General features: G+C 40.1%; 6 protein-coding genes across 9 annotated transcripts in view; 2 read left to right on the top strand and 4 right to left on the bottom strand.

Moving 5' to 3' along the window:
• Positions 1-2,304, bottom strand: part of LOC103719192 (protein Rf1, mitochondrial-like) — a 2,549-nt gene extending 245 nt beyond the window's left edge. Inside the window, exon 1 of the mRNA XM_008808313.3 lies at positions 1-2,304. This exon is cut by the window's left edge and continues 245 nt beyond it. Within this exon, the coding sequence (XP_008806535.3) occupies positions 1-2,267 (2,267 nt within the window). The 5' untranslated portion in view covers positions 2,268-2,304.
• Positions 2,305-6,011: 3,707 nt separating this feature from the next.
• On the bottom strand, positions 6,012-10,046 carry LOC103719191 (expansin-B16-like). Its single transcript, XM_008808312.2, has 4 exons — positions 9,777-10,046; positions 8,827-9,133; positions 8,172-8,301; positions 6,012-6,575 (listed from the first exon to the last, which is right to left on the bottom strand). Exons 1-4 carry the CDS (start codon positions 9,931-9,933, stop codon positions 6,381-6,383), a joined length of 789 nt encoding a protein of 262 aa, XP_008806534.2. The 5' UTR covers positions 9,934-10,046; the 3' UTR covers positions 6,012-6,380.
• Positions 10,047-18,564: 8,518 nt separating this feature from the next.
• On the top strand, positions 18,565-24,119 carry LOC103719190. 2 transcript variants are annotated; one of them, XM_017845734.3, is made up of 5 exons: positions 18,565-18,806; positions 20,365-20,594; positions 21,169-21,219; positions 23,290-23,341; positions 23,832-24,119. In XM_017845734.3, exons 2-5 carry the CDS (start codon positions 20,475-20,477, stop codon positions 24,020-24,022), a joined length of 414 nt encoding a protein of 137 aa, XP_017701223.1. In that variant the 5' UTR covers positions 18,565-18,806; positions 20,365-20,474; the 3' UTR covers positions 24,023-24,119. The 2 variants fall into 2 exon arrangements, with proteins under 2 accessions (XP_017701223.1, XP_008806533.1); XM_008808311.3 differs by having other exon boundaries at positions 18,566-18,806; positions 20,381-20,594.
• A 2,535-nt stretch (positions 24,120-26,654) lies between these two features.
• Positions 26,655-41,089, top strand: LOC103719189 (ultraviolet-B receptor UVR8). 3 transcript variants are annotated; one of them, XM_008808307.4, is made up of 7 exons: positions 26,655-26,902; positions 27,073-27,838; positions 32,665-32,874; positions 32,959-33,069; positions 37,555-37,923; positions 38,061-38,168; positions 40,484-41,089. In XM_008808307.4, the coding sequence occupies exons 2-7, from the start codon at positions 27,500-27,502 to the stop codon at positions 40,823-40,825; spliced, it is 1,479 nt and encodes a 492-aa protein (XP_008806529.1). In that variant the 5' UTR covers positions 26,655-26,902; positions 27,073-27,499; the 3' UTR covers positions 40,826-41,089. The 3 variants fall into 3 exon arrangements, with proteins under 3 accessions (XP_008806529.1, XP_008806528.1, XP_038979666.1); XM_008808306.4 differs by having other exon boundaries at positions 26,655-26,959; XM_039123738.1 differs by having other exon boundaries at positions 26,655-27,838.
• A 5,665-nt stretch (positions 41,090-46,754) lies between these two features.
• Positions 46,755-48,424, bottom strand: LOC103719188 (CBS domain-containing protein CBSX5-like). Its single transcript, XM_008808304.4, has 2 exons — positions 47,997-48,424; positions 46,755-47,686 (listed from the first exon to the last, which is right to left on the bottom strand). Exons 1-2 carry the CDS (start codon positions 48,317-48,319, stop codon positions 46,876-46,878), a joined length of 1,134 nt encoding a protein of 377 aa, XP_008806526.2. The 5' UTR covers positions 48,320-48,424; the 3' UTR covers positions 46,755-46,875.
• A 3,665-nt stretch (positions 48,425-52,089) lies between these two features.
• On the bottom strand, positions 52,090-53,857 carry LOC103719186 (CBS domain-containing protein CBSX5-like). Its single transcript, XM_008808303.4, has 2 exons — positions 53,430-53,857; positions 52,090-53,121 (listed from the first exon to the last, which is right to left on the bottom strand). The coding sequence occupies exons 1-2, from the start codon at positions 53,750-53,752 to the stop codon at positions 52,305-52,307; spliced, it is 1,140 nt and encodes a 379-aa protein (XP_008806525.2). The 5' UTR covers positions 53,753-53,857; the 3' UTR covers positions 52,090-52,304.
• Between the last annotated feature and the right edge of the window lie 5,844 nt (positions 53,858-59,701).

The raw sequence follows: 59,701 nt of genomic DNA, 5'->3' as shown, positions 1-59,701 counted from the left end.
CTAATGTCATCACTCAACTTTATACCATATTGAGAAAAAATAGGAAGCAGGTTCATATGTTCATGATATTTTGCATCTTTTGAGAATAGATCTATCAAAAGGGAAGTAGTTGAAGCCTCAAGAGAAAAACATCTCTCTTTGATTTTATCGAGAAAACCCATGGCTTTCCATACCTCACCTTTCTCTAGTAAGCAGCGAACTATGGTATTAAGCATAACAGAATCTGAGGGGTATCCAGATTTTTCCAGCTGCAAGAACAGCTCCTCAGCCTCATCCAGCAACCCTTTTTCTATAAGGCCTTTCATCATTATGGTATAGGTCGCAACATTAGGCATCAAGCCTTTAGAAGTGATAGCATTAAATAGATCTCGAGCTCCTTTAAATTTACCAGCTCTAAGCATTCCATCAATCAGGATGTTAAAAGTGGTCACTTCAAGCTTGTAGTTTTGAGAAGATATGTACTGGAACACATCCATAGCTTCATCGATATATCGGTTTTTACAAAGTCCTCCCAGCATTATGTGGCATGTAGAAAGGTCCGGGCATACCCCAGCAGCTATCATCTTGCCAAGCAGTTCTTTTGCATCACCGACTCTACCAATTCGAAATAAGGCATTTATTATAGTATTGTAAGTTATAGTTGTGGGCCTCAATCCATTGCGGTACATTTCATCAAGAAAGCCTACTGCCTTATCTGTTCTTCCTATTTTGCAATAGCCATTGATCAATGAACTGTAAGTAACAACATTTGGTGCATGGCCCTTCGAAGTCATGAAATGAAATACTTTGATTGCTTCATATATTTGGCCAATCAAACAGTATCCATCAATTATGGTTGTGTATGTAACTGCATTAGGCTCCTCACCTATCCGCACCATCACATCCAATAGCTTATGCGCTTCTTTGGTCATTCCTTCTTTACAAAGAGCATCAATTAAAACACTAAGCGTTATAACATCAGGACGAATTCCATGATCCATCATTTCATAGAGAAATCTGCTGGCTTCCTTCCACTTGCCCAATTTGCAAAAGCCATTAATTAAAGTGTTGTAAGTGATGATATCTGGAGATATGCCTTGACTGACCATCTGGTCAAATAGATATTGAACTTCCTGCAGTCTTCCAGTCTTACAAAGTCCATCCAAGACAGTGTTGTAGGTAACAACATCAGGTTCCATGCCTTCCTGTCGCATTCTCTTGAGCATATACATAGCCTTATCCATTGTCTGATTCTTACTATAAGCACTAATCAGGATACTGTAACTATAAATGTTAGGCTCGAGACCCTTAAGCACCATGGCATTAACAGAGTCCATTGCATCATCGAGACGGCCTTCTAGAATGTACCCATGCAACAATATGTTATGCGAGATAATATCAGGCTTTTCTCCCCTTTCAGCCATCAAATTCAGTATCTTATGTGCTTCATCACTTTTCCTTTGCTTGCATAGAGAACTCATCAATGTGTTGAATGTCACTACATTTGGAGAAAGGCCTTGATCTACCATCTTCTTGAATATTCCAATGGCTTCTTTCCAGTGGCCTAACACAGAATGTTCACGGATAATGCAATTATAAGTGACGACATCAGGCGTGACACCCTGAGCAACCATTTCTTCAAACAGCTTCGAAGCCTTTTCCATGGCTCCATCCTTGCAAAGGCCATTGATGATTATGTTGTACGTAACCACATCAGGCTTACATCCACCACCCAAAGTCACCATCTTTCGAAGCAACTCAAGCCCCAAGCCAGTTTTCCCATTACAGGTGAGCCCCTTGATAAGAGTAGTGTAGGAAACCACGTCGGGCGCGCACCCTGAAAGGGGCATTCTGTCAAACACCACGGCTGCTTCATCGATCTTCTTCTCGGAGCACAGACCCTTGAGCAGCAAGTTGAAAGTTAAGGTGTTTGGCCTCCAACCCCGTTTCAGTAGGCCTCCGAAGATCCCGAAACCGAGATCCATTCGGTTCATCTGAGAGCAGCAATTCATCAAAATTTCATAGGTGCGGGCATGGGGAGACACTGCTCCCGCCCGAACCATTTGATTGTAGAGAGAGATGACAGCAGGATAATTCGTTGTTCGAAGGACTGCTGAAAGGAGCGCGTCGAATGCTTGAATCGATGGCGTCGGCGTCGCATCCAACATGCGGTTGAAGAGATCGAAAGCCTCTTCCTGCTTGATGGTCTCCAACCCACATCGTTCCCTCACCAGAGTCTCCAAGCGACGCGTGAGGGAGTTCGAAAATAGAAACGGCGCCCCGGTCATTTCAGTGCTTCCGTGGATTAGAAAAAGTAGTAGTAGAAGAAGAGCGAGAGAGAGTCGGGCTGGGTCGCAGGTGGGAGATGGGCCTGTTCAAGTACCGGACGGGCAGCCCGGCCCGCTCGAGCCTGAAGTAGTTCGAACGGATTTCAAATTATTATTAATGATTAGATTTTTTTTACATGAATATCTTTCTAAAAATTTAAATTTATCTAAATACCCTCTTAAAATTTATATTTATTTTTGTACTCTTATAAAATACTGTTTTTGCACAAATGCCTCTAATATAATGGTTCTTCTAACACCATTAATAAAAACTATATTTATTTTAATTAAAATAAAATAAAATTTTGAAATTACTTTTTTGTCCTCAATGTAAAAATGTTTTTTTTGCACATCTATCCATTAAGGATATTTTAGTCATTTTAATTTGGAATCGTTAATTTTTTAATGGCGTTAGATGTCGACATGTCGTGGGTACACATGCAAAAATAAGAATAAAAAAAAGAGTAGAATAGCAAAACAAGTATTTTACGGAGGTATACATGTAAATATTAATTTTGGAAGGATATTCATATAAAATTTAATATTTAGGAGGGTATTCATACAAAAAAAAAATCCTTAATAATAAACATCAATTGCATCAAAAAAATATATAATTACACTCTATCATTCCTCAAACTACTTTATCAAATTCCATTAGCAATTACAAAATTATTGTTATACATACATACAAATATATAAAAGATATCATAACCATCCATTTTCTTATCTAATTATCCCAATCATAGGGAAAATATTTTGATGTGACAATCACAGGAAAAATATAAAGAGAACTAAAGCCCCCTTCTAGGATATATCAAAGCCCGCCTTCACCCCCTCCTAATCTATGGCGCATGCAAAGAGGAAAGAAAGGATAATGGAGAAACTTTGTTATTAGCCAAGGCAAGATTTAGTTATCAAGTTCTTGCTCTTCCCAAATCATTTCTTGTATTATAAGAATTAAAAAAATATTTTTATTTTATCTACTTTCAGATAACAATATGACACCTTATCATTGCTTCAGGCATATCTGCTTTGCTTGCAACAATCTAAGACCCTATTTGGTATTGCTTGTGGAGGGTCAAGAATTTTTTTGGAAGGCCAAAAGCTTTTTGGGCTAATTTCGAAGCATGTGATAAAATTTTTGAATTAACTTTTCGGCTCCACCAGAAGCTTAAAAAGCTTTACTAGGGAAAGCTCTAAATTGGAGCATTTGGGCAAAAGCTTTATTTGAGATGCATTGGAAAGCCTTTGTTTTTCTCTTTTTAGATAGCAGAATTGAGTTTGAGTCCCACAAAATTTTTTTAAAAAAATATATTTAAAAATAATTTATAAGTTAATAATACTTTATAATAATAATTTTTGATAGTATAATATAATATTATATAATAGTATAATAATATAATATACTAGTCAAACTTTTTGGGGATCTAGTTCTTACGATTTAGAGAGGTTTCTTTTATCTTGTTATTTCAGCTAAGCTTGGTTTTCTCTTATTTTTCAGGGACACCTGGTTCTTTTTTTTTTTTTTTTGACTGCTATTTTAGACGCTGACCTTTGACTGTTAGCATTTAATTTTTAATCCTATACATACTTATATGGGGTTTGCACATACTTATAATTACATTGCATATATTTATGGTAGTTCTTGCGTATAGTTATAGTGTCCCTATATATGATTATATTATCCCTCTACATATTTATATCTCTATGTGTACATAATTATTTGTAACTATGTGCAGAGTCAGGTATAAAAGTGTGCAGAGCCAAGGAGAAAAAAATAATTAAACAGTCAAAGGAATTTTGAGGTAGAAATTGCACTTTCAAACAATAGGGATTAGCATCAAATGATGGTCAATTAAAGGACTGAGTGTCAATTACCTCTATTTCTTGAAGAGCGGGACCATGCACAATTCTCCTCAATTCAAGTAACAGGGAGGCTTCTTCAAAATTATTTAGATTTTGTGGCTCAAGGATGTGGCTTTGTCAAGGCTTGTTGGTGTGGTGGAATGTTAAGCGCAAGGATGGCAATGCAGTTGGTATAATTGGATACATGTTAATGAATCTAAAGAAGAAAATTAAGAAAATGGAGCAAAGAAAACTTTGTTGATGCCTAAAACAAGGAGCTTAAGTACTATTGTTTAGGTGGATAAGATACAGGAGGTAAAAATTGCCTTGTGAGATGAAATATTACAAAGGCGAACTTAAGCATGTGTTGAAGCTTGAAGGAATGATGTAGCATGAAAAATCGAGACTTAGTTATTAAAGGGGATTATAACACTAGTTTTTTTTTTTAATCAAGTTGCCAATAGGAGGAGGCAGTTTCATTAAATCACAATCATCAATGACAAGACTATGTCTTTACAAAACAAGATGAGATTTTTGGAGCATCTGATGACCACTTCAGGAGGTTATTTGATCAGGATAAGATATGGTCCATGGAATTAAACTGGCCCAAGTTCTTCAATGATTGAATCAAAGTAACATTGCTGCTTTGTTTTTGTTATTCTTTGGATTTCATCTTTCTGTTGTCCCAGGGCCTCGGATAGGTCCATTGGCCCCTATAATTTGGACATCGCAGGCTTACGATCCTCTGCAAGCAGCAGAATCCATAGAGGGCCCCTGCTTCGAGCTTCCGAAAAACTCATTGAGGTCCTCATGCAAAAGTTCTAACCTATTCCTTCCTTTATAGCCTGGTTGGTTGGCTGCTTTTTTCAGTTCAGTTAATGAAATGTTTTTGTTAAAATACCCTGCCTTATATTATCAAGAAGATCTGAAGTGTTAGGTTAATTTTGGTTTCATTTGAGAAACTTATTTTGAGTCATGCATGTGAGATTAATCGGCGGATGTTATGTTTATTTTCTTCAGTGTATAATGTTTCTTTTCTGCATGAGTACAGAACATATTGGTGGCAAACCACAATGTCTCATTAACTGCTAAATATTGTACCCTTAGAAGATGCTTTTGTGTGTAGCAAGTATAATCTTGGGCTTTTTATCAAACTACAACATTTTCATTGCATTGCTCGACTATTTAAAGTGCTTATGTTTTTTGCACTCATATGTGAATGCCTGACAGGAATGATGCCTCCATGGTCAAAAGATGACACATGAGCCTCCCTAGAAAGAATTATAGAACCATAAAGGAGCAGCATACCCACCACAAACCCTCATTTTGCTGCCCTCCAGTCTTGGTATTTCTGACAGCCAGTCCCACCTGCATGAAAAGGTCCTCCTGCCCTATTAAAGTGCACTGTGGAACAGTCATCCCTCCTTGAAGGGATGTAGAATCAAATGCTTTAGCTTCTGGCTCTTTATGGCACAAGAAATTGTTGGGCATGAGATCTTTATTTGGAGGCAAAGTTTCACCACTCAACAATCCTACTAAAATCCCAGTAGTAGGAAGTATCATATCACACACAATGAGAACAAGAGGTTTTGCCTTGCATCTCTTTCATTCATTCATAAAGCCTGTCCTCTAGTTCCAGAATGAAGGTTCACAAGTGCCAGTAAATTGTCCCATTAGAAGAAAATATGGCTCCTTGCCTTTAAGACACATCATGTGGTTGGGTCCCAGCCTTATCAAAAGATCATGAATGGCACCAATGTCCTTGTTCCCAAAGCAGTACATGAAAGGTCAGTCAACAAACAATATTTTAGCATGCATGTCATGCTTCTTTGTTAAAGCTAGCAATCACAGGGGCAATAGTCAGAGAAACACCTCCATGATGTGGATATAATAACTAATGTTGCTCCATAGATGAATTATTGGAAAACCCTTCATAGGGTTATAGATGGAGTCATTCCCCCACAAGCTTACACAAATGTCACACAATGGGCGCTCTCTCTCCTTTAGGAGAGGGCTACTAGGGCACATGGCTGAGCCCTATGGCTACAACATATACATAGAAACTTCCAAAAACTAAGATAATAGGGGATTTGCCTTGGCATCCCAACGGCTATTTTTTATGTTATTCTTCAAAAGACCACAACCACCAACGGCTACTTCTTTTTTTTTTTCCCCCAGGTGGGGACGGAAGGGTAGGTTCTTTTGACTCATGGGTCTGCCTCCCTCTAATTAAGAGAAGTTCAGGCGGGAGGTGTAGGTGGCCTTGGGAGACCAGTTCTTTGGAATCACTTCCCGGGCAGAGAGGGTCCTCTGCGTGGACAATGTGGTCAGCTTTACTGAGAAGGGCCCCTTTAGGGGTCCCCCAATAATACACCAATTGGCGCCCCAGATATGATTCATCTCTAGCCATTCCACCGAATTGGACTGCAGAATGAACAAAATTGAAGTAAGCATTATGTATCAAAATGTATAAAAAATGTATTTATAACAATCCAGAGCCAGAAGGTATTATTTGAATTTTTTGATTTTGTATAAATATCCAAGATCTCCTCGGTGAATAACCATTATGGGACTAAACACACGCTTGCATGGGTTCTTCCATTCAATTCTAATCATAAGTACTAAATATCCAAGATCTCCTCGGTGAATAACCAATATGGGACTAAACACACGCTTGCATGGGTTCTTCCATTCAATTCTAATCATAAGTACTACGATCGGTACGTGGTCAGCCTCCATAACTCTGTGCTGCAGTGTCCCTTAGTCCACATAAATTATGGGTCGAGTTTACTCTGATACCATTTGTAACAATCTAGAATCTCACCCAAATGGCTAGTCAGAAAATATTATTTAGATCTCCTCGATGAATAACCGATGTGAGACTAAATACATACCCGCACAGACCCTTACAGTATTAATAAAGACTAAGCCCAGTATAATGGAGCCTTTTAATTAAGGGCTACATACTACACTGCTTGTAAGGCACACTTTAACATTGGTAAGATTTGAATTGGGTCTGTTTGGTAGTCCAAGCTTTTAATTAGGGACCGACATTTCGCCGCATTATACCTAAAAAGGATCAAAACAGTGTAATGGATAACAAATCTTCTAAGCATGTACTATTTTGTCCAAGACTTGAGAATGAAGAATGCTAAAAGCGGAACTGAAATGATGCCTTCTTTAGTCCCCAGATGAGGGAGACTAAAAGAAGCAACAATGGATAACAAATCTAGCTAGGCTAGAGATGCGAGAGAGATCTTTAAAGTGACAACTAGGTAAGGCACTGAATTCTTAAATAGAAACCACATGAAAAGCCAAATGAGAGAAGAGTGCTTTAATTAAATCTAGAGCGCATCGGCAAATTCTACTATAACATGCAATTAATTTATTTAATGGGACTTGATTTGGAGAAGCAGGACCAATGAGCTCAATGACATATCAACGTGTCATGAACACGGATAGCACGACCAATCGCCATGTGATCTTGCATAAAAAAAAACTAATGCAAGTAGTACTTAAAGTGCCAAAATTTAGACCCAAATGGAGATCAGATAGGAGCACACTTTTTTGTGCTGCTAGATCTCTATGGTGAGATTGCCTTTTGTGCAGAACTCCAGAGCTCAAGCTCCATCCATGGTCTTAGGCTATTACCATGGCTGAGGAAATCTCGGAAACCCAATCATATATGTTCCAAAGATAAAAATTAAAATCGACTACTCATTGAGACATTGAGGGAAATGAAAGGTCATAACTATTTTTTCTCTCAAAATGATGGGAAGCAGGCCCCACCAGCCACATGACACTGAAACAGATAACATGGCATTATGTTTCCATGATCAGCGCCGTGGAAAGGAAAAGGCTCTATAACACGACTCTAGTGGAAGTCCAAGTTTTATCCTAGATATATTACTAAAATACTAATGGTTGATACTAAAAGGTGATTACTAAAGTTATGCTTAGAGAAAGAGGTCTCAAAGAATAAATCCACAAGAAACTAAAGCAACAAGGTCAGAGATATACCTGTTTGATGTGCATGGATCCAACATCTCCATCTCCATCCTCAAACTCCACCAGAAGCGATAACCAATAGTCTGTTGAGCCTTCATTCACATGGAAGGCTATGCTCTTCCCACGATACTTACAAGGAGTCCTGAAACAGTACAATTCATAAGATATTATTTTAATCTACAATTAGTTCCTCAAAACCTTATACTCTAAGAGCTAAGAAAACTTGTATTTGGCATAGTATCATAACCACAAGGAAGCTACAAAAGTTGAGTAACAGTAAACACTACTTCAAATAAAAATATGAAGCAGTAATTATTTGGATAAGTAGGTTGCAGACTCGAGGAAGTAAGAAGAGAAATGTATAACAGAAGAACAGAGCTCTTCCTTCTCTTAGGACTTAACCCCGGGACGAAGAAGCCAAGGGTATTTCAGTCATTTTACTTTTCACATGTGTCCTTTTTTGTGGTACATTTCACATGTGTCTTTAAAGTGACAGGTAAAAGCGCAACAGCCGCTCGGTAAAAGAAGAATACCTGAGAGAAGGAATGAGAGAAGAAGATGGTGTCGTTTCTTATGTTCTTCTTTTTTTTACCTTCCAAGAAGTCCCGCAGTAACAAAATTAAATAATCGAATACAGAGAAATAGAATAGTGCTGCTGCTTCCTCACCTCCGGAAGATGACCGAGATCTCGCCTCGGTCGCGGAGCCGGTCGGCGGAGCCCGCGACGGCCATGCGGCCGAAGGCAGCGCCGCTGAGATCGAAGTGGGTGCGGCCGAAGGCACAGTACCCCCCCGGGCACTCGTCGGTGACGATCACCGTCACCGCCCGCCGGGAACAGACACCGCCGTCGACGCACTTCACCTTGTAGCAGGCCCCGCACCCCTCCCCTCCTTTAAACAGCACCGGGCTCACCGCCCCCACCCTCGCCTTCATCGGCCGGACATCCACCAGCGACCCATACCCACACGCTCCTCCTGCACCACATCCACCAACTTCTTAAGAACAAATTTAGAATTAATGGCTTCCCTCGATTTTCTTAATAAATCCTCCTCTACAGCGATTGAAATTTTCATCAAACACTTGCTCTAAGTACCAATGTTTAGAGAGAGATTTTCTGGATGAGTAAAAAGCTGGGGAAAGAGAGAGTGCAAGAGGAGTGCATGTGCCGCAGGGGACCAGGAAAAGGTACGAGAGGCCGCAGAGCATCCAAGATGCAGGGCTCCTCGTTGTCCGACACGTGCCAAAGAATCTAGCTGGGCCCCACGGATCCTCGCCACATTTTTGACCTGCTGGGCATCGGGCGAAGCGAACCACTCGTCTACCGGTGTTTGCTACTCGAAGCCTCGCACCCGATCCCAGCCCGGTTTATAACGGCTAGAAACTGTAATGCCCGCACGCGACCGAAGCTCCCAAACTGTAACGGCTAGCATCGGGAAGGGAAAATAAAATAGAATAAAATGAAGTAAATAGAAAGCCAGCCAGACGCTTGATTTCATTGGAACGGCTCTGATGCGTCCACGACATGAGTGAGAGGGGGAGAGAGACTACATTGGCTACACTGAACTATCTTGGATCGGCAACGCTGGATGTGGCCGGAGATGGGATTTGTGAACTCACCGTCGCTGCCGTCGCCGTCGGGGCTTCCATACCACGTCGCCGTGGCCGGGTGCCAATGCGGGTCGGAAATCTGATGGGACTCACCGGAGGACTCGAAGAAGAAGAAGAAGAAGAGGAGGAGAGCAAAGGAGGGAAAGAAGAAGCCGGCGCCGGCCATTGTGCGAGAGAGGCTGCTTCTCTCGAGTTTCTTATCCCTTTAAGCTTGGAAAAACCGAAGCATCTGCCTCTTGGTTCAGATCTTCTGTGTAAACAGGCAACGGACAGAGCTCATTTATATAGACCAAGGGGGAAAGGCTGATAGTTCCCACTGAACTATAAAAGAATTTATATCTTTACTCCCCTTTATTAGTATATGCACTCCAGTATCTCTCACACTCTTTCACTCCGGACTTCGTGGCGAGTGCCGCGGTGGAAGTGTGACACTTAAAAAGAGTGGAGTATATTTACGGATATTTTATTCTTTAATCTTGGGATGGGTGGGGTTTGCTTCTGCTGTTCGAACCATGTGCGGTTCCGTCTAGTGAAATGACCGGAATGCCCTTCGTCACGCCGACAGTTGCGCGCTGCCCTCCGACATTTTTGGCGCGCGACCGTTGCCGTTCATGAAGTGGAATCTAACGAAGTGGAGTTAGTTGATGGGTCTATTTTATACCAAAGATTTCATGGCCCAAATCGACCTCATCACCGATTTATTTGTTGCTGCAAATCTGGACTGTTGAATTGGAATTTTGCATGAAAAATTTTATGGGCATGTTAGGTTAGAGGGAAAATTATGAAGACAAAGTTGGCCGGATGTAGATTTTGGAAGGTCTCGAATTAGTGGGGATATTTTATACTAAAGATTTCATGGTCCGAAACGATCTCATCAAATCTTTTCAATTCAGGTTGTCCACCGTAAAACTTTATCTTAGAATTGAAATTCATCACCGATTTCTTTGTTGCTGCAAATCTGGACGGTTGAATTGGAATTTCGCATGAAAAATTTTATGGGGATGTTAGATTAGAGGGAAAATTATGAAGACAAAGTTGGCCAAGAAATCTTATCTCGGTGATGTGGAATTTGGCAGGTCTCCAATTGGTGGGGGTATTTTAGGGAGGGAGAAATTGAAGGCCGTACCGTTACTTGGAAAGTTTGGACACACGTGAACGGTGGTGGTGCGTGGGGTAGTTCTATATACACCCCCCCTATTGCTCAGGACACCCCCCAAAAACCAAAAAAAAAAAACCCAAACTAACCTTTAGTGTAATTACCATATTGCCCTTGAAATTTTCTCATACACCCCCTTCCTCCTCCTCCGTTTCGTTTTGAAAAGAAAAAAAAAAAAACACCCCTCAAACCCCCCTTAAACCCCTCCTCCCCCGTCCCCCTTCTCCCTCTCGTCGCCGGCATTCTCCCGATCTCCGACCACCTCGCCGGCTTCTCCCGGAACCACCTCGCCGGCTTCTCCCGAAATTTTTTTTTTTCACGGTTCGTGCTCCGTTCGGCACTGGATCGCCGAACAAAAGGCTTCTGTTCGGCTGAACAGTGCCGAACAGAAGCCTTCTGTTCGGCAACCCTCAACCGAACAGATCTGTTCGGCTGCACAGTGCCGAACAGAAGGCTTCTGTCCGGCACTGTTCAGCCGAACAGAAGCCTTTTGTTCGGCGATCCAGCGCCGAACGGAGCACGAACCGTGAAAAAAAAAAATTTCGGGAGAAGCCGGCGAGGTGGTTCCGGGAGAAGCCGGCGAGGTGGTCGGAGATCGGGAGAATGCCGGCGACGAGAGGGAGAAGGGGGAACGGGGGGTTTTGGGCGTTGGCGAGGTGTTTTGGAGGGGAAGAGCGGGGTGGGGGGGGTTGGGGGGTGTAGAGAGCAATTTAGGTGAGGGGGTGGGGAGGGTGGGGGGTAATTTAGGAATTTTTAATTTTTTAGGGGTGTCCTTAGCAAATGGGGGGGTGTAGAGAGTATTTAATTTTTTTTTAATTTTTGGGGGGTGTCCTGAGCAATAGGGGGGGTGTATATAGAACCACCCTGGTGCGTGGTGTGCTTTTGGTTAGTGCAGTACAGTATAATATGGTTCGTAATTAACCCTGTTGTTCTGAATAATTAAGAATATGCCATTGGTCTAGAAGACGGAGGAGAACGGGAAAAACGGCGGAGTTCATGGGATCTGCCGACACTTTGTGAGCTGTACATCTCCGCACAAGAGACGTACGCATCAGACCGTTTGAGGCCAATCGAACGGACAACAAAATGGACCACCTTGTAGTTAGATTATTTACTTGATGATCTTCTTTCATCGTATTCTTCGGCTCTTTGTTCTCTTTGTTCATTTGGTGTGCGTCATAAGTTCACATGTCTTTGAGAGCCATTCTCGTTTTACGAGCTAGCCGTCGTTGTTGAAACTCTTCAATCTACGTCCCCACATTAAACGCCGAAGAACGTGGGCTGCAGAGCAAGAAGGGCTCCATGCGTCAAACTAGTCTTTGATGCGCAGATGATCGTTGCAGTTTGCTAAGAAATTTGTGGTCCTTCACAATTGACATGCATGTGGTGAGACTTTTTTTTTTTTTCACTCCTCTCATGTTGTTATTTTTTTTTTATTTTTTTATTTTTGTATAATGGTGGCTCATATGTGATAGATGTAAATGCGGCCAACAAAATCAGAAAGCAAAATACTACATAAAGACTCTAGCACCGGCTCATGGTCTGCCTAAGTGAAACTTCCGAGTGGTGAGCTGCATAGGAGGTCATCCAGTCAGCTGCACCATTTGCCTTCCGGTAGACGTGCAAAACTTGATGAGAGGCGCACTCCCTCAATAGTTTATGAACGTCGCGGAGCAACGGCCGATCCTCGACTAAGCTGCCTCGGCCTCAGATCCATTCGATCACCGTGGCCGAGTCTCTCTCGAAGAGCAGACGGTCCGCGCCCAGTATCCGCCTCGCAAAAGAAACACCCTTTCAGGCCGCTCGAAGCTCGGCAGATACCATTGACGAGTCGAAAATCTGCCGACCCCCTACCGCAACCAGTCTACCGCCACGTTCATCCTCTACGACGCTGCCATCGAAGTTCACCTTAAGAAAGCCAAGAGATGGAGGCACTCAGGAGACATAGCTAGTCCTGGATGCTGCAAGAGTAGATGGAGGCTCCAGATGTCCCTTGCCAATCCTGAAGGTGATACCTCGATGATGCGTGATATAGCTCTCGGTCCACCACCGCTCTTAAGTGAGCACCGCCGCTCTCGAAGACTCGGGCATTCCTCTTATGTTTTTTTTTAGATACGAGCAAAGTGCAAAACCTTCCTTCACAAGATGGGGGTAAAACAATAACTATTTGCCGTCGAGAAGAAACTATTTCATAATTGACAGATCGACTTCTCTCCTTGACTAAAAACATGTGTAGCAATCGATGGTGTCCAATTTAAAGGACTAGACAAAATCGAGAGGCACATGGCATGTTCTTTCCTCAAAATGAAATGTGATCTCTTTCAATATCCCTCGTGCCAAATCCAATCCATAATTGCTCGACAATAATGTATCTTTTCCTTTGTTACTTTATCAATAGCTCGTGCCTTTACATCTTTGCCCATCTCTATCTTCTCACCCTCACTGCTTTCATATTCATTTTGCTCCTATTACCACATGCATTATTGAAGATGATTGCCATTTGTCACTGACTTATTGCTTAAAGAGCTTAAGCTATTGGGTGGAAGACTGACCCTGATTTATAAACCCAAGTGGCTATTTCTTGCAAGCCAATATGGGATTATAACACATTATTATTGTTGATATTCCACATCCTGCCTCTCGCTTTCTTTCACCTATTATCATTATTCACGCTCCTCCTTATCGATGGTCACCAAAGTTGCCCTCTTTCTTATCCCTTTTATATTTTTTATAAATGGTTCAGCAGCTAGGAGCTGAATCGGACCGCATGAAGAATTATCAACTTAAAGGAGAAATTTTATATTACAAGGGCCGGATTCTGGTTCCTTTCGAATTGAGAGTGAAGCTGATGGAGGAGTTCCATAATGCAAAAGTTGGAGAACATTCGAGAGCGTATTAAATCTTGAATATTAAAATTTCTAAAGGCAGAAAATGAAATTAAGTGCACGCAGGTGAAATTGAGGGAGAGAGGGCATTTCCATGCTAGAGTGGCACATGAGACCAGGAGGAATCTCATATATGTTTAAATTCTCCTATTGTTTAGGCAAGATATTCTAAACAAAGATTATGACTAGTCATCAAAGATATTAAAGTTGGAAATTATAGATACCAGTGTTTTGCCATTATCAAGAAGCACATCATGTTACCTCCCGATTAGAAAAATAAACAGTCCAAATAAAAAAAATAAAATAAAATGTTAGATCTAATGCAACATGTTTATTGTATCATGATATCTTATTCCAACCTATAAAAACCAACATGCTACATCACACAATCTGAGGAATATTCTGAAAAGGATAAAATGTCAAGACTGAAATTTAGTTATTTTATAGAGAAAGTTACCTAGGTTTCATGATTACAACATAATAATGCAGCAGTCGCTTCATGCAGCCATGGTGTCATCAGAGGACTCTTCTAATCATCAGCATTGTTATGGTGTTGGAATTTTGAAATATATACTCACATTTAAGCGTCCTAAATTGACCTCTTGTGTCACACAACTCTCTATCAATTCCGACATTCTATTTACTACATGCACCACCATATGTCTGTACAATTCCTACCACCATTGTCTCTGCGCTTCCTTCACATTTATTTCCTGGCTTTGAAGCCCTTCAGACCTTGAAGGGCCTTCACAAGCAATACATGCTTCTACCTACCATAGGATGGCACAATTCAAGCAAATACTGGAGTTGGTACAGTTCTTAAAGGATTACAGTATGTAAGACCTGCAGTGTTGACTAAATTAACTCACCATCGCAAACTCAGGACATTGGTGCATGTTTTAATTAGGCTATGTGAAGCCTCTCTTAGGAAATTCCTCTTGGAACAACACATTGACATGAATATTAAAAGTTGGGCACTTATTTGTAGCACTAGTGTAACACCCAGCCTAGCTAATAAGAAATTGGGTCTAATTTTGATGTGCCCAGATGTAAGAGTTAGAGTAGGAGATGAAAAAAGAAAGATAGAACTTTATTCGACTTAGAGTAGGATATATAAAAAAAATGGTAGAGCCTTGTTCGACTTAAAGTAGGAGAGGATGGAGCCTTGTTCGACTTGGAGTAGAAGACAGACTCCTCCATCTCGATTTCCTATGGAAGCTAGGAAGCCTAGTCTCAACGGCTATCTAAAGATCTCCATACCCTTTTTCGTCTTGCCACTAACAGGTTTTGTCGACGCCACTGTTAGACCATTGTTGGTTCCTTCTTCTTCTTCTCTTGACTTCTAATGATCTTGGCTCACGGTGCTCACCAAATATTTCAGTTGAGCGCTCGTCGAAGTCTTATTCGAGAGATTTTCGAAATTATTTGGACCTTTAATTTGGTTTTTGCACTCTCAAAATTATTTCAAGATTTTCGAACACAAAAGTAAATCATGCAAAACAAAGTCAAGAACTTGAAAAATTTCTATTTTCATTACTTTTAGAAGTGTGTATATAGACCTCGGAATACTCGAACTAAAAACAAAATATACTGAACTTGGTCTATCTGAGTAAAAACAAAAGGAAAAAAGAAACAAAAACTTCATTTCTCGTCACCGCCGCCTTCGTCCTCCTCGTCGTCATCCCCTTCATCATCGAGGTCAATCTGAAGGTTACTGAAGTCCATCCGAAGGACTTGAGCTCCACACTCTTCGAAGCCTTACGCAAAAGCATTGATGGCATTTTTGATGGACTCCTCTTTGAATTAATCCAAGGAGAGGAAGTCCTTGACTGCTTTAGCGGCCTTCTCCTTGATTGTAAGCCAAGAAAGCCTCCCTGGCTTTGATAGATGGCTTTTCAAAATCATTGCGCGGGTTCATGTGGCCAAGGCTTGAGCTTTTGCCGACTCGACTTTATCCTTGCCTTCTTCGTTCACTCCTTAGTCAGTTGAGCCCGCTCCTATACCTCCAAAGATCGGCCTTTGATTTTGCTTGGACCTCATCGACTCTTTGCTCAGTAGCTTGTCACTTCATCTTAAAGTCCAAAGCATGCCTCCTAAGTGATAGAATCGCCTCATGCATCTAGCTGACCTGAACAACCAAAGTAACCGAAGTAAAAGACATTGTGAAAAATTATAAAATAGAAGCTTACCCGAATAACCAAAGTGAAGGCTTCGTCTATCAGGTCATTGATGTGGAAGGAGCGTATGCTTGCTTGCACGCAACTAAACAGCTCGGATCACATCCTTGGCCACCTGAGGGGTAGTCAAGGCCGAATCAGATTCGTTGATGGACCACCTTGGAATAAAAACCCTAGAAGAGCGAGCCAGGGCTGAAGGACTATCCTTGGCTGGAGTTGACGAACTTGGAGCAGCCCGTGCCGAGGTATGAACCTTAGATGATGATGGACAAGAGGATACGACAGCAGTAGATGGCTGGGCGAGGACGACCCCTTCTCGACCTAATTGGTGATATAATCTTGACCTCGGGGTCTCTACATTCTTTGTTCGACGTATCGGCACCTTTGGAGAAACCTCGAAAACCGAGGCCTTAACGACTGCTTTAGTAAGAGCTAAGGAGGACTCTCCCTTCAACTTCTTCCTCCGAGGGGTTTCACCCCCTAGTGTCGTGGTTGATCTCTTGTGCATGTTCTTCCAAATCAGTGCCAAATGGGTCTTCAAAGCCGCAACAACTGCAAGGCCGAAGACAAGGTCACATAAGAACATGATGACGAGGAGAAAAAGATAAAAAATTCTAAAGAAATTTACCCTCGGGATCGGCTGGCTCAGGCCGACATTAATCAGTATTTCCCCAGACAACAATTCTTGCAAAGGAGGAATCTTGGATTTAAGAAGAGTGTCCAAGGATCCTTGATGGTCACCAGACAACCTCATAGGCCGGTTTAGAGATCTCTGAGGTGTCCTCCACAGGGTTTCAAACTGCCGTGGTTGTTTAAGGAGACAAAAAAGAATCTCCCTTTCCATCCATAAATGGAAAAGGGAGTGCCTCGGATCAACTAGCAGCCTTTTTGAGAAGAGAAATATTATCAATTGCTTTTTCGAGGATGCCTCTTTAGAGTAAAGAATTTCTGGAAAAGAGAAATCGAGGCCCAAATGTTTAAAAAAAATAAAGAAAAAGAAAATCTGCGATGACCCGCCAGAAGTTCGGAACCAGCTAGGTAGGAATGAGGCTATAAACCTTTATCAATTAAATGATAAAAGGGTGAAGTGGTAGTCTAAGCCTAGCCCTGAGAGTTTCCTCATATAGGCTGAGCCGAAACGGAGAAGGGTTTATCACCCGATCTTCGGGACCGACAAGCTCAAAAGTGAACTTGACAGGGATAAAGTGCGGAACTCGGATCAAGTCCATCTCCTCTTGGGTGAGGACTGACATTTTATAATCTGGGCTAGAGTGGACTTCGGGCTCAACCACACTTGGAGGTGAAGATTATCGAGCTCAAGGAGAATAATTGAATGACCAACTCCCTGCCGAGACTTGGACCTCGGTGTCGCTTATGGTGTATAAAAAAGAGAAGAAAAAGACAAGAAAGGAAAATCTGAGCATCTAAAAGCAGGAACCCACCGATAATCAAAAGAGACCATGCAGGATGTCAGAGCAGGAGGGGAAGAAGTTCGTCGGAGAACCACCCAGGAGAGAGTTCGAGCCACCAGGGAGATTCACCAAACAAGCAAGAAATGTGAAATGAGGGAGGGGGTTACCCTTGTCTAGGAGTACAAACAACCTTGATTAAAGCAACGGTTCGGCTACCCGAGTTGAGTCATCCATGTGTTAGCTCGAGATACGACAAGAGCAATTCACCAGAATCACCACATTAATGGCCCTTTGAGAAAATTTTGAAATAATAGTGTCTGAGGATAGCTCCGATATAATGATGCTTCAAAAAGATCAACTGGCGTATTAAAACTCCTTTCTAGAAGTTGTCCTCGATCAAGATGACGATATGACTTCAGCCACCTATACTAAGATGTAGTTTGGCCTCGAAAGTGGAGGACAAGTGATGAAAAAAATATTGAATATTTCGACCTTGGATTAGACTGACCTCCTTAGCCTCGGTATCAACCAAGGTGAACAACTTCAATAAAAATCGAGAAGCCATTCCATACATGCTAACAAAGACTAGCAATTATGACAACACCGCAGTCAATGCACGATTGACGTAATTACTGCCATGTGCTACTCATGCGGGATAGCTTTTACATTGTAAACATGTAGCTGACCGTTATCTTGCAATTAATGTACGTCGCGCCAAAATCAGGCAATGGATCGATATACTACTCTATATAAAGAGATAGTCCGGAGGTCCTCAAGTAAGCTCATTCGGAGACTCTACGCTATAAGATTTCTTCCTTCTATACTGTTGTCCTACCATTCTAACTTAGGTATTGGACTTCTAGCAGGTTATACTCAAAAGTAACAAGTTTTGCCTAACCTCGGTTATCAGTTCGATTCTCATTGACCTCAAAATAAACCGAGCCATACCTCGACCTAGGTTTAGGATTTAGCGGCAGCAATGATAAATGGAGTCTTGATTGACCTATAAAAAAGGGCTTAGCGGGCTCGTTGTCACCTCATCATATAAATTCAAATCTGTCGTTAATTTTAGAAAACTAGACTGGACCGACCTGCTGGATCCCCAAACCAATGAATCGGACTACAATGGGCTATAAAATGCGGTTGGACTCGCGTTTCACGAACACTTTCTGACCCGGTAGTTTTCAAGGAAAATTAGTGAGTGATCTGAACCCTAAGTCGGGATTCTCGGAGGCTTCGGTTTGAACCGAAGAAAAGGTTCAGCCTCTACGATAAGGAAAATCCTTATCGAACGCCTCTCCCCTGTTCTTTCTCTGTTCCCCGGCGGCCCTCCCTCTCCGATTGTCTTCTCTTCGGCGGCCGACGGCGACGGAGTTGGCCGACGCGGGTGGAGGCGGCGAGGTCGGCCGGTAATATTCTTTCCCTCCCTCTTCTCTCTTTTTCCCCGCTCTCCGTCTCCCTCCTTCCCGGTCTCCTCTCTGGCTGTGGTTTGCCCGGCGCCCGCCCTCTCTCTCTCGGCCCCCTCCGTGTTTCTCTGTTGCTGCGCCCTGCCACAGTGTCCCGGCGCGCCAGTGGCCGGTGGCCCCTCCCTCACTGTCTCGCTGCCTCCCCTGTGGCTTCTGTACTGCCTGTTAACAATGGCCGGTGGCCAGCAATGGCTTCCCTCCGATCTTCCGCCCTTCTCTCTTCTCCTCTTCTTCCTCCCTCGGTCCCTCATTAATTTAATTTGGGTTGGAGTTTTAGAGATATTAATTGTTAAATAGCTATTCATATTAATAAGTGATTTAGTTTTGGCATTTTTTTACATTTTCTAAACAGATGACTCATGATTAATTCATGTTTATGCTGCAATTGAGAGTACTGGAATGTTGTACCTTCTATTGTTTTTTTTTTGATGAAATATCCATGTATTGTTTGTATGATTGAGATTGCATATTTGTCTTTGTTCTAGTCATGATTTTCTTCTCTTATAGAAAATAATGTGCATAATTCTATCTATTTCGCCTTTTCTTCTGTCTTTCTGCAACATTGATGATATGTTCCATCTTTATAGTTCACATTCTGTATAATAAGTTGGGATAATTTTGTTATTTGGACCTTGAAATATCATTCAGTGGCCTATTTGTTTATCAAAATATGAGTTAGTGTTAAAAAAGTTTCTAAAACTTTTAGTATTTGAAGTAGATAATTTATCAGTGATTATGCATTTATTAGTATTTTGAAAGATAAAACGGCCTACCAGTTGACCAAGCAGTCGAACCACTGACCTAGCGACCTGAACCCTTGGCCAGGTTGCTCTTCGGTTTGATATAACTATGATTGTAATATTACACATCAACAGTACAGAAAGATTTTGTCCAACCAACCAGTCTCTTGCAACTGCCCGTAAACATCTCAATGGGCTATTCAATGTTAAGACCCGAAACTCATCTGTTGGAGATAAGAACAAAATAAAAGGGAATGTTTTGAAACTTTAGGAATTTGATAAAAATTTAGTACTCGGAGATTTGTAATAAATAGATAAATAGTAGAAACTTGAATTCCAATAAATAAAATCCAGTTCCTTTGCTTGATCACAAATCTTTAATGAAGTTCTTCTAACTCTACTATCAAATTCAATGAGGTTTCCTACTTGTATCCAAAGGGAAGGATTTAGGAATGCAAACACAATAAAGAAGAGGTGAACTCAAACCAAATAACAAACAAAACCTCCCCTATCTAATTATTTCTAGAAAACACAACTGAAAATCGCTTCTACAGAGTGTAGCTGGTGTATGGTGGCTAATCAGTCACTAAAATGTTGTAGCTTGTGAGGCTGTAAATGTTTTTATATATTGCACAATGTGTTGCATCATTTTGAATAGCACTTCTTTCCTTTTTTAATTGAAAATCATTTTACATCTTTGGTTAGGGAAGTAGTTTTCACTAATGTCCTTATACTTTATGTTTTGAATTTATGATTGGTAGATTTTTATTGTGTTAGGATCTTCTCAACTTGAGTGCAAGGATTGCCCCCTGAGATTATTAGGCAAACAGTGTCCTCTGTTGCATTTTGCATAAGACTTTGAGTATAATTAATGGAAGGCAACCTGGAAGAAAATAGAGAAACTGAGGGTGGAGAAGAATATCTCTTACTTGACTTGGATGAAGTTTGTGTGCATGGTGATATTCCAGCCAATGCTCCCTATGTTCTATCTGTAAGTATAAGTATTTATACTATATTTTTATGAGAGGTAAATTTATTTGGTGGATGGGAATGCCATGTTGTGATAGCATATGAGTTTTGTATATCTCGTGCTTGACAATTATTTTTTGCCAAACTTCAAAGTTTTGGCAGACGCTTTCCTTTTTATTGATGTAGGATGCAATATATTTGCTCAAGCCAGTCATTCACTGGAATTCAATTTGTCAGATTTTGCAGTAAACTTATCAATTTTTCCAAAGCATCTAACATTGCAACATCATTCTCTAGAAAGAGTCTCTGTGGTTGACATCTGAATTACAGGTCTACAATTTTGGACTATTACCAGTAAACCCACCAATTTTTAGACTATTGTGGTAGAAGCGCCACTTAGTAGAATTACCTAGGTCAAATAATTGAGAAACAACACCATCCAGATTCGAACCCAGATCGTTGTCCATGGGAAACCACTAGGCTGTATAGGTCAATTTGCTACCCGTAAGCCCTTATATAATGCCTCTGTCAATTATATGTATCTGTTTTATTTATTTATTTTTTTAAGAAGCTAATTGGCCATTTCATTTATGTAGGGTTTGGACACTCTGAATCCCATATTGGTCATTGGCAACCGCTTGAAACTGGTAAGCATTTGAATCACAAGATCTACTGCCACTTTAGAGGAATATTACTAATTACATATGACCTTTGAGTATAAGACATGCACTTTGTTCTATAAAATGAAATTGAATGTTCTTAGTATCTTATTCTAAAATCTGATTAAGTGTACAATTTCTTAAGTTTTATCTTGCTCGCTTATACTTGGACACCGGGATGGTTGCCTTAAACTTGCTTTCTTGTCAACACCTTTTTTTTCCACAAGCAGATCAAATGCAACGTGGATTTTAGTCGCACTGTTTATATGTGTGGAACATGGATATTAAGATTGAAATTTCCCACTGTTATCTGCCTGCCCTTTGTTTCCTCTTTTCCTTTCTTGGTTGAAAAGCAGGTGGTATACATTTGGAGAACACCGGTGCCATACTGTAATGTGAGACACTGTTTAGGTGTGTGGCATGTGCATCTTGAGAGTGCCATGCGGCTCACCTGCTCTTTGTTTGTCTCTTCCTTCATTTTGTTCTTTTCTGCTCAAAGGATAGGTAGCAAATACTGAACATGGTCAGGTGCATTCGCGCAGACTGCGCCACCTCTCTTTGTGTACGAGGGACAGAGTGGACTCACATAATCTGCATCATCTCTGTTTGGTTATGAGAAACAGCCTTTGTTATAAATGTTGTTATTGTCTAAGATTTGCTTCTGTCAAGGGCTAAACTGATAATCCACTGAAGTGGTATTTTTGTGGTAAGAATTGAAATTATGGGCTTATTCGTTGGATATGTTATTTTGTTTCAATTAAAGCTTATTTAATCGACTTACATCCTGCAATTAATTGGCACTTTTAAGTCATTTTTTCCTTCTGAATGCTCAACTAATATGCATAGTGTAATACTAGACATTTATTAATGTTCCATAGTCCCATTTACTTCTTCTCATCATAGACACGAAGAGATCTATCTATACCTTGGCCCCATCTTTAGCATCCATTATTTCCATTTTGTTCCATTTATGGATCTATTAGTCTTTAAAGTTGCAAATAATGCACTACAGTTTCTTTTGTTCGTTTACTTTTGTCAAGAGAAAAATGCTTTGATAGATGAAGCGGTGTTTAAATATATGGAACAACTTTGGTGGTTGTGCTTGTAATTTGTTACCATTAACTAGTGTTGCAGTAGTTGATAATGGATAGCAATTCTTAGTTATCTCTTTTTTCCTTTTCTATGAATTTTTCCTTCGCTTTTTTGCATGTGATGTTAATTGGAGTGCTTGCATGTTTAATGCATCTTTATCTTTATTTTAATCTATTTTTGTAAATTCATCTTTATATCTATTGCTGTAAATTTAGAATGCTTGGATCTACAAGGTCGACCTTAAATAATTGGAACAAGTTTGGTGATTGTGGTCATAATTTGTCTTGATCAGTTATTCTTGCAATAATTGCTATTGGATAGTGAGTCTCGATTTTGTTCCTATTCCTATTTTATTAATCTGTAGTCAATAGTTTTATATATTTTTAATTATACTGTCGATTAGTGTCCTCTTGTTTAATGTATTGTAAATATTTAGTTGATTTTCTGAATTGCGATATCTACGGCCTTGCGTATATAGAACACATGTATGTAAAACCTCTTTTAGGATATAGAACACGTATGTAAAACCTCTTTTAGTATATAGGACACATTTATGTGTGCAGGCAATAATGCGAAGCTGTAAATAGGCTTTCCCCCCATTTTGAAGTTTACAAAATCATGTCCATCTTGAGCTGTTAGCAAACCCTGTTTTATTCCTGTTGGAGAAAAAGTCTTGCAAAGACTGTTTTACCAATTTTGCGGGACATAAAAGTACAATTTGTCTGGTGTCCATAGATAATGTTTACCAGTTACAAACACTGAATATTTGTGTTTAAATGGTAAAGCCAGTGTTTTTCATAGACCTTGTTGGATTATACATGCTTGTAGCAAATGTTATAGTTCTTGTCATTTGAAAAGTAACAGAACTTTCTGGTTTGTTGACTAATTTTTATTTTGTAACTTACCTCCTTTGTCTTACTACTACTGACTGAGACCAAAATTCACATTATTTATACCATGCAACAGATCGGGGAGTACCAAGAAACAATAGGAACATGCTTTGTGTTCTCCGAAAGTGGTAAGTATTGCACTTATGGGCACTATAGTTGCATGATTTCAACCTTTTTTCACAATTGTCTTGATACATGTGAGAGTGCTATGAATGGTAACTAGAGTCAATCCTAAGCAGTTATTCTAGCAAAGTAGTTATTCCAGAAACTAAATTAAATATGATTCACGAGTTTTTTATTTCTTTGCAGCTTGCAGACTAAATGTTATGCACATTCATTTCAAAAAATTTTCCTTTTTGTTTTCATTATTGAAAGTTAAAATAGAAGCATATTTTTATATATCAAACTATATACTTTAATACAGTAATTTTATTGATCTGCTTCGCAATAATATGGTTCCTTTGTTTCAAAATTATTGTTTTACATCAGAACATGCGTTTCAAATCACATGATTGGGACCTTCTCAAGTTTTTAAAATGGATTTATTAGAGTCTCTTAATATTGCAAGATATTGAAGTTCACTAAACTATTGAAATGTAATCTCTTTTACTTTTGCAGATGGAGTTTTGCATCAGGAGACAGGATCTTCCAAAACAGATCTCTCAAAGGATAAATGCATTATTGATTCAAATGAAGCTTCATTCAAGCACGTTAAGCCAATTGCAAAGCTTCATAAAGTTCTCAAATTTAAGCTAGCAACTGATGATCAAAATCAAATAACTGAGAAATCCAATGTGAATAAATTGTAATATTTTTATCTTATTATACATAGCAATATTATTAGTTTGCAAGAGAAACCAACGAAAAGGAAATGAAGACATTGTGACACCATTGCTTCTATTTTTATTATAGTTTCTATAAAAATTACAAGCTTTCTAAAACATCATTACTTTTATGTTTTTCTTCTTTTCTTTCGGTTGGGCGCATTTCTCAAAATCCTCCAGGATCACAAGTGGAACGCCAAGCAAGGGTGGGGAGGCTTGCCACCATTATTTTTTTATTTGTAGGATATGTTTGAATGCAAATTATTCATTTTGATTATTAACATTGCTTTTTCCAAAATAAAAATTTATATCTTCTAAACTGATTCAACCAAATCAAATATTTCAAAATGTTTCCTGTAAAAGGACTTGGCAAAAATTACGAAGTAATGATAGCATGCAGCTCTAAATATGACATTGCGTGAAAATATAGTTAATCTATCGTGGACTTTACTGCTGTTTTGGTATTTGTTGATGATGTGATCATAATCAGGAGTGATCCTTCTTGTATTGCTTCTCTGAAGCTACATCTTGATGAATGCTTTTGCATCAAAGACCTTGGCACTCTCAAACATTCTTTGTATAGAGGTGGCATGCTCTCCTAAGGGCATTTTCTTATGTCGGCGAAGTATATACCTTGGATATTCTCATAGAAATAAGAACTTTTGGAGCCAAACCTTCTACTTTTCCAATGGGGCAGCAACTAAAACTCGCCAATGGTTCTGGAGATCTACTTGTTAATCCATCTCAATATCAAAGGTTGGTAGGTTGTCTTATTTATCTGACTGCCAGATGACCTAAAATTGCATATTCAGTTCATATTTTGAGTTAATTCATGCTTGACCCAAGAAAGCTATATTATAGTGCTGCCATGCGAGTTCTTAGATATCTTCGATCTTTCCTTGGCAAAGGCATATTTCTTTCTTTCACAAATGATTTAACCCTAAAAGCATAGTGTCACTCTGGTTGGGCTAGTTGTCCTATGACTTGATGCTCGGCGATTGATTATTTTCCCTTGTTTGATTTGTCTCCTATTTTTGGGAAGACTAGGAAATAAATCACTCTATTATGGCTATCTACCTAGGCTAAAATATGGATCAATGGGGGCTGCTACGCATGAGTCTTCATGGTTGAAGGCTGTTCTTCATGATCTTGAAGTTTGTCACCCTGAAACTAATGCAAATCTTTTATGATAATCAAACTGTGTTACAGATCGCATCCGATCCCCTATTTTGTGAATAGATAAAGCACATAGAGATCAACTGTCATTTTCTACATGAGATCTTTGGATTGGGACTAGGTTTTTGTTCAACCAAGTCTTGGCTTGTTGACATTTTCACCAAGGTCCCGGCTAGGACAAATTTATTTTTTATTAGGCAAGTTGGATATTACGGATCTTCATGTTGGAAACTATTCACTCTAATTTGCCATATCAACTTGTTATAATGCTGAAGATTAAACTTCGAATTACTGGATTGTTCAAATTTCGGAATACTCTGTTTAATGAATACCAACGTTTAATATCAGATGCAATTGTCACTTTATCCATAATTAGTGTCGCATTAAAAAAAGGAAAACTTATGATGATCAAAACAAATTATGCAGAGAAAAAGAAAAGCAAAACAGAGAGAAAAAAAAGAAAAAGTATAACTCAAAAGAAGAAAAAGGGATAGGAAAGTTACAAACTTAACTATACAACTTTTTTCAATAAAATTTGCATCATTTTAGCATTTCACTAGTGATAGCTGAACAAGTGAGTTCCTCATCATTTTTGTATATTAATACTGCGATCAGAGATATTGTCCGTTTTGAAAAAGTGCGTACGTATCACGTGACGCATGTCGCGTGCAGCTTTTAATGGGCAATATTCTCTTCACGGTTTTCTCCTTCTTAAAAGGGCCTGCGGGGCCCTTCCTCTAGCGCCAACTGTTAGAGCGGGAGAGTGACTGCGTCCCGACCAGAGATATTGTCCGTTTTGAAAAAGTAGGTATTTATTACGCGACGTGTGTCGTATGCAACTTTTAATGGACAATATTCCCCTCACGGCTTTGTCCTTTTTAAAAAGATCCTCTGAAAGGAAAGAGGTGGCCCCTTCTGGCATAATTCTTTCCGCTACTAAAGTTCAGGATCTCCATCCGCCCCCCTCCCCCCAAAAAAAATATTTCCACTAAAATTTAAAAATTATTAGATAGATCAGATTCAGTGGACTAATCGAAATCCTGAAACATATATACAATGTATATGAATTCGGGATGGATAATGCCATGGTTATCAGACTGGGCCACTCGAACTGATCCATCTAATAATTTTTTTTTTTAAATTTTATTTTGGACGGTACCATCTCTTACCATTTGGCTTGCAACCTGAGAGTCGTCCTTGTGGTGGTAGAAATCTTTAGGAAAACTCTCCGCTGTCTGGCGTCCACGTCCACGTCCACGTCCACGTCCAATCTAGAAAGTTCCATAATTCCACCAGTAACGCCCGGCCAAACACCATGGACGGCTGAGATCGTCTCTGACACAATCAAAACGTCCCCTTCTCCTTAACTTTTTAAAATTAATTAATTAATAACGTACGATATATTTATTGAATATTATATTCTTTTCCTTTCTCCACCTTCCCCTCTGCGGCTGGTGCGAAGCTTTGTCCTTAAGCTTCTGTTCTATTTTTCGGTAAAAAGAGAGGAGGGGATCCGCCAAAGAGGACGAGATTCGCCGTCTCGTCTCCTTTTCTTTCTCCTTCTTTTCCTCTATTATGCCTTTCTCTTTGCCTTCTGACCTAATTTTTCCCCTCCTCGGCTGCTCGATTTCTCCTCCTCCTCTCTCTCTTCATCCCTCGTTTCCATCATCTCTTCTAGTTTAGTCTCATGTAAGATCGTCCCTTCCCCTCTTGTTTTGTCCAATTGATTCGCTGTGTTCTGGAGAGGTGTTTCGGTTTGATGTCTTTTTTTCTCCATTTTGTTCCGTTTCTGCGCTAATTTGTTTTTGTTTTCGTAAATCTGTGGGATTTGTTGATAAGAATTTGTCTTTGGATTGTAGAGTTACTGTTGGATTTCGGTGTGCAAGTGTGGGAATCTTGTGATGCTTCTTTTCCTTGCTTCATCTCCACGATCTGTCAATTTTGACGAGTCGGAATTCGCTTTCGCTTATCTAATTCGCTGTATGCTTCTTCCATCGGACGTTTTCTTATTATTTCGATCCTCGCCGTTCAATTGCCTGGAAGCCTTGGCATCAAATTTGCAATTTTTTGACTCAAAATCAGCGCTGAATGCTTCTTTCTTGTTGAAGCATCCGTTCCTGGTGAATTTCGATTCACTAATTGCCTGACGCAAGCATCTTTGGGATGAATTGGTGATTGGCTTCTGGTATTTCATCTCCTGTTGTTGGCAAAATTCTAGTTTTGGAGCCGAGGAGAGGATAGGGTTTTGTTTGGGGTTAAGGGAGTTCAAGGAAAATAAAGCTTCAAATGGCAGACCGCAAAAGTACATTCTCGATTGAAGAGCTGCCGGCACACCTAATTCTCGAGATATTGAGCTCAGGCCGTCTTGGTGCTGCTGACCTGGCGTGCTTGGAAACAACATGCCGGATGTTCAGGGGAAGCCATGAGATTTTGCCCAACAAATTCCGGTCGATGGTTGAATTTGCGGCATTCCACATCTGCCGGGCACACTCGATTTTTACTTCCCTGCATCCAAATGCACGAAAAGATCTTCTTGATCGATGTGGTGGAAACTGGAAGAAGGTTCTGAGGTTCTTGCAGTCTGTGGAGCAGTCTTCTGGAACCGTTGAGACATCAGCAGGCAATGTACTACTTCTTTGATATATTAAGAAATCTCTTGCATTTTCTTAATGCCATTGTTATTAAATGACGCATCGTAACTTTAAATAACATTCGCCAACTATTTATCTGGTGTATTTAGGTATTCGGTGTCACTAGGCACTTTAGTTCAACTTGACCTTTTGTTGTTCTGGAGACCATTCATAGGATCATATCATTTTGCGCCATTCATTCTCTAAATCTCCTAAGACAAAAAGGCAAGCCAAAACAAACAAAATCTTTATTGCCAATGAATCTTTTTCATCCTAAGCGAATAAATTTTCTTGCCATACTGTATAATGATAAAACTATGCTTTTGAGCCTTGTCAACTATGTTACTTGGGCTCAAGGTATGCCATATTGTACCGAACCGTACGGTACGGGGCTTGCTGCATCGTACCAGTTTGGTACTAATATGCAGTACGAGGGGTGTACTTACCCTCAATACGCTGAATTGGCCCCCATACTGGACGTATCGATATAGTAATAAGGTGATACTAATACGGGGCCCAACATCGAGATGACATATCTTGTTCTGGCACAATTTTTGTCATGCCTCATGTGTTACAATTTTCATGGTGCTTTGTGCTATGAGGTTACAATAGAAGTAATAGACCCATAGCTAGTGGAAAATGTAACATGCTATGGCCGAGCAGAGAAGGAGAGTGGAATTTTAATCATTTTCCACCCCTTGTGGATGCCCTAGTCATTAAGGTTTATTTATGCTACTTGTTAATTTGGGAGGCTTTTTTTCCCCCCTTTGTGACTGAATACCTCCTCCCTTTGCCCCATATCTTACCTCCTCTCTTTATTCATCTTTGGCTTTATTTTTTAATATAGTTCTTTTGAAAATGAGAATGTTAAGATGGATATGTGGTAAAACTAAAAAGCTTAGAGTCAGAAATGAGTTTATTAATGGAATTGAAGGGGTTACATAGTTTAAGGACAAAGTGATGGAGAATCGATTAAGATGGTATGGATATGCACAATGAAAATCACAGTGGGCTCTGATAAGGAGGCGTACTTTAATTTGTGTTGAAAGATGTAGGAAAATAAGGGGAAGACCTAAAATAACATGTATAGGGGCAGCAAGAAAAGATATAGAAAATCTAAAAATACAATATATGTGGTCCTAAATAAGATTGCTTGGTGAATGAGGATCCATAAAGCTGAGCTCCAAATAGTTGGGGCGAGACTAGATTATTATGTATTACGGTAATACTATGGCTATTATATTTTATCTTTTTACCGGCATCTCTGTTTGATAAATCATGCAATCAATTTCATTACTCTTTAACAATCAAGACCAAGGTTGGTAGAAATGGTACTGATAGACATGCTAGCCAACGCTTGGTATGATAAGAGTACTAGTTCGTATCGTACCGAACCGTAGCTTATCAAGACCATGGGGATGGATAGGGAGAGGGTCGGAGAGCAAGGAGAGGGAGGGAAAGAGGGAGAGAAAGAGGGGACTCACTTGGGCTGGAGAGGGTTGGATCCAAGGGAGGAGGCTTTCGACGGGTTTGGTTTATCACCAAGACGTTCCTTTGGACGACAACAAGGGAGAGGCACCGTGACAGTGATGAGGTCCGGGACCGGATAACAATGAGGGAGAGAGAGGCCATGACGACGACGACGAGGCCGGCCCTTGACCTCTGCAATAAAGGCCTTTGTCTCTAAGAGAGAGCGACCATGAAGCCATGGAGGTATGGGGCCGAGGGCTAAATCCTAACACTAACCATACTGGACGCAGAGAGAGAGAGAGGGCAGAGGCTTACCGATGATGGCGGGGTCAAAGAGGGGGAAGTGAATAGCGGAATGTGGCTTGGTTTCGCTTATTGATGAGTGGCTCTTGAATGCTTTTTTTTTTTTGGGGGGGGGGGGGGCAGGGGAGCAGAAATCGGGAATTTATAATTGAGCAGCCAAGCCATCTTGGACCGATCCTGGTACTGTTCGGTATAGGCTGAACCACCTGGTTTGGGCTGGTTCGGCGATCGCTGCCCGAGACAAAATTTTGTAGCTTTTCAAGCTCACTTTCTCTTTTTACTAGCATCTCTATTTTACACATCATGCATTGAAAACCATTGTCCTTTAAGCCTCTAGATTTTGAAGAATTTTGCTTGATATTAGGACTTCTAAGAAATACTTCAAGTCAGATAGAGACTTCTATTCACTAGAGGTACTCCAGTATAGGCTTTCTTGATTCATAGAACTATAAGGTTTGCTAAAGGAACTCTTTAGAGGCCTGTATAGTATAAGCTTAAATCCATTCTATTGGTGCAAATGTAAATTCACAATCCCTAAGCTACTACTAATTAGCATAGCCCAATCTTTCTTGGTTGAATGTCAGAGAAAACAACCACTTCTTCTTTTTAAGGTCTTCCAAATGCCTTTGTTCTCTCTCTCTCTCTCTCTCTCTCTTTCTCTACACTTTTAATTAACCTACAAATAGAAGTTTACTCCATTTCTTTAAAGACTAAGCTTGGGATGAATGCTTGACAGAAGAGAAAGAAAAGTTGACACTATAGTTTTAACAAGCCCCATCATGATCAGCATTCCTCTGGATTTCTCAACCTTCTGTTGTTATATAGAATAGGAAATCTCAGAAGTTTTCTTTCTTTTACATTTTACTCCCACTGCCCGCACATTTCCATCTAGCTGTCACTAATAATCAACTAATCTTGGCTGGTTTTTAAGCTCAGGTCTCAAGGGAGAGATATAAGTGAATTTTTATGGTTTCACCATTTTCTCAATAAGAAATGAGGAGAGTACAAGGAAGTAGTTAAGGAGATACAGTTGATCCAATCTTAATAGAGAATTCATGGTTTCACAGTTTGATTATTCAATGACAGAGGACATAAAGGTGGTGTCTAATTTTTCTTTGTTTTAGTAAACGGTGAGTGCGAGGAGATAGAAAGTTTTATTAGGAAGGGGGGATCTCTTCTCTCTCTCTCTCTCTCTCTCTCTATGTGTGTGTAGGCACACACATGTGCACGTGTGTGTAATATCTATCTATCCATACAAGGACCTGCCCCCTGACATGCGCAGCTTTGATCAACGATCCTGATGTGCTGTAATAGGGTAGATCAGTAAATACTTTTTCTCATTCGCCCATTCACACCCCCCAAGTCAAGATTTCATGAAATAGCTGTAGCTTAGTTACATTAGAATGTCTTGGTTATATTATTGTATCTGTATCTTTTATGTTTGAATGGTCTAATTTTGGAAGATACATTGGCAATAATATGGCATATTAGTTGAGTTTTTGGTTAATTTGTGAGAGATCTAACCACTCATTAGGTTAAGAGGCGGAAGTCCCATATATTATAAAACAGTACTTTTGAAAAATTTCAACTCAAAATGTTAATACTCAACGATAAATGTAATTATCTATTGCGTGCTTCCAGTCTTTCTTCTTAAAAGATGATTCATAAGTCATCCGATGACAACTAGTGTTTAAAAGACAGCTGCATTATGCAGGTGGCCAAGGGACAGTGTAGCTTTTGTGTTATGAGGCCATATATGCAGACACTTATGTAGTTAGTATATTTTAGGTATTTAAAATAAATGAATTACTAAATATGATAATAATAGCAATATTTTTAGTTAATTAATTGTAATGAAATTACTAAATATAACAACTAACAATTGGTGCTTATTATTTAGTATTTAATTCTTGATACTATTAATTATAACATAATTAATATATTGACATTATTAGTATACATGTACCTGTGAAACCTACATTCAACTAAAACATAAGCTTCAACTTGCTTTGTTCATACGGGCGTGCATTAGAATGACCACATATGTGGTTACACAATGCTAAAAGAGCCATGTATGTGGTTGTATAGTGACAAGTAGACTGTTTGTGCAACCACACTATGCTAATTCTGCCACATAAGCATCTAACCAGTGCTAAGCAACTCACTGTTTCGGCTTATATGTGGGTCGACTGCATATAGCAGCCACACATAGGGAAACGAGTCAGGGTATTGCATAATCATGTGTGGCCTCAAGAACTGCACAACACCAATGGCAACAATAACCGGTAATTAGTACTTTTTTATTTATTATCTGGCACTGAAAGTTCTTTGCATGCTGTTCTTGCTTGTAAAATCTTTCTGCATCTTTGCATTGACAGCCTAACCTGGTTTCAGGCTATTTAGGCCTTTATGCAAAAAAAAGGTAGATCAATATCCAACCCGATTGGCATGCAAGATAATCACCAATCAGTTGGTGCATATGTCAAAATGCAGGCCAATTAAAGCAACTGTTCCTAAAAGAAATCTCTTTGTTTGACCAAAGAGTTGGCTTGCTCCCATATATTATGGGTTAGAAAATAGTTTGATCATTTAATGAACAATCAGTAACAGGCAGCACCTTTTTCGATGGAAGTTGATCCTGAGAAGAAATTAATGATTTTATTTACCGATTCATGGATAGTCCTCTTAAAATTTATTAATAATTATCCTGCTTTATGAAACCTTGTAATAAGATTTACATCATCTGTTTTATAAAATAACATCAAATGAAATTGCGTGCAGTTGTCCATATCTGTCTTTATATCTGTGCCATCTGCATTTGTCTTGCCAGTCTAAGCTGTGAAATTAATTTTGTACGCCCAAGATAAATCTTTTGTAACTATTTCTTTGCATAAGTTTTAAAGCTTACAATGGAACTGACTTGAAAAGCTTTAAAGAAAACCTATTCACATATCCTTGATTTTCATGTTTTCTTTTTCTTTGTTCTCCCAAAGAAATGCACATTGTATCTGCATCCGCATATTCTCAAGTGCATTTATATTTATCCAGATGCAGGTTACTACAGGAAGATACCATACACTCTTAATTCATGATTCATCAGTCTACTCTTGTGGATCCAGTATATGTGGAGTGCTCGGTCATGGTCAAGATACTACTCAGTGTGTGTCATTTAGCCGTGTTAATTTTCCCTCCCTCTCTCGTGTAATCCATGTTTCAGCCTCTCACAACCATGCAGCATTTGTTATGCAGTCTGGAGAGGTATTCGTTGTTTGGAATTCATGAGTGCAAGAAACTGTTTAAAGCTTAATCAGCATTTGTAGCTAAATTTTTTCTCCTTCATAGGTGTTTACTTGTGGTGATAATTCATCATTTTGTTGTGGCCATGGAGAAGTGGGGCACACTATATTCAGGCCTACTCGTATTGAAGCACTGAAGGGGATTCCCTGCATGCAGGTATTTAATTCCACCAACTCGTCTACCCACTGACATCATTTCCAGCCAATGTGGATAAATTTGGTTTATGTTAAAATTTTGTCTTTGACATAGACTTGTGATACAAATCTTTGAAATATCGTTCAATATTGTGATTTGAAAGTGTTTAAAAGTTTAAATGATAATGAGTAGCTAAGCAGATAAGCAAAGAATATAAGTTACAGTCATGGTGCCAAGATGCCCAATTTTGGAAAGTGTCTGGGTAGGCTACACTGTTAAGGTGAACATGGTACGAAAATCAAAGATGATGAAATTATTTTCTCAACTATGGAGTGCATTTGGCAACTTATCAAGAATCTTCTCTCGTAAGTTGCTGTGCATAAAAGTTGAAATGAATGGATATCTTAAAATTGATAAGTCAATGCAGCCGTCTAGCTTCTGGTATCCCTATAGGTTGTAGGATACATTATATCAAGAAACATTGGTAGGTGAAGAGTGGGTATGATCAATTCTTATGGGTATGTAAGTTATCACTGAGAAAGCCTCTATTGCATTTATCCATTTCTTAATGGCAGGGAGATATGGTATCAAAGGACCCTTTAGTGGGTGACAAAGACCTGCAGCTGCCATTTTCTAGCTGCAGTATCTATTTACCACAATTTCCAAAAATCATTTAGATACATCTAGCATGGCTTTGGTAATATCAATTCTTAAAATGAATATCAAACCCCTTGAAATTCATTACTTGATGCCTGTAAGAAAGTTGATTTTGATGGAATTGACCACAGGAACCTTTACTTCTCTATTATTTGATAATTGTGGCACATAGGCCACTTCTATGAAATGCCGAAACTAGGAGCTTTATATTGTTAGAGACCGGTAGACTTCGATTTGATGCTTCCATGAAATTTCTATTAAATGTAGTCCATTTAAGGGGCTTTGATTTGGAGATAAATGAATGCATGTTTGCAGCTGATTTCCCTGTTTGTCAGTACGTTGAAATGACTCCAGGATTAATCATGCATTTTGAATAGCAAACATGATAATTCCCCACTTGTCGTATGTGGAGCATGCATTTATATGGAAATAGCAACCTAATGGATAAATTATGTCTGCTTTTTTTAACCCATTAAATAATGATTCTTTTTTCCCCAAGTAACTCGGAAGTGGCAATTGAACGGACTGAACAATTTTGCCTTCACACCCTGCTTGGACAAACATTCATCGGAAACATGAGGAAATCTACTTTGTGACTTGTAACCTTTAATTAGTGGAAGTACGTCTGGAATACATAATTGTCCCTTCAACTTCATACTTTTATATATGGTAGACTGAAGGAATTTCACTCACCCAAATTAGTCACTTCAAAGAGAAAGAATGCCTTTACATTAACATCGGTAGAAACTCAGTTGCCTTTATATTTCAGCAGGAAAATACTAAAAATTTGGGGTGTATTCATGCTTAGCTTGATCAAGTGATGATGGTGCTTCCCAGCATATGAAAGTTCATTGGAAGGGGGAAAACCTGCACTTATATGGCAAGAAAGTGGAGCAGGCCCAATTTGAGAGCTTTACTAGCCAAAAACTTCGAGACCAAGGTCCACTGGGCCTAACCAAAGCCCAATCTCATAAGCTAGAAGATTCTAGCAACTACTTGACAAGTCATTGCCAGCGCATTGACAACTATTTCTTAGCTGACAGCCAACTAAATGCTAGTTGGCGTTGTATGACAACTCAATGCCCACTCATTGGCAACCATTAATTAGTTGTTTTATAATATTTTAATTGTAAACCTCCTCTATGAAGGGGGTAGATGTCCTATATAAAGGAATGCATTGTTGTGTTCTCAGTAAAGTTTGTAGTTCCTAAATTTGGGATGATGCTAAGATTCTGAAGGAGTGATTTTTCTTTACTAGGCAGTTCCTAGTAAGCCCCACGCCATTTTCTGCGTCAATGTATTCCTTTTTGACTAAGTGCAATTCCTAACCGACCTGATCCGACCCCTACTTTTATGGAAGAAACTAGAGCATACCCAATTTGGGAGCTTTACTAGCTCAAGACATCTGAAATCAATCCAACTTGTACCAAGTTCCATTCAAGCTTGTGATTCAAACCCATATGAAATCAATCATGCTTGTACCAAGTTCCATTCAAGCTTGTTATTCAATCTCAGTTCAAGCTTGAATTAAAGATGGGTTCCTGAATTAAAGCAACCTTATTATGGCAATATTGGAAAAATCCACTAATTAAATCCCTTTTTGAACTATAATGTCAGGTAAAAAAACATTAGAAATACTATAAAGTATATTATTGATGCATAAAACATAATGTTTCAAGCAGACCAAAAATTGAATTCACACGCACAGGTTTTCGAGTCTTACTGAGTTGAGCTTGGTTAAGCTAGGATTTACTCGATCTCATCTGGAGATTAATCCGAAGCTTGAGATCTGAGTTCAAACTTGGCTCGATTAACTAGAATGAAGCTTGATTGAGCTTGTTATTTTTGACTTGAGATGATCCCAAATTTGATCTTCTTATATCAATTGACATTCCTATGTGTAGTTGAGCTAAGCATGAGCAAACCAGTCTATTCTTAGGTTTGGCTAGCTTGATTGGTATTTTGAGCTTGCTTGCCTCAATTAATTTCTAGTTCAACTAGAGCTATTATCAAACAACTCATTGGAGAACTGGTGGGATCCTTAGCTTGAGAAATTAGTCTCTTAGATTGGGGTTTCTTGGGGATGGGACTATGGAAGCAAATAATTATCAGTAATTTCCCTCCATTCCCCTTTCTTCTACTACTAGAAAAAAAGAATAATAATTATTTTTTCAAGTTTTAAATAAAGAAATTTAACTGCATGCATCAACTAACCACCCTGTCAAGCACAAGAATAGGCTTTTTTCTTGCTTGATTATATCAAGGCTGCACTTTCTCCTTGAGTAACCAATTGAACTTTTTTCTTACTGCTATCAGTTCCGTTACATAAAAAGGAAACAAGTAGCGGTCTACTTATGTAATTTTTCTTAGGTGGATACCAAATAGATAGACTGTGAGGCATCCCATATTCTTCCCTAGAAACTCTCACACCTTGATTCATCTCTTCAAAATGTGTCATATAGAGCCTTAGGAGAATAAAAATGTTACTAATACAGAAACTCAAGTTTGGTGGGGACCTGATGTACGCCTTGCTCCTTCCAAGTTCTAATTTCAAGTTGGGTCGTCCCACGTTCAGATTTGGACTCAACAATTAATGCTGTACCAATTTGACTTATAGAAATCAGATACTCCCTGAATAATTTATAATAAAATTTTTAAACTCTAGAGATGCTAAGAAATCTGACATATCACAGATAACAAATGAAGATTTATACTCAACACATCGGACCCTTAAAGAACAACCTCAATCAAGCTTAGTCTCCTGCAAAATCTTTGCTATCCTTTTTCTTTATCAAATGTTTATCCATCCTAGTTAAAAGATACGTTGCTATGGAAGGGATGCATGTTAAACTAGAACCATGAAGAAAGTTCAAAGGAGCAAGAGAATCGAAGAAAATTAGATCAGAACAAGGTCATGAAATGTAACTTTAGCAGAAATATAAGAGGTAAGCATGTCCTAGAGATGAGAGACAATCTTTGAAAAAAAAAATTGCTTCCCTACCTGATCTTTTTCCTTTGTACAAAAATTCTTTGTTCTTCTCCCTTCTACGAAAGGATGGTGAGATTGTGAAAATGCTAACTATAGAACTGAATGTGGTAAAGGAAATGGAGATGTACTTTTGACATACTCTACAATTGTCAAATTATGAGTCAAATCAAGCTTCGTTGTCTGGGTTATTTTGTTTAGCAGTAAAGGACCCAAGACAAGTGTGGAAGCGATAGAACATCAAGATGGTTTTGCAGGAATTGGAGGAGGATAGAATTATTGATTGCACTTGATGAATTTGAGGGTTAAAACAATGGAAAACAATTTGAGATGTTTTGAACTTACACATCATTGACAAGAGAACCATGCTAATGGACGTGTCTCAAATATCGATTGAAGGATAAAATTGTAGAATGGATCAATCAATGGTTGGATGGTGACAAGAGAAAAGGATTCATAAAAGTGCCTCCTGAAGCAGGAATAAGTCCTGTTTTCGTATTTAGTGCTCATGCTGTTTCTTTTACAATTCCGTATAATTCTCATAGTGATTGATTAGTGCCAAGATGAATTTCTTGAATTAAATAAGATACTTTAATAGATATTTAATTGAAGAATATATCTTGCCAAGGATGTTGCATTTTGAGAAAAACTCTGCCTTTATGGCTTTGTGGGTTGCTCCATGTGAGTCTATTTTTTGCTTCCGAAAGAATTTTTATTTTCTTTTGAATTTTTGGGGGGTTTATGCAGCTAGGTAACTGGATGTATTTCCTAGGTTATTGATCAGACTCAAGTGATAATGCTTGAGAATAGGTTTCTGTTGACATAACCGTGATGGAAATTGATAATATTATTTTATTCTTTAGGTTGCCACTGGGCTGAGTTTCACTATAATACTTACAAGGCAAGGTCAAGTTTACACATGTGGAAATAACGCACATGGCCAGCTTGGACTTGGTGATACTATAGACAGACCTACTCCAAGAAATGTTGAGCTGTTTGAAGGTCTTGGTCGTGTAGTTCAGGTTGCTGCAGGTGCAAGTTACACCTTTGCTGTAACAGATGATGGGACAGTTCATTCTTTTGGTTCTTGTGCCAATTTTTGCTTAGGCCATGGTGATCAACATGATGAACTTCTTCCACGGGCAGTACAGTCATTCAAGAGGAGGAATATTCATGTAGTCCGTGTTTCTGCAGGTGATGAACATGCAGTGGCACTTGATTCGAGTGGATATGTAAGTCTCTTTTTTCCTTGTAACTTCAATAGTTATTAAAAATTTCTGCATTGCTGCTAGTGAGTTTCCAGGATTTCCCTTCATGGTGTCTGCCCTTTCCCCTCTGTAAATAATAATAATATGAATATCTTTGGCAGGTTTACACTTGGGGTAGGGGCTATTGTGGAGCTCTGGGCCATGGCGATGAGAATGACAAGACGAACCCAGAATTAGTGGCTAGTCTGAAGGGCCATCTTGCTGTGCAGGTTTGTTATATATATCCCCCAAGTTCAACCCTGTTACATTCACTTGGTTTCCAAAGCTGTTAAGTCAGGAATGTAATAAAACATTATTACTCTTTGTTGCTTGGCTACTTGTATGGATGTCAGTGTCCAGTGCTGGAACATGGTCTCAACTTCTGACTCTAAATAATAGGATTCAGTTATTTACATACTACCTTGTTCATTTCAGTGTAAGTGAGAAGTATGAACTGCATTTCAACTGGCAATAGGTAGTTTTGGGTGGCTGTTTCATCACAAGTGGCCCCAAAGCAGGGAGAAATTCTTAACAATGATTTAGAACTTGGTGTACAGGGCTGCATGTGCTATTATAGTCCTTTGACTGCACACAATCCCAATTTGGGGTTATTATCTGTGGCTTGGTTGCATATGCCACTACTTGGCAATGTGCAGCTGCAGATGCAGACTGCTTTTCTGTGGAACCTTAGCGTGATTTCAAGTAGATGGTCAGTTGGATGCAGCTTTCCAGTAGGCTGAATGCTTGTGTCTTTAATAACATTTTAAATGTTGCTTCTATTAGGTAGTAAGTATTGACTATTGGGTAATAAAAACTAACTGTTATTATTGCTATTAATCTTGTCATTGTGAGTTGTTATTCTTATATTTTTAATATACTTTTCTTTTTAAAAATATTTAAAATCACCAGCTGCGTATTCATTCGAATGTTAGCATACATTACTGCATTAGCACTATTTGATCACTTGAGGGCACATATTGTGGCTCCCCATTGAAGCCCTTGGTCAATAAAAATGCCAATTTTGGCTTCATATTGTAGGACTGGGAAGTTTTCTGGCAGTGCATGGGGTCACCAATGTTGCTTTAATGCCCATCTTCATTCGTCTTTTATGGCCCATTTAAGTAATATTTATATGATAATTGTTAATGGCTGTTTAGTGACCAAAACCACACATCCTCTTCATCGACTTCAAAACAAATAGAAGTGCTCTAAACTCGAGTCCTAAAAAACCAAAGTATGTCGAACCATCGTGAACTACTTGGTATGCCTATTCTGAGCCGCCTGCTTAGGGGTTCAGTAGGGGTGTTGTACTGAACCGGGGCTGAATCGGGACAATCCAGGCTTCCAAAACAGTACGAGAGATCAACTGGGCTGAGCTGACTGGTTTCTCCTAGGTCAGGCTTGAAGTAATCTAATCCACCAATTTGCCCAGGTGTCTTGAGTCCTGAGTGTAGCAGAAAGATGGTTTCCTGACCCATTTGTAACTTATTCGACGGTGGTTGGTAGGAGAGAGAAGAGAGGGAAGTGTAGCAATGGTAGCTGGGCCTGGTTGGACAATGCATGCAATGGATTGTGCCTTCTCCTGGCTTCAGATCTTCTTGATCTATTTTGGTCATTTAGGAGTAAGGATGCGGGCGGCAGCGGCATGCAAACTGCCTCAGTGGGGGATCCCCCATGGGGGGAGGGGGTTTTGATGAAATTCCTATGGAACCTCTGTCAGTAATTATGCAAAAATAGGGCATTGTTAATCCTAAGCTGTAGAGTTTATACTTCAAATCATAAATCCATATGAACAATGAGTCAAGGCTATCTAAATCCTGCTAGTACAACTGCAGTGTTTTTTCAATAGCAATCTAGCAAGGATTTGTTTGTATGAGTCTGGATCTTTTTCCTTACTATCAATGTTCTTGATCGAGAAGGTATCTAAATAATCATGATAACAAAACCATATACCTCAGGATAGAGAATAAATTTTCAAGGATCTTGTCGCCGTGAAATGAGAACTATCGCAATCCATTTGATGCATCATGTACTGGTAATTGTTACAAAACACGCACAACTCTTATCAGTATTAAATCTGGTATATTTTTTCTTATGTCATTATTTGTCCGTTTGTTTTATATTTCCTTTCTTTTTGTAATCACCAAATCTTCTGAAGTGTGACTGGTCTCTTTACCTGGCTTTTGCAGTATGATTTTTTGTTTGCTGATTGTCGTGTACTAAAACAGTTCTGTTTATTCAGATTTTTAAGTTGGTGAAAATGCAAATGCATGAATGTCTGTGTAGTTAAATTTATAAAACAAAAATTGTACTTGTCATTCCAAATATATTTTTGTCCATCAAGTATACGATAAATACATGTTTAAAAATATAATGCTGGTTGGATCTCTGTTAGGCTGTATATGATGTTCTAATTATGCTTTCAGTGAAATTGAAATAGTTTGTACTCAGTTAACTAAACATGTCCTTGCCATGATCAATGCAATGGTGGTTTGGCAGTTAACTAGTTCACTGACTGTGTTGTATTGGCCACAATTATGAGCAGGTTTGTGCAAGGAAAAGAAAAACTTTTGTTCTCACCGACATGGGCTCTGTTTTTGCTTTTGGATCGATGGGTTTTGGGAGTTTAGGCTTTTCTGATCGCAGAAGCTCAGACAAAGTTATGAAGCCCTGGATCCTCGATAGCCTCCGGTCCCACTACATCTCTCAGATTAGCACTGGCCTGTATCACACTGTTGCGGTCACCAACAGAGGTCTGGTGTTTGGGTTTGGGGACAATGAACGAGCACAGCTTGGGCATGAGTGGATAAGAGGCTGCCTAAAACCAACAGAAATTATGGTTCAGAGGACAGTAGATGATATTGCTATTGCAGCAAAAAGTGGGTGAGAATAGAAGATGCATTTGACCCAAATGAAGTGTGCATGTTGTAGTATTAGTTCTGTTTACTATCCTTTTGTTTAGCTTGTAAGGAACTTGTAATTATCTTGGATCATATTTCATTATCCATGTAGTTTGATGTGAAAGTCAAGCTGACAGTTATTCTTGTAGTTAAAGAACAGTATTGCTAGTTGCGGATTGTGTCCAAGTATCAAAGAAAATTGCAGCATGTTTCTGTTTAATCCTAAGATGTTTTAGTGTCTGATCTTTTCTGAAACCAGTCTACAGATGAAGTTGAGTTACATGAAAGCTTAAAAAATTGCCGGTTGTTATGACTTTTGCAATTGTTACCATGTTTGAAATATTTTACTCGCCTAGATGGTTGGAACAAAATTGCAGATTATCAGATTCTAAATTTACTCTTCAATGAATGAATTTAGAATTTGTTTTCAAAAAATTCCGCTAGGTTGTGTCTTTGTATGGGCTTGCTGACAGACTTAGAACTGCAATTTTCAGGTCTTCTTGTTCCAATCAATTTCTATTTACTAGTTGCTGCTTGCTAGTTTTTGATAATTTTGACCCCCCCCCTCCTCTGCATAAAGTGGACTATGCCCATGGTATCATTCATAGAGTGAAAATGTACAGGTAATTTTTACACAACCAAAACTTTTGGGTGCCAACAAAACGCGAAACCAGTGTGCAAAAGAACCCTTCTGGCAAGCACTAATGCTTCCCAACGCATGGATGCAGTACCAGTATGAAGGCAAACGCAATCAGAGAAGGCGTCGTGTCCGATTAGCTTCCCTCCTTGAGGTGAGTCCACAAATAATTTCAGCTTTCGGTAGCAAAACATTCCTTCTCAGCACAGTTTCACATTCTGCAAGATGAAATTTGTAAATATGATTATTTTACTATGTGAAACTAGACGCAGCTGCTTTTGATGTTGCTTTTAATGTTATAATTTGCATTATATTTTCTGAATCTTGTTTGTGTTGATTCAATTGCTTATGTATTTCCACCTGAAAGGACTATTTAGCATGCATGAACATGTCATGACTTCACATCATTCTGAGCATCTCAACCTTGCCACTATGGTTGCTTTGGCGATAGTTGAGACCCAAATTGGCTTTATCAAATATATCATAGGCACCCAGATATTCCAGATACAACATGTGTACCTTTAAGGAGGCCAGGCGGCTAGTCATCTAGCATGGTTAGCATCATTTACAGGTTCAGGCTTATATGTGGCTCTATATTAACTTACTTTGATGATATTCCTTCCAGTGCTTTTTAAGTTCATGGTTGATGATTGGCAGGTAATACGCATAACGTTTGAGGAAAGAAAGGTAGTTGGCATGACTGGGAACAATAAATTATTGGGAAACTCGTTCTCAGTTTGTGGAATTACGGAGAGCACTTTTGGGAACACCTTGAACGTGTTCAAAGATTTCAGACAAGGGACTTGTACTCAAATTTTCTGCATCTATACTCTGGAAGGAAGTTTAAACTCTGAAATTTAGCTGATCATGGCCTCCATGTCCATGGGATCAATTGTTAAGGCTTCTACAGCATTCAACATAGCTATATGCCTCTTTTCAGGTTTAGAGTTAGTATGGTCGCGAACTGTAGTAGGAGACAGTGAAGTCTGCAGAAAGATCTATCTTTATTTTATAGTGCTCCTATGGGTGGGAAAGCCTCTCATCTTGATTTAATTTGATCACTATTAATAAAATGGGCTGTAGTGAGATGAACCAGTTGCTAATCTGAAGGGCATTATGGAGGTATCTTGGGAACAGAAAACCATATCTTTGGTGCCCAATTTAATGAGGCACCATCAATGTGGGTTCCAACTGATACAGTTGGAAGAAAGTCATGGTTTGTGGTACACAGGACCTGAATTTGAGTCGCGCTTGCTCTTGGGATTTGGGTGGTGGTTACCCTCCTCCCTATTCTAAAACGTTAAAAAGAACAAAAAAAAAAAAAAAGGAGAAGAGAAGATGAAGAAGAAGAACGAGGCATTATCATACTGTTCATAGCTATGAAATTCAATTCATCACCTCAAGTGTCATGCACATTTTCATTGTTCATGCATCAATTTTCTCTGATGTTTTGTAGCATATCATACAGTTCTGTGTTTTTTAAAATTGAAAGTTCATTTAAATCACAAATCTAAAGTGGAATGTTTGTGGGAGAAACATCTCAGTTTGATTTAATCAAGGAGAAGAAATGTTTTCTCCTTATTTGCTCAACTAAGATCTATCAAAAAAATAATGGAAGAATAAGAATTTCAAAAATAAGTTTTTAAACCCATTATGCTCTTATAAAATCCAAGTCATGTGCCTCTTCTAGTTAGAAGAGGCTACAGCCTTTGGGCATACCCATGAATAGGGGTCCAAATAGGTCGGATCATGAGTGACCCCGACGCAATCTGGTTTCTTGTTTGGGTCCTAATTTTGGACTTAGATCCAACCCAATGGAAGATCAGATCAAGTCAGGTCCATCACTACAATTTTTGACCCATGTATAATCCGGACTCAACCCAAAAAAATTCGGATCTGGTTTGGATTCGGGTCGGGTCAACCCATCCATGGTTTTAGAACTTGTTTGCACCCCTGCGGGTTGCATGCCTAAATAATTTTATAGATTTGGTTCAAGTCGGGGCAGGTCTAGTTAGATCCCAGACTCGACCTAGAAAAGGGCATGGGTCCAATTTTAGGATCCGACCCGACCTCACGGGTCCTCCAAAATGGGTTGGGTCACGAGTCAACCTAACCCATCTGCAGTTTTTCCCATGAATGATTAATTATGAAAGTTTTTTTTTGGTAGCAATAATTATGAAAAGTTAACATCCTTTTAGAGTTAGATTTCTACTTCTATTTTAATTTTGCCTTTAGCTGGTTTGCTTATTCTTCTCGGACTGAGGGTTATATTTGGTCAATTTTTTTTTCTTAAAGAGGAACTTTTACTTTGATCTACCTGATTGGAGGCTTAAACATTATCATGCATTCTTGATCATTGCATATATTGAATCTTATGAGGTTGGATGCAATATCATAGATCCCCAAAAGTTACATAAACAGAGTACTTAAATTGGATATAATATGAGAAAAATTCCGGAAATATAGGTGCATGTTCGAATCTTGAACATAGCAAATCATAATCTACAACCTTGTCCAGACTTAACTGGAGTGGCCAGATCCACAACAGGTCCAGCGATCTTTCTGGATCGCGTTGTTATCCTAATATGTTAAGTCTAGTGTCTCTCAACAATGAAGTACTGTTGAGACATTAGCCATACTATCAAAATCGTTCCACTCTCAAGTTTGCTGAACATTTTGTGATACCACCATCAAAATCATTAGATCCAAAATGCATTTAATCGACCTAGTCTCTGCTATTCATACCATGGGCATTTGTCTTTCCTAAATTAAAAGTAATTCGATACTGAGTTTGTTCGTTATTGTCCGGTAAATTGCCATGAATTATTTCTGAACCGTTACTCCTGCACCATTTGTTTAGTTTTGTCCATACAAATCGATCTACAACTTAAGCGTCAAACCTCTAAACAAATGGCTGATTCTCTTTCAAGACTGGGTGCCACTCTCCAGAATAGCCTACTATGCTTTGTTCACGTATTGGCGATTCTTGGATGATACGTATACATACAATAACAGCAATTCTACTTGTCATGCTAGTGCTTATGTACTTACTGCATTGTACTGGTTTTGAGATTGACTACGTTGTGCTGTTGTGTATCCAATCTGCCATCTCTCTTTTTTTTTCTTAAAAAAAAAAAATCACAATGTTGACTTGAGTGCCTCGAGCAGAACGAAAGAGAGCAGAGCTCGCTTTCTGCTTCATGGAATCCCAAGATCAAAGGGTTTAAGGAAATTCCTCAGGAAATTTGAGAACCCATTCGTGGCTGCTCAACTTTGTACTGTTTGTGCAGCCAGTTTGCTGCCAAAAGGTTTGTACAGAAAATGAAGCTGATTAAGGACTATAGCAGCAGGCTGATCCCAGTTTATCGAGCAGTGCTCACTTTCTACAGCATCATTGAAGAAGGCGTACCTTGGGTACTCTAAGCTAAACATCCTAAACACCGATACTGTAAGGGCTCAAGAAATTCGCATACTTCGCTTCCAAGTATTGGCTTTTTCCCCCTTCCTGGGTGCTGATATGGTCCTCTTTCAATATTAGAGCTTCCTCAATCTCTCCCCCCCCCCTATTTATCCTTAATAATATGTCCCGGTACCGGAAGCTTGTTCTTGGTCTGCATGGGAGTTTATGTAGGTAAGGTGGCCAGGGTCTCCCACATCTAAGAATTGCAGCTTATTATTTGGGCACGATTGTATAACATTGGCCAATCAGTCACGATAATTCACTTAGCATGCAAAGCCGGCCTCTAGAAGTTTGTTAACTTCTTAATCTATGACTTGTTGTCTTTCTATAGCGAATTTTTTTTCTTTTGCCATAAGTCGGTATGCTGGGTTCATATTGAGCTTGTGAACGATTACTTTGGAGCTTATTCCTGGCATGCCAGTAGCCGACCAGGTGAAGATGTTAGTGTTGGTGCGGAGAAAGTTAATTGCATTAGTTCGATTTTCTTCATCTAAGTTCGAGCCGATTTGTACGGTTCGATCAGGTTTTTCTTTTCTCGAGCGGACCTGCACCAATTCTTTGGCTGGCTCACCTCACTATTCCTTCATCTCGTCCCTTGCGTCCAACCATTCAATGGGTAGTGTCTCCACCATTTTTTTTCCCTTTAAGGGTGGTTATATAGCATTGGCAAGCTAACATTTGGTCACCTCGGTTTTCTTCTACTTCGCTTCTAGTAAGAAACTGCATGAGCAGATGGTAAGTAGATACCACAGCTCGAAAAGCATTGAGGCTAGGTTAGCCTAAGATTTCATATTAAGCAAAGGAGACCCAAACCACCAAAAAAATCCAAACTCACAGTAATTTTCCGAGGCGCTTGTCTCGCAGTGATCAATAAATTAATCACACTTTCCATGGGGACGGAGTCGCCTTAGAAGTCGACCAAAGGTGAGTTGACTTTATGCAGTCGCTTAGCAGATAACTTTATTCGTTGGAAAGCATCATAAAATAACACGCCGGTCGAACTTCCATGATTAACTAGAATTCTCTTTATGTCATAATTTGCGATTGTAAGAAAAATAACTATAATATCATCATGAGTAGTCTGTACTCCTCATAGATCGGTGTCGGAGAAAGAGATGACGTCACTTATGTGCTCTTTTTTCATAGAAGCCCTTGCCTCCTGCTCAACTCGATCGTCTAAGGTGCTCGGTACCTTACCAGCTCCTCTAGCAATTGTATTGATAACCGCTTGAGCGGGCGGTTATCAATACAATTGGCTCTTCCGGCAGAGGCTGATCTGAGGTAGTTTCTTCTGGATCACGCTGAGCATGTACATACCGATCCAACCATCCACGTCGAATGAGCGCCTCAATCTCATCCTTGAGTTGCATGCATTCTTTGGCATCATGTCTGTGGTCATGGTGGAATTGACAATACTTATTTCTATCTCTTTTATTTATCGGTGCCTTTGTTCTATATGGAGGCCGTTAGTAGCCTCGACCCTCAATCACCATGAGGATCTATATCATCGGTGCATTGAGAAAAGTATATTTCTCAAACTTTCGAGAAAGATTCTTCAACTAGCATGAACTCTTTTCTTCACAAGGTGAATTGCTCTGAGGCGCAACCCATTCTTCTCAGTCGAGGCTGAGGTAGCTCACTTCGGTTGGTCGGATTCTCGACTAGGGCCGAGATTGTTCTTCTCAGCTTACATTCGAGGTAAAAAGGATAGGTCTGGCCCGAAGTCGAGGTGTCTAATATTTCCTCCAACACTCTTTTCTCCGATTCACCAACACATAAAACCAAAACATTCAATCAATTTAATAGTAAAAACACAAGATGGAGCTGAAAATTTTGGAGTTCTTTATTTCATTTCAGTGTTTACTCTGTTTTATTTCACTTCAGTTTTTGCTCTGTTTTATGTCACTTCCATCTGATTTCCGAGTTCCCCAAACACTCTCTCAGAGGAGAGTCTGCTTCAGTTGATCCCGGAAAACCTTGAGCACGTCGGCAAAGGTGACGATCCCAACGAGGCCATAGTCCTCTTCATCTAAGACCCACACGTAGTTCACACGGCGCGCCAGCGCCTGCACCATCACCGCCGCCAGCGAGCTCTCGGGGTGGCAAACGATCACGTCCTCGGAACCCCTCGCGTAGCTCCCGGCCGACCTCAGCCTCCTCGGCCGCCTGCTCGACTCCTCGTCGGAGGACGAGGAAGGCGACGAGAACGGAGGATAAAGCTTTGCTTCCAACAGTTCCAGCATCCCCTTTAAGCCCTTCTTCTTCAGCCTGGCCATGACGGCCCCCATGGCCGTCTCCGGCAGGGACCCACAATGGTCAATGTGGTCCATGAGATCGCCAGCGGAGAGGGTTGCGAATGCGGCGGCCACCGTCTCGTCGGAGGCAGCGAGAATGGAGGGGGAGATTTCGCCGACCAGCTTGCCGTCGTCCGTGATGACGGCGACGGAGGTCTGGTCGGCGAGGGCGCGGCGGATGAGGGGGAGGGCGTTGAGGGCGGCGTCATCGTACTGGATGGCGAGGACATCGGAGCGGACGAGGCGGAGGGAGGACACGGAATGGGCGGCGATGGGGGCAAAGTGGGCGATCGAATTGAAGAAATAGCGGACGAAGTCCTCCTGCGTCAACCAGCAGAACTCCCCCCCGCCTCCGCCGCCGGCGGAGTGGTGGTGGAGCTTCCTCCGGCCGCCGGAGCGGATGGGGACGACCAGGTTCTGAGCCCCGTCAAGGATCACATCCAGGGCCTCCAGCACACTGCGAATCCCCGAAACAAAAGGGGAAAAAATTAAAAAAAAATCGAAATTTTGGTATATACCATCAAAGATCAAGAAAAAAAATAAAGAAATTTAACCTAGAAAATTGTTATATTTAAATAAAAACGAATAATCCATCGAGATCTCTATTTTTTTTTGAGAGAGTAGATCGTAAAATGCATGAAAAAACAGCAAATTTAATAGAGAAACAGGTCAGCAATCATCTGGCAATCGGTCGATCAAACATATCAAGCAGAAGAAGCGATCCAAATAAAGATGAGGTTAAGAAAATACCGAGGCGGTGATAATACCTAGAATCCGACTCGACACGGCGGACAAGGCCGGCGTCTTTCTGAAGGAGGTTGGAGACGGGCTTCTTGAGAGCGTCGGCAGGAGAATCGAGGTTCTCGTCGCCACAGAGGAAGCAGAGGATGTCCACCACGCAGAGCTTCCCGGCGATTAGATTCCTCTCCGGCGAGAAACGATCGGTGGCCCAAACGCCGAGGCAGGTGTCTCCTCCCTTCTTGAGGGCGAGTAGGGCGTCGCCAGCGGTGGCGGAGAGCGGCAGCGATTTCAGCGCCGGCTTCCCGATGCAAAGGTCGGACACCTCATGAGACAAAAAGCTCACTGCCATACACTCGCGAGAAAACCCTGGAAGGCTCAAGAAATTAAATCGCCGGAGAGGAACGGGAGGAGAGGCGGAGGAGGCAGGAAACGGATGGGAAGAGGGTATTTATAGCGGGTCTCGAACGGATCCACTCGTTTCCCGTGGTTTTCTATTCGCGGTATACGCTGCTTTTTTTATTGAAATTTTGGGACTGCGATCGCGTAATTGGGTGGCTCCGGGTCGACCCATGATTTTATCGAGGTTTGACGGCCAAGATGTTCCGACTCCGGCGGCGCAGCAAGGAGATCTGTGAATCTGGACACGGTTTGACTGGGGAAAGCTCTTTGGACCCGTCATTAACGAACACAGCAAATCCAATAGTCGGTTGCTGCATTACCTCCTCTTGTATTTAAACCATCCAAGACCAAAACATAGGTGAGAATTCATTCTATCATTCACCATACAAATAACTCGAGATTTAGATTGATTCATTGGATCTGATTCATTTAATAATTTTTTTTGACAAAATAATTATTTATAAATATTGATGAGGTCGAGGGTATCCCCCGGCCTTAGATCTCACTCCCAATCGAATGTAGGCAGAAGAACAGCTGCGTCCCTTGCGAGTTATTGTCCACTCTGGGGTTCTTGTGGCGCCCCGAGACGGTTTTGTTCCATAAAACGTGCCTCGCAAGGGAAAGAGTTTCCCCCTCTATTTAAGGTACAAATCTTTTCGGTATTCCCACAACATCATACCCCCAGCAGGAAGGTCCGTGCCGCGGTCAAGGGTTCTCAATGGAAACACTATTGATGAGGTCGGAGGGTATCCCCAAACCCCAGAGCTCAGTCTCCACCGGTCTTAGACAGCAGAAACGACTGCTTCTCCTCAGAGGTATTGTCCACTTTGAAGGGAGTTTCATAGTCTCTTTCCAACGCATGGTTTTGCCCCACAAAAGGCGCCTCTGAAGAGAAAGGGGTAGCCCCCCTCCATTTAAGGCACAGATCTTTCCGCTACCTAGCCGATGTGGGACTAAGTTCGAGACCATTTATTCTCACAACAAACATATAATTGTTGCCTTGTGGCATTACTTTTTTTTAATTTTTTATATTTATTTCATTCACAAAATTGGTTGGTGTTGAGGGAGATTTTTTATAGTTATCTCAAGGATGGATTGCTTTGTGGTTAAGCAATAATTTTATTTTATAAAATTTGAGTTGGCGGATTGAAATATATGCTAAATCACATAAAGGTTAGGTTCATAGAGATGTGCATCTTGTTAAAGTCTAGTGATTTGGTTAGTCCACATAGAAATTTTATCCTTAACATATAATTAGGATACCATAATGAGTGAGTCATATGCAGAACATACTATGTACACTAGATTCAGGTATTTTTCTTCTTATACTTAACTAATCTAATTTAGAATGTGTACATACTAAAATAGAAGCTTTTTTTTTGCTGATCTCTCATGTTGGCATGAGGATACTGGATAATGATGGCAATAATATAGGATAACGATGTCAAAACCAGATCAATACTAGGTTCTCACGTTCAAAATAAGTCATTAATGGTAAAAAGCATAGTCTTATCACCGTTTCTCAAAAATAGTTAATATCATATTTTCGCAAACAAAGCAAGTCATTAATGTAAGAAACAAATACCCCATTTTGAGGTACGATGATATCCATGTAATTCTCAGTTAACGTAAAGTAAATTTAAAGCAAATCCATTTTTTGGTATGCTTTAGTTAACTTTCTATATTACCTTATGTATTTCAATATCGCAATGGACATTTTAATACATTAAAGTGTAATATGTTCCATGTAATTTCCTATATTACTTTAACAATTTTATTTTTTGCCGCATTTTTCGGACCGAGGTCAGAGCGCAACCTGGTTGATCTTAAAGTTGGTAGAAACCGGGCTACTAAGGCGTTCGAGGTTGGAAATTTTTTTTTTCCACTAAAATGTTTTTTCTAAAAAAATAATTTTTGAAAATATGATACTTTAAAAAATTATTTTATCATGTTTGATTGTTTATAAAAAAGGGCATATTTTAAAGTGGCTTATGTTTGATTGCGCCAATACTCGCAACTGGTCGCACTAAGGAACAATGACTACTGACTACTTTGGCTTAAGGCTAGATAAAGACATTGGGTGTAATCGCTCTGTTCTATTTTTTTAGAAAAATTGTATGAAATATTTATTATGCCCTTAATAAAGAGAAAAACCTTATCCAAAAATTTTGATGGCTAAATTTTTTTTGATGATTTAAGAGTACTTTAAAAAAAAAAAACTTCAATCTCAACCTCCAACCGGTAGAGAAGTAGTTTTTCGGATGATTTTTTTTATAAAATATAAAAATTTTATTTCTATTAAAATACTACTTTTTCATCTAACATTAGTTTATTTTTTTATTTTTTAGTTGACTACAAGTTTCCAACAGGCCCTTGGAATACCTCTTTAAAAAATGAAAATATCTCGCCCGTCGTATTTTCTTCCGAAACCTGGCCGCCTCCTCCCACCAAACCCGGCCACTTGCTGCCCCCCGCCGCCGCCGCCGCCATTTCGACCACCGTCAAACTGACCGTCGCCGGCCGCCGGCCGCCGGCCGCACCGAGCCTCTCGCCGAACCCACCACCAGATGGCCACCGGCAATCGCCGACCACAGTCTCTCGCCAACGACTCCCTCTCCTTCTGGCACTCACATTTGCCATCGTGATCCTGTGCCGCCTTTCGCCCCCAATCCTCCTCATTCACCATTCTTTGGAGAGCTCCTGATTCGGGAGGAACAGGGGAGAGGGAAGCAGAGCTTTTAATTCGTACTTCTCTCTCTGTTACCATGAGATGAGAGAAAATATTGGCCATTTCTCGTAATACGCCAACTCCGATGCCAGCCTGGGATCTCATTTAAAAGCCATGCAACTTTTTGTGCCATATTTTCGGGATACCCAAGTATTATTCCTTGGGGAATGACTAGTCAAAGCTATTTTATTAGTGGATGACCAGGATTAGAGGCTGCATCGACGACTACCCTTGACTGTGACTCTTTCCAACCTTGTCTCTTCGTAGCTCAAGACAATGGGCTTACTGCAACATCCTGCAATGGGAGTACTGCAGCAATAAGCCTCCCGTTTCCATTATGATCCAAGATGATCATGAGGAACACCTCATCAACGGTAGGGGCCTTTCTCCTGGCAGATCAATACATTACTTTGATGAAGCCTCAAGGTGCCCAGGAAGGTCTTTGACGTGCAATCCTGACATGAAATGCTATATTATGATAGGTGGAGCAGGATCCTTTAAAGGTGGAAACGTGGATCAAAACAATGGGGAAAGGTTTCTCATCTTCCAATTCTACATTATCTGTGGCATTGAGGTTTTCAGTGTGCTCCCAAATCTATCTTGCAGATGGACTGCTTCTGGCCTAAGCCCAAGGCACTAATTTCTTAACGCCATTGTTTCTTTTCGGGCAATCCTTATTCTTAATTTTTCTTTTTTTAAATATAAAAAAAAAAGTTGGTGAACAAAAAACTCAAAACTTCTTCAAAAAAACTTTTTTGAATGATGCGCACCGTAGAAGACAACTCAGTCAGCAGCACTATTCATCTTCCGATGAATATGAGTAGTTCGAAAGAAAACAACCCTTTTATGCCTACGAATATTCCGTAGCAGTGGGTACCGATCAATACATATTTTTTTAAAATAATACTCATGATCCCAATTGTAAATTCACTATTAACCACTTGTCTTTTAATATTCTTGCCACCAGAGAAGGAAAAGAAAAAAAAAAAAAACAGCAACAAATTATTATAATAAAATGGGGATGAACCCACCCAGCCAATAGATCGAGGCAACGAAGATTAGAAAATCCCAGGAGCAAAAAAGTCCAGCTCTATATGCTTAATAAAGACTAAATAAAATCAAGATCTCCAAACCGAGAGGAGACAAAATATCATACAATAACACAAGCCCTACACCCATCAAAACATTTTTTTTTTTAAAAAAAAATCTAAATCCCCAAGGGCTGTTCCAGCTGCTCCCGGAAAACCTTCAGAACGTCCGCAAAGGTGACGATCCCCAGGAGGCTATAATCCTCTTCGTCAACCACCCACACGTAGTTTACTCGGTGCGCCAGCGCTTGCACCATCACCGCCACCAGCGAGCTCTCCGAGTGGCACACGATCGCCTCCTCCGAGCTCCTCCTCATCCCGACCGACCTCAGCCTCCTCAGCTTCCTCCCAGCTGACTCCTCGTCCTCCGAGGAGGAGGAGGAGGAGGAGGAGAAGGGAGAGGAGGGCTCCTCCTCTATCAGCTTCAACATCCCCTTGAAGCCTTTCTCCATCAGCCTGGCCTTGATGGCTCGGACGATTCCCTCCGGCGGCGAGTCACAGTAGTCGATGTACGCCATGAGGTCACCGACGGAGAGAGTGACAAGGGCGGCCGCCACCGTCTCGTCGCAGGCGGCGAGGGTGGAGGGGGAGATCTCGCCGACCAGCTTGCCGTCGTCGGTGATGACGGCGACGGAGGTCTGGTCGGCGAGGGCGCGGCGGATGAGGGGGAGGGCGTTGAGGGCAGCGTCATGGTACTGGATGGCGAGGACGTCGGAGCGGACGAGGCCGAGGGAGGATACGGAATGGGCGGCGATGGGGGCGAAGTGGGCGATGGAGCTGAAGAAATAGCGGACGAAGTCCTCCTGCGTCAGCCAGCAGAACTCCGCCCCTCCCCCGCCGACGGAGCGGATGGGGAGCTTCCTCCGGCCGCCGGAGCGGATGGGGACCGCCAGGCACGGAGCCCCCTCGAGGATCACATCCAGCGCTTCCAATACACTGCAAATTCCCCCAAAAGAAAATCGAATTTCGTACCAATCAAAATAAAAAAAAATATAAATTCCCACCAAGAAACTTATTTTATCATTCGGCGCAGTGCCTAATTAAATCTCAGTCCGATTTTTGTCCCTTTTTCAAGGAAAGGAAGGATTAGGGTGAAATTTAATAGAGGATCCGTCGAGATCTGATAGGTTTTAGATAAACAAGTAAACAAAATCAAGCAATTGTTCGAAAAAAATTTGAAGGACGAAAGCGTCGAGATCAAGAGATTATTGTCTAAGAACCCGAAGCAAGGATGGAGCGGATACCTCGAATGCGGCTCGACCCGGCGGACGAGGCCGGTGTCCTTCGGAAGAAAGTCGGAGACGGGCTTCTTGAGAGCGTCGACAGGAGAATCGAGGTTCTCGTCGACACAGAGGAAGCAGAGGATGTCCGCCACGCAGAGCTTCCCGGGGATCACGTTCCTCTCCGGTGAGTACCTGTCGGCGGCGGATAAGGCGAGGCAGGTGTCTCCTCCCTTCTTGAGGGCGAGGAGGGCGTCGCCGGCGGTGGCGGAGAGCGGCAGCGATTTCAGCGCCGGCTTCCCGATGCAAAGGTCGGACACGTCATGAGATAGCAAGCTCACTGCCATGCACTCGCGAGAAGACGCCAGAAACCTCTAGAAAAAATGGATGCCGGAACGAGGAGGGAAGAGGAGAGAAGAAGGTCGGCGGGGAAGAGAAGGGGTTCGGGGTTGGGGGCAATTTATAGAGAACGTCAGGAAACGAGTGGGTGGCTTCCGTTGTAATTTAGTCGGTAAATCTGGCCTCGAGTCTTTCATTAGTAAGTCTGGGCCAGTTGACACGCGATGTATCCGGCTACGGTGGGCGCCGCTACAGCGTGGCTGCGGCTTCCTGGGCCACTCAGGAGTGAGTTAGATGTTGAATGCTCGAATCAATGAATTTCACAAAGTGAATTTTATAGAAAGCAAATAATTAAATTTTTTATTTTATTTTGAAATGCTTTCTAATTAGGAGGCGTAAATGGGTCAGTTCGGACTGAGTCATGAGCAACCCAACCCGATTCTATTTCTTATTCATGTTTTAATTTTGGACCCAGATCCAACCTAACAGAAGATCGGGTCGGGTCGGGTCGGGAGCTACAATTTTTGATCTAACGGGTCATTCGGGTCGGATCGGATCCATGTCTAACCCGGACCCAACCCAAAAATTTCGGGTCTAGTTCAGGTCCCGATCAGAAACTATGATCTCCTTACATCCCTAGCTCCTGTGCATCATAACTAGGAATCGGTGTCTGTTATAAATGTGGATTATGACATCTAAAACCGTTGAAGTTAGATAGAAAGATCAAGCAACAAGCAAAACAGTAATATATGATCGATGAATTAGAGCTCATAGAAGGTCAACTCTGTCTTCATTCCCAATAAAACTATCAGAAGTTTGCCCACATTTTTAACTAAGATTCTCTACCTACTGAATCATGAACCAAATGGATAAGCTCTATGATCAATAAATAATGTACGGTTCTAATAGAAGGAAAACATAAATAGAATAAATTGATAATTTTTTTTTAATATTTGTTAAATAAGATTTGATGTGAGATATACTTTCTCTAGGTGTAGGCTAACTTACTTGTTTGTAGCCCTACGGGCTATGGCCCGCGAGCCCAAATAAGTTTACATATTCGGGTCGGATCGGGGCGGGTTGTAGGGTTGAAAATCTAAAATTATCTAAATTTCAAATAAGTCGGATCAGGTCGGATCGGGTTTGAATTCAGTAAATCCAAACTCAACCCAAAAAATGGCTCGAGTCCAATTTTAGGACCCGCCCCGGCCCCACGGGTCCTCCAAAATAGATCGGGTCGAATCGGCGCCAATAATATTTGGTGAGGCTAAAAGGAGTGATATTACCTGGCACCTACTAATGAAGGCTAAAAGAGTAACTTTTTCATAAATATAAACAAAAAAATTTAATTCCCTTGACCAAATAGCGATAATTATTAAGTAAAAGAAAGCAAAAGGAGACGTAAAAATATAATAAGAATAAAGAAAGAAATGCCCATCCCATGCATGAATGGAACAATGAACATAAGAAGATACAGGCCAAACGACTTTTTCTTAGGCAGCAAGAACAAAGAAAGCATATCCAATTTATATAACTTTTTAAGACCAAGCATAAATAAGAAAAATATATGGCAATCAAACTTCCTTATGCCATGCATAACTATTCCAACAAAAATCTATTACAAGCTATTGTTAGCATGAAGTTGTTATTTATATTTATCTTCTTTCTAACAGCCAAAAGAATCCACAATCCAAAATTATTTCTAAAATTTTGGCAAAAATAAGACAACTCGTACAGCTTATAGTAATAAATCTTCTACAATTCCAACAATCTGAATATATGGATGTGAATTGTGGCTTTTCTCCATAGCCGTATCCCTCCTCTTAGCACACAGAGATTTTGAATTGGATAATAGTGCATTTCCAAGTATTTGGATCGGATAAAGCTGGATAATTAAAGTGTAGTTGGTTTCCTTCCCTTTCTCTATTTGAAAATAGACATATCATTGTTTGATAGTTCAAAGGTTTTTTTTTTACAAAAAATCTTCACTTAAAATCAATCATCCAATATATTGATGTACATCTAAGTTGTATGTTACTTCTTGATTGTATTCTAGATACCAGGAAAACGACCCAGTGTTACCATGATATGAAAGCTAATCAAGCCCACAATATCACCATAAGACCTTTCCATGTTGGCGGCTCCGTCTGCCACTTGATTTGCTTCTCTCAAGATATATTAAAAAAAGAATATACAAATTTGAAACTAATTTAATAGGGATCCAAATTTTCAACAAGCATCAAAGTTGTAAAAACTTATACATGAATTGATATGATGCACAATATACTTGAGTTGCTTCTATCGTAAAAGAGTCTCATGCACTTGCTTATGGAACTCTTGCTTCAAAGAATAATCTTCTTAGGTTGCCCTATCTCTTCCTCTTCAGTTGCTCTTTTTCTTTTCTTCTTTTTCAACTTGTCCAACTCTCACAAATAGACAGTGGTTTTTCAAAATCAATATGTCGATTGCTTTTTATATGACCTTTGCTTTTAGCTGCTGATGTCTGACGATAATGACTACCTCAGCTGATGATACATAGCACTGAATTGGATTAGCGGACGCAGAATCATATAAAGCAAGTGGAAGGGTGAGACCATTAAGTGGATCGGAATCATTTATATAGAAATTAGGGGCTAACGCATGCCTAAACCAACCTGTCTTTTCTCTTCCTCATCGATCGAGCCTCACTTTCCTTCTCCTAAAAAAAAAACAGAAAAACAAAACCCTAGAACAAAGACGGGCCACGGCAATCGATTGGCGCTCCTAACGTGGAGAAATCTAACGTGAAGTAATACCATCTGCCGATGTCAAGGCTGTCCTACGTATGTACGGAAGTTTGCATGTATGCACACGTGGCGTTCTCCGTCAAACTCAAACTGACCCCGACGTTGGCTGTCACGTTTTAGCTTGTCACGTCGCCCATGCAAGCGATTGAAATGGCCACCTTCGGCCTTCCGGAGAGGGTTACCATACGAGGGGAGCCGTGAGGCATCGCACTTCTTCCGGTGGGATCCATGCAGCCGTGAGGCCCGTGACACGGCCGAGTACACGGTTCTTATCACCCTTTCGGATAAGAACTTGTCTTTGTTTTCTTTCCGATGGGAGAATATTGGACTTGGAGATGAGAACCAAAAAAAAAGGTACGGTGCAGAAGGTACAAGAAGAGCCGGCCACTAGAATGAAGCTCACAAACATCACTGCCTGCATGATGGTATATCTTAGAACATTGCATGCAACTGGGGACCAATGGGCCCTTACTGTCATAGGGTGGTCTGTCCCTGTCTCCCACTCTGACTAGAGTCTGATCTACATAACTTTTGCTTTGATCCACCATCAGAGTGAAAGATCTAGCTAGGTTACAAATTGGTGAGCTAATTCAATAATTTGGCAGTGTTTTCCGAAAAAATGGATCCGTTTTAATGGCGATCATGGTGTTATGTTTAGGGAAGTAGTTTGCTGCTATATATGTTATTGAAGGGTTTTAGCATGTTATAATGCGCAGCGGAAGCTAGGGATTTTAAAAATTTCTTAATAAAGTCCCTATGCATGAAACCCTTTTAAGCCTAGATCACCTTAATGATTACAATCAAATGATATAAAATAAATGCAGGATTAGTAGAATACCTCAAACGCTAATCCAAAGTGTACAATCTCCACGAGGCATCCAAGTGTCCGCCCTCCAATGGTGATCCACACGAAAACTTGATCAAGACTTTAGCTCCAAAAACTTTTGATCCTTAATGCAGAATTCTTCTAAAGAACTCTAATGGCTTGCTTTCCTTCCTTTCTATTTTCCTTTAGCCTTCTAAAATCACTTCTAATCCTTTTGTCCTAAAGAAGACCACCTTGTCTTGGCTTAGGACACACTAGAAGCAATGCTAGAAAGAAAGAAACTAATGTAAGAAAGAAAGAAGAGAGGAGTGGGGTGGAATTGGAATGATGAAACCCATGGAGTGCTAACCTATTTATAATAGGTGTAGGGATGCATCTCCAAGGGATGCATCCCATCCACACATCCTCTCATGAAAGGGCATCATCTAAAGGGCCATATCAAATAAGAGGAGGTGCATATCAAGTGAGGAGGTGTATCAAATGATATGTCCTTTCATGTGGTGCCATATTTTGACCAAGTCAACATCACATGCTAATCACATGTCCATCACGCCTCACCTCTTGATCTTTCATGATGATGATCCAAGAGCTCCAATGCAAGGCGCCATTCACTTGACCCATTATGTCTTCATCCAATGGTGGGATTAAGATCCAATGGTCAATTATGGTAGCCATCCTAACCCAATCCAATTGGGTTAAACCAACTCTCCATTATGTCTTCATCCAACGGTAGATCAAGATCTAACGGTCTAGATTGAATGATTTATTAAATCTAATCTAATTAGACTCAAACCAAGCCAATTAGGTGCCAACTCTTGGCTAACCCATATTAGAATATGATCTAATCAAATTAAATCAATTAAGAATCAGATTCGAATCCAATTCGAATCAGATTCGAATCCAATTCGAATCAGGAGCTAAGGTTTGCAACACCTGCTAGGATGTTTATCTTGCAAACATGATCTAATCCAATTAGACCCTTGATAAGTTTTCTTGTGTGTGACCCATTGGGTTCCATACTTAGCCAGCAATAGGTGTGAGTGCGAGTTGACCCAACTTGATTAGAACTCTTCTAATCGATTTAAGTCCAAACTGCGCGAACCCGAACTTAACAATTAGAATCCTTTCTAATTGGTGATCGAATTAAACTCTTTAATTTGATCAAACCTATAAAACAAGATTGACGTCTAGCAACGTGTCATGTCTACCCGAAAAATATGGAATTTGGTGGAAATACTAAAAATACCCTTCAGTGGCAAGTTACCATGCAATTCAATCCTTTAATCAAACTGCATCCCAAATATGTATATGAGTATGAATATATGTCAAACTCAATTTCATATTCATATTTTTCTCAATCTTTTAATGATAATTCAAATAATGAAATATTAGAAACTCTTTCTAATTTTCATTCTGCTTTGATCAAAGGCTTCCTGAATTATCATATGATTAGAATAAATAGGATGCTATCTTCTCTTACTAGAAGTGATTAATTCCTTGTTGACCTACTCATAATCTTCGTACACAATTCACCATATCCAGAAGACCTCGTACATAACTTATTGTTATGAATGAGTGTAAACCAAAATATGGGTTCATGTGCACAAGATACCATGGTGATCTCAGGTCATAGGATCAGTTGCACAACTCCCACTAAGAGAATCATCTTTTGACATGTAAGTAAGACTTCATAAGATTTCTCTTTGTAGGTCAATTCAGTGAACTCATTCCTCTAATGAGCACCCACATCTTTGTATTAGTGTCTCCACACAAATGATTGTGAGATCAATCATCCTCTGCATCGAGCATACATAAGACATGCCAGTCTTTCCGGTAATCATTGATCTCCGACTCAATGTACCAATGACTGGGAATATTTAAGATTAGGATTTTAGGATTTTAAGTCTCACTAGTATGATCTCATCATAGTCTTAAAACCATTGCCCTAATCTAAGGAGTTTATCATAAATATAATCAACAGCATATGATAAAACATAATGCCTTTATTCATATTTAAATGTCATGTACATGATTTGGACAAATCAAAAGAAAAAATCTTTCGCAATACATATTGCGATTGATTTGTAGGGCATCTACTCTTTCAGTTATACATGCATACATATATTTGTTTATATAATTGTTACCATATTGTTATATCTTATATCTGGATATTATATATTATATATATGTTATTGATTAAGTTGTACTTTTTTAGGAATTAAGTCATCCTAGTCAGTAATTTACTCAAATCATTGAAGATCCAAATAAGTTGAGTTTTCATAATTTTATTTATTAATTTTAGCCATAGAAAAAGAAAAGAAAGTAGATGGAAAAGAAAAATTATA

Source organism: Phoenix dactylifera, chromosome 2 (genome assembly GCF_009389715.1).
Source record: "Phoenix dactylifera cultivar Barhee BC4 chromosome 2, palm_55x_up_171113_PBpolish2nd_filt_p, whole genome shotgun sequence".
Taxonomy (NCBI): Eukaryota; Viridiplantae; Streptophyta; class Magnoliopsida; order Arecales; family Arecaceae; genus Phoenix; species Phoenix dactylifera.
This window is presented reverse-complemented; position numbering and strand designations above follow the sequence as displayed.

Coding starts and splice junctions, on each gene's coding strand:
- LOC103719190 (XM_017845734.3), top strand. CDS start 20,475: ATGGAAGGCAACCTGGAAGAAAATAGAGAAACTGAGGGTGGAGAAGAA. Junction 21,220..23,289: donor TTGGCAACCGCTTGAAACTG/GTAAGCATTTGA, acceptor ACCATGCAACAG/ATCGGGGAGTACCAAGAAAC. Junction 23,342..23,831: donor CTTTGTGTTCTCCGAAAGTG/GTAAGTATTGCA, acceptor TTACTTTTGCAG/ATGGAGTTTTGCATCAGGAG.
- LOC103719186 (XM_008808303.4), bottom strand. CDS start 53,752: ATGGCAGTGAGCTTGCTATCTCATGACGTGTCCGACCTTTGCATCGGG. Junction 53,122..53,429: donor CGGGTCGAGCCGCATTCGAG/GTATCCGCTCCA, acceptor GGGAATTTGCAG/TGTATTGGAAGCGCTGGATG.
- LOC103719189 (XM_008808307.4), top strand. CDS start 27,500: ATGGCAGACCGCAAAAGTACATTCTCGATTGAAGAGCTGCCGGCACAC. Junction 27,839..32,664: donor TTGAGACATCAGCAGGCAAT/GTACTACTTCTT, acceptor ATATTTATCCAG/ATGCAGGTTACTACAGGAAG. Junction 38,169..40,483: donor AGGGCCATCTTGCTGTGCAG/GTTTGTTATATA, acceptor AATTATGAGCAG/GTTTGTGCAAGGAAAAGAAA.
- LOC103719188 (XM_008808304.4), bottom strand. CDS start 48,319: ATGGCAGTGAGCTTTTTGTCTCATGAGGTGTCCGACCTTTGCATCGGG. Junction 47,687..47,996: donor CGTGTCGAGTCGGATTCTAG/GTATTATCACCG, acceptor GGGGATTCGCAG/TGTGCTGGAGGCCCTGGATG.
- LOC103719191 (XM_008808312.2), bottom strand. CDS start 9,933: ATGGCCGGCGCCGGCTTCTTCTTTCCCTCCTTTGCTCTCCTCCTCTTC. Junction 9,134..9,776: donor CGACGGCGACGGCAGCGACG/GTGAGTTCACAA, acceptor GATGTGGTGCAG/GAGGAGCGTGTGGGTATGGG. Junction 8,302..8,826: donor ATCTCGGTCATCTTCCGGAG/GTGAGGAAGCAG, acceptor GTACTGTTTCAG/GACTCCTTGTAAGTATCGTG.